The sequence below is a fragment of the Apium graveolens genome, chromosome 3 (assembly GCF_009905375.1).
Source record: "Apium graveolens cultivar Ventura chromosome 3, ASM990537v1, whole genome shotgun sequence".
In the NCBI taxonomy this organism is placed as follows: Eukaryota; Viridiplantae; Streptophyta; class Magnoliopsida; order Apiales; family Apiaceae; genus Apium; species Apium graveolens.
Window position 1 is genome coordinate 152,639,366 of NC_133649.1, and position 72,089 is coordinate 152,711,454.

The 72,089-nt window shown below is 37.2% G+C and overlaps 1 protein-coding gene and 1 pseudogene across 1 annotated transcript; one reads left to right on the forward strand and one right to left on the reverse strand.

Moving 5' to 3' along the window:
* Positions 1 to 25,134: 25,134 nt before the first annotated feature.
* Positions 25,135 to 28,131, reverse strand: LOC141714650 (flavonol sulfotransferase-like; annotated as a pseudogene).
* A 4,019-nt stretch (positions 28,132 to 32,150) lies between these two features.
* LOC141714651 (flavonol 4'-sulfotransferase-like) lies at positions 32,151 to 34,051 on the forward strand. Its single transcript, XM_074518157.1, has 4 exons — positions 32,151 to 32,206; positions 32,597 to 32,772; positions 33,284 to 33,644; positions 33,745 to 34,051. The coding sequence occupies exons 1-4, from the start codon at positions 32,151 to 32,153 to the stop codon at positions 34,049 to 34,051; spliced, it is 900 nt and encodes a 299-aa protein (XP_074374258.1).
* Positions 34,052 to 72,089: the final 38,038 nt, after the last annotated feature.

Sequence of the window (72,089 nt, forward strand, 5' to 3'; positions counted from 1 at the left end):
GCATGTATGATCGAGCTGAAAGAGATAATTATATAGGAGGTAACATTCATAGGGATATTCAGACATATTATCCTGAGATTCCTCAGGGCCGCGACCGAGGACAAGAGGAAGATCCAGAAGGAAATCAAGGGTGAAACCAGGAGATACTAGTAATACCAGGAGGTGGAAAAACTAATGCTCAAAATACTGATCGGCAGCCGGCTCATCCGAGTGGGAATCAAGTAGTGCCACATCCACCTCAACCTCAGGATCAACAACCTAACGTACAGACTATCCCCGAAGTGGGGACCTTTAATGTGGATGATCTGAAGAAGCTGCTTAATCATTTAGAAGGAAAGGTAATGGAAGCAGCTGAGATTCCATCCCCGTATTTTGTGGCAGTAAGGGAGGCTCAACTTTCGGCTGGATATCGTAACACGACCAGTTACTTATAATTTCCCGGGAGTTCTGATCCCGTAGAATTTATGAGATGTATAACATAAAGATGGATGTGTATCAAGTCCCGGACTTGGCCAGATGTAGACTCTTGGCTGCAACTTTTAGGGAAAGCGCCCAATAAAGGTTCCAAAATCTTGGACCGGCGGAATCACTTTCTGGGATCAGATGAAAACCTTATTCTTGACTAAGTTCCAAGCAGCCGTGAAGTATGCTCCATCGATCACTACTCTGGCTAATGTCAAACAGAGGGAGAATGAAAGTCTGACATCTTACTTCAAAAGGTTCAACACCGAGTCTACCAGTGTTAGAGGGGCTTTAGATAAAGCTCTGAAAAGTTTCTTGATAGTAGGATTAAGAGTTGGTTTAGATTTCGGGAAATACTTGCAAGGGAAGGATCCAACTACTCTGGCAGATGTCTTTGTCTTAGCGGAATCGTTTAAAGTTGTGGAATAATCTTTGGCGGAGGTTCGTCCTGCCCCGCAAACAAGCCAGAGAGTAAAAAAAGAAAGAGGGACAAGTCTCAAAGCCCTATATATTGAAGAGATAGTCGAAGCCCAAATTGGGTGAACACCGCAACCATGCGAAGGGAATGGAGCCCCCTTCAAGTTATGACTGTAAAACTAGAGGATATACCCCTTTGGCCGCTTCAACTGAGCATATCTTTGAAGTAAATAAGAAAAAGGGACTTTTCAGGAAGCCGAAAGCTCTGTCGTCTTTGTTGGGTTTCGAGCACATAAGCGCAACAGAAACAGTAATTAAAACGTAAAAAATCATAATTTTCGAAACCCACCGCAGGATCCATCCGAAAAATATATATTTAATTCGTAGATCATATTGTTTACCTTAAGAAGCTTAACCAATTGGTTGACTAATGGAGATCCAAAGCTTGTTCAATCACCACGCATCCCGCTCTCGCGATCTACGCTCTATCGGTATCCACACGAATGCTTGAACTCAAGGAATGAATGTGTACTAGCACAAACTTGTTTCTTCTTGCTCTCTCCATCTTCTCCCTTGGTGGCTAGGGTTTTAGTAAAAGTCTTGCTTGCAAAATCAGCCACACAAGAGATATTATATAGAGAGTAGAAAAATGAACTATAACTTTTAACTAATTAGGAGTTATTATTAATTCGAAATTCATATTTTTATTATAATTAAGTTTCACTTAATTATTTAACAAATAAATTTCATAATTAATATTAGTAAATTCGAATATCAGTATTTATCTAATTAATTAAGTCATACTTAATTAATATTATAAATAATTCGAATTACTTTAATATAATTTAAATCTAATTTAAATTAAATAATCCTTCAAGCATTCTTAGTGTGTGACCCTATAGGTTATTATTACGTAGGCAGTGAATTTTAAATCTAATTTAAAATCGTAAATAATGAGCGGCATCTAGTAATACATCATTGCTACCCAAGTAATAATAATTGAATCGGTGATCGATTAAACCTTTTGTGAATAATGTACAATGTAATATAATCTCTTTAACCACATATTATAAATTCAACTAGAGGTATGTAATGTGTCATCCTCATCAATGTTTAATCCAGGTTTCCTTGATCAATGAGTAGACTATCATATCAAATCAACATTTGAGCGTGGCCACGCATTTCATAGTCTAGCTCACACAAGAGGCCAATAATATCACTCATAAAATAGAAGGGTTAAATCTCATTTTGATCATTCATATTTCTCATACGATTCATAATATACCCAATGTCCACTTTTATCATTACCCGGTCAAGGATAACTTTTAATGAAATCAATGTATATTAATTCTCGTATAGAAATATAATGACTTCAGGTCTAAGGACCATTACATCATTATTACTGTGAGAATTACTTGTGACACAATAGACATGTAGAATCTCATATTGGGTCTGTCCAACACCATGCACATATACACCTTCATGTGTTTTTGACTTTAGTATCATTATACCTATGATCAATGAGATGTGATCATCAGTCAACAAACACACCAGTCTTAATGCATTATTATTGTCCCTTAATAATAATACTCGACTAGGGACCTTTAGGAATATTGATACTATTCTCATAATCTCATTTCTAAGTCACGTACTTAGAGATATAGAATTGCATATCATATTCCAAGGACATTTATTAATCTAACATTTATATCGCAGTAAATTAAGAATTAATAAATTATAAAGAGAATAATCGATAGAACATATATATTAATAATCCTAATATCTTAATCTAAAACAACATAGTGTTGTCTCTAGGGCACAAACACTAACAGTCTTGGCAGAGTAAAGATAAAAAGAAATACTGCGAATTCCATGAATCGTACGGACACAACACTCATGAATGTCGACAGCTAAAAGATGAAATTGAAGCTATGATCAAAGAAGGTTATCTTGGTGAATGGGTGGTTAAGGAAGTAAGGAGGAACAAAAATGGTTCTGATAAAGCGAAAGAGGAAGGGGGTCGTGCTCCTCGTGGATCCAATAATGAGATTTTGGAGGAGAATAAATTTGTCAGGGATGGCAGCATCCGTGCAATATTCGGAGGAGATCCCGGAATGGAATGCAGTAATCGAGCCTTGGCAAGATATGCAAGAGAAGCCCAGTTCTGACCATTTACTGACATACATAGAGTGGAAACTCGGCCACCTGAAGTATTCAAGGGAAAATCAATGGATATTACCTTCAGAGAGGCAGATGCTAGGTGGGTACATCACCCTCACAATGACGTTCTGGTCATTTCTCTCCAAATCAGAACTTAGAATGTCTACAGAGCCTTCATGGATAATGGAAGCTCAACAAACATCCTTTACTACAACACTTATGAAAAAATGGGATTGCCTGATCGGGACATGTCAGGAGAGGATTCTTGGGTATATGGCTTTTCTAGCAAATGAGTTAGGGTCATGGGATCAATTCGATTCCCATGTACTATAGGTGAAAGTCCTCTTCTTGTAACAAAGATGCTCGAGTTTAAGGTGCTAAATCAGGAATCATCCCATAACGTGTTGTTGGGATGACCTTTTCTCAGGGAAATGAGGGTCATCACTTCAATTCATCACCTGACCATCAAGTTCCCCACCCCAAATGGGGTTGAAAGCATAAAAGGTTCCCAATATGACTCCCGGGAATGTTACCAACAGGCTTTGAGGGGTTTTCGAAGAAATGATGTCAAATTTAGAGATGCCCCCGATGACGAACCAGAAGGACAGATCGAGAAACCAATCGAGGAGATTCATGTCCATTATTATATTGAGCAATAGGATGAATATTCTGCCATGCTGCCTTCAGCAATGTTGTTTTTAGAAGATACTCTCAGGGTTGAAATTTTGGAAGAAGAAGATCCCGCAACTAACAATATAATACAAGGAAACTTCAATGAAGAACGGCTCGAAGGGAGGGCAAATATTTTGCAAAACCTTGAGCAAGTTGTATACAAGGTGGATGCCCCTCCACCTGAGGGTGTGCCCTTATCACCAAAGGTTTCAGAAGAAGTTAATGCCCCTGTATCACAGGGTGCGCCTTCTTTCATTAAGAGCTCTAAAGAAGTTGATGCCCCTATTACACAAGGCGCGCCTTCTTTCAGAAAGATCTACGGAGAAGTTGATGCTCCTCCTCTAGAGGACACGCCTTCTAAACAAAGTGATGAAGATCACAATCAGCTCGATTTAGATCCACGAATTCCGAGGCCCATGGAGAAAATGGGGCCAACTGAGGATACGGTTGAAATCCGAATCGACGAGAAGGATCCAAGCAAAGTTCTGAAGATTGGTTATCAGTTCAATCAAAGGCTGAGAGAAGGACTTTCAAGATTTCTCTTGGAAAATCTTGAGGTATTTGCATGGAGCCACTCAAATATGGTTGGGATTGATCCGAAAGTCATGTGCCATCGATTGAATATCGATCCCAAACATAAATAGATTCGATAAAAGTGCAGGGAAGTAAGTGGAGAAAGGATTGTGGCCTTGGCAGAAGAAGTGGATGGACTCTTGGAAATCGGATTGATCAAAGAATCTTTTTACCCGGAATGGTTGGCAAATCCGGTGTTAATGAAAAAACCCAATGGGAAGTGGAGAACTTGTGTGGACTTCACAGATCTAAACAAATCTTGCCCAAAGGATAGCTTCCCTTTTCCAAGAATTAATCAGTTGGTTGATGCTACAGCGGGACATGCTTTGCTGAGTTTTATGGATGCGTACTCTGGTTACAATCAAATCCCCATGTATGAACCTGACCAAGAGCACACATCATTCATCACAGACAGAGGTCTTTATTTCTACATCAGGATGCCATTTGGTCTAATCAACGTCGGAGAAACTTATCAAAGGCTGGTGAACAAGATGGTTAAAAGACATATTAGGAAGACGATGGAGGTATATGTGGATGATATGTTGGTGAAATCCAAGGAAGCTGAAGATCATATAGCAGACTTGGCTGAAATATACACATTAAAACCATTAAAACCATTTCAAGATTATTTAGGTACCCAGATCTTTTTGGTACTAATCATATTGAATGCCTTCTTTTCCTTGAACTCTTCTGCTGCTCTAGAATAGGAAGGGTTAAGGTCTACTTTTACTTTAGGTGATGGTCTTTGAGCAAAAATGATGGTGTTAAAGTCAGATGAGCAATTTGGAAAGTGCACCTTATTAAAATAAAATGCAAACATGTTATTCTTTCCTTGTATACTCTGTGAAGAGTGATAATGACTAGAAATGGTTGACATGTTACTGTTGTTCTTACTAAACACTCTAGGCACGTTTGGAAAGGCATTTGTAGGTATGAAGGGAACAAGCATGACAGGAGTGGTGATGATTTTACATTTGGTATATAAGTGATTAGCACTGCCACACTTGACACAAGGATTTTTAGGTACAAATCTGTCAGGAGTGTGATTGCTCTGCTTATTACTCCCCATTTTTCCATTCCTGACGATCCTTCTTCTAAATCCAAACTGAGATTTATGGTCACCTTTCAATCTCCTGTTAGATAAGTTTCCTATGTTTCTTTGCTCAATTTTCTTGGTTTTGCTGCCATCTCTTCTTAAAGAGATCTTGCTTACTGGTTCATCATCTTCAATTAACATGTCCGGTTTGCAAATACTGATACTTTCTTTCAATAAATAATTTTCATCTCTAGATTTTTCTTTCTTTATTGTATGAAAATTATTTTTTGATGAAGTATTATCAGTAGAAACATCTTGTTCAAATTTCATTTTCTCTCTATTTCAAGTATCTTCATAGAAAGTTTCCATACTTTCAATGTTTGTGAATTTACTTGCTACATCCATAGATTCATTCCATTTGGAAATTACCTTTTTTCAAGATTTAATTACCTCTTAAGAATTTCTTCCTTCATTAATATCCTCAGCAGTTCATCACTAATAGTTTTACCTTTTAAGAGACTTTAGAGTGACATGCACGTTGTATAATTTAGAAGACATGTCATTTACAGTTTCTTGACATTCACTTATACTTAACTTAGAGAGATCAGCTGAATTACCTAGTTGCTGCTGGAGGATTCTTCTGATTTACCATCTTTAGTCATAAGGGATAAACTGAGAAATTATTTGCTCGTGACTGGAATCTAAACTCCTATCTCATTCTTAATCATGGTTGATCTTCTAGCTTCAAGATCTTTAAACTTACTGTATGTTGAAGGCTTGCTCTGATACCAATTGTTATTCATTAACAATCAACTTAGATTAATTTGTAGAAGGGGGTCGAATACAAATTAAAATTTTCAAGTTCATTTGTGCATGGAAAAGGAAATATGAACACAAATGTTTATAATTTCAGGTGGCTTGTTTTTCGACTTGCCACCTAAGGTTTATTTTTGAAGAAATAATTTGTTGCAATTACAAATGTAATCTCACAGCTACGATTTTTAGTGTTTCACTCAGAAGAGGATATCTCTCTAAAGTCCTGTGAAAATAAAGAACCTATTTCTTAAGTGAAACACTACTACTACTATGTTTATACATCATCAATTTACAAAGCTTGCTAGAAAAAACATATTGCAGTCTTCGAGGTCCCGCAAAGTTGCTTCTTCATTCTCTTTCCCTTGATGCTTGCCAAATGAGGATATATATATTTTCTTGATATATAGCCTTGAATATCTCTCCAATTTGTCATGCATAGAAATGAAATGTTTCTTTTTTTTCAGAATCCAGGATCACATGCGAGTTTATCTTGGCTACTCCTCTTCTTTCATTGAGATTCCCATCAGCTCATGTGCTGTGATAGTTCTAGGTTTTGACCACTGTCATGTCACTATTAGTAGCTATAGATCTTCATAGTTGTTGATAGCCATACGATCAAGAACATTATCGTTGAAGGTCTTTTGCCACAACCTTCCTTAGCCACTAACAGTCACTTTCTTAGTAGTTGATGTACTGATGTAGATAGTTGATGATGCTTTGACTTCACTAGCAGTTGATAACTCACTTCACTTAATCTGAATTACATGGCACTGAATATTTACACTTAACCATCCTATTGTATATTATCCATTGAGTCAACATGACTTCTGAATGAATAATGCACTGCTCTCTATTTATTATCTTTCTCACAGAAGATATTACAATAACCAAATCATTTGACGGGCTACTCCTCCAATGGCTATCCCTTAGGACGATTAATAATTGGAGGTTATATTTTGTCTTAATATAATTATGCAAATATGTTTTTGGTTATCATCAGGATTTAGGCTTGATTCCTAATATTATGTTTGATCCTTTAATTCAACATTGGACAGGTTCTTTTCGACCACACAAGCCATTTAGCATAATTACGACACTTTTCCATTATCTTATATGTGACACCATTGGTTGGTTTATGCGGCTAGTTTAGATGCCAAGACTTTTCAAAATAATTTTTCCAACTTCACCATAGAAGATAAGGGCCCTTGGTAAAAAGAAATGATGTCATGACCTAAATTGCAGTTTTTTATTCTGACCTCTTTCTTTTCTTTGACTCTTTATCATTTCTTTATTTAGTTTTTAAAGATATATCTGCTAGATTAAGAAGTATGCCTCTTTATATTATTCTATTTTGGATCCTAAAATAATGAGATTAACGGCTAAATAAGATTAGAATAAGAACATGGAAATTATTAAAGAAAATAACAAGACATCTGTGAGGGGTCTGATATGTTACAAGAGTTCAACGATAAGGCATGTCAAAAGTACTGACAAGAGTACTACTATTGGAAATGAAATAAAATTGAATTATGTTGTTATAGTGTAGTGTAAAAGATCCTATTTCACTATTCCGCAAGACGATGATCGCAAACCATAAAACATTTAGCAGAATTAGAACTTAGCAATTATAGTTCTGGTACTATACACAAAGCATACTATCTTGGTTGCTTTGAGAAATAGATCGATGGTAGTTGGTGATACTACAGTGAAAAAATATTTGAACAAGGCAATATTAATAACATAATAACTACCTCTTGGTACATTTCAAGTGCTACTATTGGTTCAAAGGTAAGGATTTTAAACAATTTCTCGTTTTAACTAATTGCCCTTGGGAAAGACTGGATGCCTACAATTTAACTAATTATGCAAGAAACGAGTGAATGTATAACTTAAGATCTCATGGATATTTTGTATTTAAACACTTATCAACATGTTACAAATTAATATCCATTGATTCCTAAATTAGTCAAGTATCAAGATTTTAATATTCATTTATATTAACTAAACCAAATGAAACAGAATTTTTTTTTGCAGCAAATATGAAACGACCAAAAACTATGATCTTTAGAATTCACAGCATACACAGAAAATATGATAAACACATTGTTTTAATCCTAAAACGAATTCAACAATAAACTTAATAATTGATAATGGTCATAAAATTGAAATTCTCTATATTTATAATTTATAGAATTTTACCTTTATTTGTGGAGAATTGTTCTTGTTGCGGCAGGTTAATTTTGCGAAAAAAAAATCTAACTGAAGTTTGGGTTATGCATGTAATAGGTATTTACATGAATGGGTTTAAGGAGGATTTTAGGTATGGATCCACCAGTGAGTTGAAAACTTTGCTCTGCTATTTTAACGTCGTCCCAAACAGTACGAATACTTATGAATCGCTCAAATAGACACATTCAGCTTTATTTTGTGGTAAAGAAATGGCCCTTTAATTAGCAAGTATCACTTAAAAATATTATGTCATCTAATAGTGTGTGACGATATAGGTGATAGCTGTAGGCGCCCATGGACCAACGTATAACCCAAATAAGCCTAATAAATTATACAGGCTTATAATCGCGCTATGGACGGATTGCTTTTAACACTCGAATAATTTTTAATAATATATTTCATCTTAAAATTATTAATATATTAGTATAGATTTTCAATAGTTGAAAAATAAATTGAACAACATAATAAATTATAATAATATATGTTTTATGATAATTTGAGACTTGAATGAAAATAAATAATATAATATATATTTTTCACGGGACTTGAATCTTGAACTTATAGAAATTGTTAAAAATAAAGAATATAAATGTTTAAATATATTACGATGTTGACGGGATTCGAACCCCGAACCCATGAGAGCAGTTTTGTTGCCCAGTAAAGTAATTGTTTAAGGGGGTTGGATATACTTAGTAAACAAATCGATGTATTATGAAAGTAAAGTAAGAACAAATGAATCAAATAACAGTTTATATTGATCTTTAATAAACTGTTACAAAACTCTTTCAAGAACAATATTCTTAAGAGCTTCTAGGTTATACGAATACTCGAGTTGTGCACCTCAAATTGTGATAACCTATTCTTTGTTTATATACTACACATATACAAATCAGTTCTCTATCAATTACAATATAGGTTACAATATAACTCTAACACTTTACAAATCCAGATCAACTACGATCCTATAAATCAGCACCTTCTGATTTATCTCATAGTCATGACTTATCTTCCAAGTCATTCTCAACGGATAGCTTTGATCAATGGATAAATGCTTTAGCTTCAACGGATAATCATTTATATATATCAATGGATGACTAACAATCATTAAAGGATGATATCGAAGCTTTCAATGGATAAACATATCACAGCAGTTGATCATATCCTGATTGTGACATAGATCCTGATCTTCGACTTAGCCAATTCTCAACAATCTCCCCCAATTTATGCTTTACAGAATAAGCATGAATTCCAATAGAATTTTCAAGCGCCAAAAACCAGATAGACAAAATAAGTAGTATAAAGCTTACTTTGTTTCAGACTTTGATCTTCATATTTCTTGATAAACTCTGCAGTATCTCTGAACAAAAGCTTTAACTTTGTCATCAATCTTTTTTAACATAATATCTTCTGTTAGGTCACACACACTATAGAAGGGGGTTGAATACAGTGTTTACTACAATCAAATCGAATATAAGAACTCAAGTAACATAATACAGATTTTATTCAACATAATAAACTTTATTACGAAAAACTGTTCTCTCTCAGTGATGAACAAATTATCACGAGAGCTGCTAGGGTTACAATGAATAATAATCTCAATTAAGATAACACATATAGTGTAAACCCTATGTCTGTGTTTATATACTACACAGTTACAAGATAATCTTCTAATTGATATAGAATATAATTCTGCTTCCTAATATATATCAACTAGTTATCTTTTCTTCCAAGTATTCTATTCTTCATAGAATTCTTCTTCATGCATATCTCTTCTTATGTTTGTTTTGATCTTCTTTCCTTTCAATCAACCGCCTTCCTTATCTGAACGTCTCCTTAAGTCCTGATATTATCTCCTAATAAATATCTCCTGATAACTTAAGTTCTGACAACTTAAGTTCTAATATCTTAAGTCCTGACTTCAGTATAAGTACTGATTTCTAGTTAAGTCCTGATTTATCCTGTTAAGTAAGATCTGAAAACTAAACACAAATCATATTAGACATGACATCAAAAATATATCTAACAATCTCCCCCAACTTGTAAAATAGCATAATATACAAGTTTAACATATATTTGATGATGTCAAAAACATTAAGTACAAATGCATGAGAATTTGACTTGATAACTACAACTTACAGTCCTTGTAGCTTTACCATCCTTAAAGTTTGATATTAGCTTCAGTCTGTATATCCTTCAGAATCTAAGCAGTTGTAGATCTTTGACATGGCTTCAATTTCTGATCTCTTTGAAATCAGGAGTTGTTCTGAGATAGTTCTTCAACAGACATCTCTCAGCATATTCAAGTTCATTGACCATCCTCCTTTTAGCATTTTTCAGTTCAACTGTATCTTCACCAATTTGAAAGATAGCAGCCCTGAGATAATTTATATTAGCTTTTCTTATATCCTGATCGAGTCTGATGATATAGGCTTTATCAGACTCTAGATTGAATTCAAGTCCCTTAATACCAGAAAATGTAGTGATGATTTTAGCAGTCTTAGGCTTCATTTCAACAATATCTCCACTGTGAGATCTGTACTTAGGACAGTATGGGCTGTCAGACTTTACAAAGTAAAGCCTCTTCTGTCTTTGAATATTTGATTTTAAATAACCTGCAGCACCATCTGTTGATCTGTTTTTCACTTGAAGTAGAAATAAAATATGTTCCAGTTCTTCAAAATACTTCAATGGAATAGCATTCTCCCTGATCTGGAATACCCTCCCATTTGTCATAAAGTATAACATGATATCTTCTTTCAAAACAGAGTGGTAAACCATTTGTACAGATTCAAGTTGATTCAATCTCACAGGAGTTGCTCCTACTCCTGGTTCACTTAAGGAAGTTGGATCATTGGTAGTATTGTTTATTTTCTTCTCTTTAGAACTACGCAATCCTGATTTGTCTCTTGCTTCCTTTCCTTGAATAACTCTTGCTTCAAAACCACTTGATGTAGTCTTCAAAGGTTGAGTCTGTTGAGCTTTGGTGAATCCTGGTAGTAGTATCTTTGAAGGTTTAACATGAGCAATGTCAGAGGTTTCCTTTTCTTTATCTTCTGATATCAAGCTAACTTGAGCTATGTCAGAGGTTTCTTGCTTCACTGTAATATCAGAATTTACTAAGTCCTGATCTTGAACAACATGAGCTCTGTCAGAGGTTGTTTGAATATCATTTTTCTTCAAAATCAGACTAACATCTTCATCAAATTTTGTCTCCAGATCCATGATTAGCATATATACCTTTACAGGTTCATCAATTTTTACTTTGACCTTAGATCTAGGATCTACCTCCACTTGTGATTTGGCTTTGGTTGCCTCAGAATTTGTCTTTTCTTTTATCATAATGCCCTTAGGCTTAGGTGGCTTCTTTTCCATGACTTGAGCTTTAGACTTTGACTTGACATTTTCTGCTTTAAGTCTGGCTTCTTCTTCCTTCAGACTTTCAATATCCATGCCTGGATTGTCTTTTAGGAATAGCCTTTTGGAAATCTCTTCATCAAGTTCCAGATGTTCACTGGAACTTATCCTTTTCGCAGTATCAGAACTTATTCTTCTCCCAGTATCAGAACTTGTTCTTTAACTTGTAGTTCCAGCTTTGCTTGATGAAAAACCTTTGCCTTAACCATGACCTCTACCCCTTCCAGAGTTTCCCTGGTCATCATTTCCATCATCCTTACCCTTCAGTACTTGACTAGATTTGCATTTGGACTTAATCACTTTCTCCCCCTTTTTGGCATCAGCAGGTAGAAGAAGAGAGACAAGCAATTCCATTGAGGATTGGATCTCATTGAGTTGAGTTTGCTGAGAAGCTTAATTCTTTAGAATTTCAGAAATCTGATCTTGTTGCTTCTCCTGAGTCTTTTCAATATACCCAATTCGGTCAAAGGCTGGCTTAAAAAATCTGTTCTTTTCCAATTTGATATTCATATCTTGCTGGATCAGTGATTCTTGAATTTTGTTAACCTTGTCATGAATTATTGAGTGTTGACCTTGAAGGTGCCTAGTACTCATTGCAGTAACTCTCATCTGTGCCTTGAAATCATCATTTATTAGTATTTCATCAGCCTTAACCAGGTGCTCAGCAAGAATTTTTTCAGTAGGAACAAAACTAACTGTGTTCCATTCCTTAGTCCACTCCTTTCCTCTAGGAGTTTCACTCCAAGGTACTGGTGCATCCTCTCTAACAAATTTCTTGATCAAATCAGCTTTATTAACTGTTTGTTGAGGTGCATGTCCTGAAGGACCAGCTGCATCAGCATCTAGATTAGTAGTAGCTTCACCAGTAGATTCAGCATTGTCGGCATCAGAACTTACAGAGCCTGCAGTATCAGCATCCTCTGATAAAATAACAGTATGTGAGGCTATAGAGGCTTCAACTTCATCCTCTAAATTCTGATCTACAACTAAGTTCTGATCAACATCCAAATTTTGATGCCCACCTTCAATCTGATCTTCATCATCTAGATTCAGAATTGGTATTGTTGGAATGTCTGCATTGAAATCAGCATCCAAAATTGGTGTTGTTGGTGGAGTGAGTTGAGTTGGTGGAGCTTCCAAGTACAGAACCTCAGGCACAAATTATGTATGTCTATTTTGGCACTTGTACCTGGGTCTTCAACATGTACTGGATCAATTATAGGAGACACAGAAGGTGTAGGCACTTGCTCTGGAATATCCTCTTGCTCTTGAATAGGAGACTTTTGAGCTTGAGTAAAGTCTGATTCAGATGTGGGAAGTAATTCAATTACTATAGCATCTGTTGGTATCAGAGATTCCTGACCCCCTTCCTTAGATGCTTCTTCCAGAACTTCTTCAGAGTGTGATGATTCACTTACAGCCCTCCCGGCTCTTTTCTATTTAAGTCTCTTTGCTGAAGTTGAGACTTTGGGAGCTTCATCATCAGAATTTAGCTTTCTAAGCCTTTTGAGGGGCCTAGAACTCCCAGTTTCAGTATCTTTCTGAGAAGATATCTTCTCAGCTTCTACAACAGGTTCTGATATTGGAACCTGTTCCTCATTATCTGACTCATCTCTCAGAACAATTATCCTTCTCTTCTATTGAGACTGAGGTACTATCTTAGTCCTCTTGGGTTTTGAAGATAAAGGCTTCACTGGATGTGCTGAAGGTTGAGGTTGAGATGACTGTGTTGGTTTGTAATATGTCCTGATGGAGGGTTGAGTTGGTTGAGGTTGAGAAGTTTGAGGTGTTTGTGTAGTTGTGATAGGTGTGGATGAAGATTGGGTTGGTTTTGATGAGTTGGTGGGTTGGACATCAGGATAGACAGATGTATATGCTTGTGGATCAGCATTTACCAAGATCTGTTTTACTGACTGAGGAATCTGTAAGGGTCTCAGCACTTGTTTCATATTTTCAGCATTTAACAAATCATTAAAAGCCCTTTTTGCAGGCTTAAAGGGTGGAATTAAATCACTGTCTAGTTGGGGTTCATCAACACAACAAAAAGTATATATAAGCTGACAGAATCTAGCAAAGTATACTACATTCCTATCCTCTGTCATCCTATTTCCTATGAAACCTAGCACAACACTTGCAAAATCAAAATGTGTTTGATGAATAAGGGCATACCCGATTTGCTGACTCATGATGGGAACAACATCAAAGTTGGAGCATTTATTGGCGAATGCCTTTGTGATACAATCAAAGAAAAAGCTCTATTCCTTTCTGATATTTGATCTTTTAAGTTGACCCAGCTATCCCAAACTTTTCTCATAGCCCAGACTGGCCATAAGCTGCTGTAAAACAGGATTCTCCACTGTTGAGAATGTACAACCTTCAGGTAAGTGGAGAGCTTTACGAACTGCTCTAGGTAAGTGCAGATCTGATGGAGCTTCAGCCTTGTTCAGGATTGCAGCATAGTTATTTGGTACAAACTTGGCTCCATCAATAATTAAATCCTTGGACGCCATCAAAAATAAGTGAGAAATTAGTTTGTCTGAAAGGTGTTTGATGAAAAGTCTGTATAGAAAGCCGTCAGAAAATGTGAGAAAATAAGAAAAAGAGAAAGAGTGAATAGAATAGATATGTGAATAAAAGATTTGAAAATCTTTTATCTCTTTTATTTAGACAACCCACGTGACAGCAGTTATTGAGAAGTGGAACAGACCTTTACACCTGTCAGCCATGCAACAGTTAAGGCAAAAGTTAATGGGCACGGTAAATAAGTAATGAATACATTGCGCATTCAGTTTTTCTTAAAAAAACTGTTCCCACTAAACAAATGATTATTACTGCTTTATCTCACATAATCCAATATTCTGAAAAATATAACCGTTCAAGTATTGACTTAAAAATAAACCAAGTAAATAAATACTGCCACGAAAGCATCAGAATTTGATTATTATCAGAATTTAAAAGTCATCAGAATATGGCTCCTTTACTCGAAAGGGAATGTTTATTTCTGTAATTCTCATAAATACTGATATGGTTTCATCAGAACTTCCATCAGAACTTGTCCTCAGAATTTATGCAACTGACACTTAAACTGTTCATCTGAAACAACATTTATCACCACAGTAATTTTCATCATTTATATGGAGTGTAAGTGTGTGCAATAAGCAAAATATCAGACAAAGAGTAAAGTCTGATTCACTTCAGTACATCTTAGAAATAAGGCATAACTAAGAACTTTGCTCAAAATCTGTTATTATTCTGAAGTCTACTATAGAATGAGTTCATGCATGAGTCCACCTCATCTGTTTTGTGCTCATTTTATGCATCTTTTGAAATTCCTTTTTACAGTGGCTTCTCAGTGTAAGTGAGTCACGACTGCTTATCAGAATTTATGCTGTTATCAGAGTATTTCTCCAGTAATCAGAGAATGTGAAAAGTCACCAAGAAAATTTTATTTTGCTTTTCTAATGCATATTACTTAATACCAGCAATTCACTTGGGTCTTCCCTTCCACATTTTTACTCTAGATCTCAAAGGAGTACCTAATTTTTATTTCTTTTCTTTCTTTTTCTTTTGATAAGTGAGGCTTATCAGCACTTAGTACATCCATCAGATTTACTAACATCAGAACTTAATAGATAAGAAGCACTATTCTAGTTTTTGACTTATTAATAAGATACACAAAGTAAACTTTAACCAAACTCAATATCAGAATTTGCTTGTGTTAAAAGATTTCCACATAAACAATTACTTCAAACATGAGATTATTAGTATATTAAAGACTACTAGGTCAGCATTTAGCACATTTATCTTTATTGGATTGAATAGTCACATAAACATTCATATCACTATCAAAGTTTAGAAATTCACATCAGACAACAATCAACACTTAGAAAATTTCAAATTAAGCACTTAGATAGTAATATCTGTAAATACTGATCATAAAGTTTGATGTATCAGAACATAAACTAAGCAGATTTAGAGAAAGAACCTGAAACCATTCCAAATTCATTTACCAATCTTGTAAAAGTAGTTTCACATAGTGGTTTTGTGAAGATATCTGCTAGTTGTTGATCGGTTGGAACAAAATGCAATTCCACTGTACCTTCATACACATGTTCCCTTATGAAGTGGTACCTAATGCTGATGTGCTTTGTCATTTAGTGTTGAACTGGATTACCTGTCATAGCAATATCACTTTGATTATCACAGTAAATAGGGATTTTGGAATATGTTAACCCATAATCCAGTAACTGATTCTTCATCCAAAGAATCTGTGCACAACAACTTTCTGCAACAATGTATTTTGCTTCTGCAGTTGATGTGGAAATTGACTTCTGTTTCTTGCTAAACCAAGAAACCAATCTGCCTCCAAGAAATTGGCAGCTTCCACTTGTGCTTTTCCTGTCAATCTTGCATCCTGCAAAATCTGCATCTGAGTAATCTATTAGCTTAAAGTCTGATTCCCTAGGATACCACAATCCTAGATCAGCTGTACCCTTAAGGTACTTGAAAATTCTTTTTACAGCTGTTAAGTGCGGTTCTCTTGGATCTGTTTGAAATCTCGCACAAAGACAGATAGCATACATGATATCAGGTCTGCTTGCAGTTACATAGAGTAGTGAGGCAATCATACCTCTGTAATCAGTAATATCTACGGATGTACCAGTATCCTTATCCAATTTTATTGCAGTGGCCATAGGAGTGGATGTACTTGAACAGTCTTGCATTCCAAATTTCTTCATTAAATTTCTGGTGTACTTAGATTGACAAATAAAAGTTCCATCTTCATTCTGCTTGACTTGAAGGCCCAGAAAATAGCTAAGTTCTCCCATCATACTCATTTGATATCTTGACTGCATTAGTTTGGAAAACCTTTTACAAAGTCTATCATTTGTAGAACCAAAAATAATATCATCAACATATATCTGCACTAAAAGTAAGTCATTTCCATGGTTGAGATAAAACAATATTTTGTCAATAGTCCCTCTATTAAATCCACTTTGCAGAAGAAACTGAGCTAATGTCTCATACCATGCTCTTGGAGCTTGCTTAAGGCCATAAAGTGCTTTATCAAGTCTGTAGACATGATGAGGAAATTTTGAATCTACAAAACCCGGAGGTTGTTCAACATATACTTCTTCTTCTAATTCTCCATTAAGAAAAGCACTTTTTACATCCATTTGAAAGAATGTAAACTTTTTGTGAGCAACATAAGCCAAAAATATCCTTATGGCTTCCAATCTAGCAACTGGTGCAAATGTTTCATCATAATTAATTCCCTCCTGTTGAGAGTATCCTTTTGCAACCAGCCTTGCTTTATTCCTTGTAATTATGCCATCACTATCAGTTTTGTTTCTGAACACCCATTTTGTACCAACAACAGATCTGTTCTTTGGTCTTGGCACTAGGGTCCAGACTTTATTTCTTTCAAATTCATTTACCTCTTCCTGCATTGCTTACACCCAATCAGCATCTTGAAGAGCTTCTTCCACTTTCTTTGGTTCAATCTGAGAAAGAAAAGAATGATAGAGACATTCATTTGATGTTACTGTTCAGGATCTCCAATAATCAAGTCAGTTGTATGTGCTTTAGTCCACCTCCTTGCAGATGGAAGGTTAGTTTATCTCTAGAGCTGGATGCTCCCCCATGATCCATGCTGTCTCCATCAATATTTTCTGATGCTCCCCCTGAAATTATGCTCTCTGAGTTGGATCCTTCAGAATTTGAGTTTCCAGAATTATCATAATTTGGCCCATCAGAACTTGATGAAACAGAATTTGAGTTTCCAGAATTATGAGAACTTGGCCCATCAGAACTTGATGAATCAGAACTTGAAGAGCCTGTTCTAGGTTCTGATGCTTCTTGAGATGTGGTTATATCTTCAATATGCTCCCCCTGCACAGGTGCATTTTCCTTTGGCATAGTCACTACAGTTTCAATAACATCAGAGTTTAACCCATCAGAATTTGCAGTATCAAGATTTAGACTGTCGGGATTTACAGAGTCAGAATTTAAAACTTCATTCTCAAATCTCAGCTGATCATGATCATTGAAATCTTCAAGTCCTGTAATCTTCTTATCATCAAAAGAGACATTTATAGATTCCATGACAACCCTTGTTCTTAAATTGTAGACTCTGAAGGCTTTTGTGGAAAGTGGATATCCAACAAAAATTCCTTCATCAGCTTTTAGATCAAATTTGGATAGCTGTTCAGGATGAGTCTTAAGAACAAAACAATTGCATCTAAATACATGAAAATACTTCATATTTGGCTTCTCTTTCTTCACCATCTCATATGGTGTCTTTCCATGCTTGTTGATAAGTGTTGCATTCTGAGTAAAACAAGCAGTCTGCACAGCTTCAGCCCAAAAGTAGGTTGGTAACTTTGCTTCATCAAGCATAGTTCATGCAGCTTCAATAAGAGTTCTATTCTTTCTTTCAACAATTCCATTTTGCTGTGGAGTTCCAGGAGCAGAGAATTCCTGCTTGATTCCTTGGTCTTTGCAGAAATCTTCCATAATCAAATTCTTGAACTCAGTGCCATTATCACTTCTTATGATTTTCACAGAGTCTTTAACCAATTTATCCAGTTGTTTGACATGATCAATCAAGATAGATGCAGTTTCACTTTTTGTGTGCAAGAAATACACCCATGTATATCTGGTGAACTCATCCACTATGACCATATCATACTTCTTCTTTGCAATAGACATGACATTCACTGGACATTCACTGGACCAAATAGATTAACATGTAGTAGGTGATAAGGCTCAAGAATTGATGATTCGGTCTTGCTCTTGAATGAAGATTTTCTTTGTTTTGCCTTTTGACATTAATCACAAAGACCATCAGGAGAAAATACTGATTTTGGCAGTCCTCTCACAAGATCTTTCTCGACTAGTTCATTTATATTGCTGAAATTTAAATGAGAGAGTTTCTTGTTCCAATCCTAGCTTTCTTCAATTGATGCTCTACTTAACAGACAGATTGCAGAACCGTCAGAACTTGTTGAAAGCTTAGCTTCATAAATGTTACCATGCCTGTATCCTTTCAGAACAACTTTGCCTGTAGATTTGCTTACAACTTCACAGTGTTCTTCAAAGAAATCCACATGATAACCTTGTCACAGATTTGACTAACACTCAGTAGATTGTGTTTAAGTCCTGAGACTAGAGCTACTTTTTCAATAATGACATTCCCACAATTGATATTGCCATATCACAGAGTTTTTCCCATGTTGCCATCTCCATAAGAAACACCTGGGCCAACTTTCTCCACAAAGTCTGATAGCAGGGCTTTATTTCCAATCATATGTCCTGAACATCCACTGTCCAGAACTAGGATGTTTTTCCTATTGCCCTGCAATCACAAAGACCACTAATGATTAGTTTTAAGGACCCAGACTTGCTTGGATCCTTTGGTCTTATTAAGTTTGTTAACATTTGCAGCGGATTTAACATGAGATTTTATGTTAACATTTTTCTTATCAGAATTTACAGTATCAGACTTTGCATCAGAACTTACACTAGAAGGAATAATGCTAACTTTCTTTAAAAAAAGGTTTTATTTGATAATAATCATAGTACAAACTATGATATTCCTTACAAGTATAAATGGAATGCCATAAACTACCATAATGAAAAAAAGGATTTTGTGGCCTATATCTAACAGACTGACTCTTAACTCCTGATTTTGAAGGTAAGGAGTTTATGTTTTTATTCTTCCTGCAAAAAGAAGCCAGATGGTTAGAATTTCCACAGTTATAACATTTCTTTCTAGGAGCATTAGGAACAGGCTTATAATCATTGCTTTTATTCACACCTTCCTTTCCATTCCTATTTTTCCTAGGTAGCTTTACCTTGTTTACATTCTTAACTTCTTTCAGCTTATGCTTAAGCTGCTTATTTGTCATTAAGCTTATGTTAACTTCAGTTGGCTTATCCTGTTTTGGTTTGTCAGAAGTTAATTTCTCTTTAACTTCTAATTTATCAATATCAGAATTTACAACTACAAACTTAACAGGATTTACCATTGGCTTTTGTTTAACAACTATAGGCTCAATTTCAACATTTCCTTTATTATTCTTATCATCTCCATAACCTAAGCCCTCTTTCCAATTTCCACTACTTAACAAATTCTGAGTTGTTCTACCAGAGTTAGTCTAAGTCCTGATAATCTCTCTTTCCTTTTCTAACTCAGTTTTTAGAGATTCATTCATTTTAAGCACTTCATCTCTAACATAGAAAACATCATCTCTATCTTTCTGAGTTTGATGGAACATAACTAACTCTTTTTCTAAATAATCATTCCTTTTTTTACAAGCAAGATTTTCAGAAGTTAATCTTTCACATGATAAATTTTGATCTCTATAACTAATGAACATGGTTTTAAGATATCTTCTCAACTCAGTAATATCGTCAGTATGAAAAGCATAAGTTGTTTGAGGTACCTTTAACTTAGTAGCTTCAGAACTGCTATCAGCATTTACCATCAAGGCATAGTTCACCTCACTTTCAGAATCTGAAGTGTCTGTCCAGCTTTTCTTCTTTGTGACAAGAGCCTTGCCTTTGTCACTTTTTCCTTTCTTGCAATCAGGAGATATGTGGCCTTTCTCACCACAGTTGTAGCATTTAACATTTGAGTAAACTCCCCTGTCAGACTTTCCTCCTTTGCCTTCAGATTTTCTGAAACCTTTCTTATCAGAACTTGCACCTTCCTGGAAAACTTCTTTCCCCTTCTGAATTTCCTGTATGCAAATCTTTGTGATTCCTTTCACCATAAGAGCACACAACTTCATCATCTCTTCATCAGGGTCCATCTCAGATAGACTTTCAGGTTCTGAATCCTCATCACTATCAGAACTTGATGACTCAGTATCAGACTTTGTGATGAGAGCCTTTCCTTCGCCTTTCTTTGAGACAACCACTTTAGGGGATTCATCCTCAGCCTTAAGAGCAACTGTCCTTGACTTTCTCCCATGCCTCTTGCTTCTTTGATCCATCTCAAGTTCATGGGTCTTGAGCATACCATAAATTTCATCAAGAGTAGTTTCATCAAGAGCATAGTTGTCTCTTATAGTTGCGGCCTTCAAATCCCAACTTTCAGGAAGAGCTAAAAGGAATTTGAGATTAGTATCTTCAAGATCATATTCCTTATCCACCAGTGACAAATCATTCAAGAGTTTGACAAATCTATCATATAAACCAGTTAATGACTCATCAGGTTTTGAGTCAAAGTGCTCATACTTTTGAGTGAGTATAGTCCTCATGTTCTTCTTAATTGAATCAGTTCCCTGGCATCTTGTCTCCAAGGAATCCCATATCTCCTTTGCAGTCTTGCAGTTAATTACCCTGTTTGACATGACATTATCAATGGCACTGTGCAACAAATGTCTTACCTTTGCATCCTTTGCAATAGATGAGATATCTTCAGCTGTATATTCACTTTTCTCCTTTGGTATAGTCTGTACTGGCTGATCTGCAACTACAACAGAGAGCTTGGTTGGTTTATGTTGTCCTTCATTAATTCTGTCAAGGTATTCTGGGTCTGTAGCTTCCAGAAACATAGACATCCTTACCTTCGATATGGGATACTCAGAAGGTTTCAGTATGGGAACCCTAATAGTCTCATATCGATTATGGATTTGATTCTTTAGAGTTTCTTTAGTTTTGGTGGGCTTGGTTGGAGTTTGTGCTTCTTCAGACATGATTGTTTTTGGATCTTTACTGTATGTATGTTAGCAGATTGCTCTGATACCACTTGTTAGGTCACACACACTGTAGAAGGGGATTGAATACAGTGTTTACTACAATCAAATCGAATATAAGAACTCAAGTAACAGAACACAAATTTTATTCAACACAATAAACTCTGTTACGAAGAACTGTTCTCTCTCAGTGATGAACAAATTATCATGAGAGCTGCTAGGGTTACAATGAATAATAATCTCGATTAAGATAACACATATAGTGTAAACCCTATGTCTGTGTTTATATACTACACAGTTACAAGATAATCTTCTAATTGATATCGAATATAATTTTACTTCCTAATATATATCAACTAGTTATCTTTTCTTCCAAGTATTCTATTCTTCATAGAATTCTTCTCCATGCATATATCTTCTTATGTTTGTTTTGATCTTCTTTCCTTTCAATCAGCCGCCTTCCTTATCTGAACGTCTCCTTAAGTCCTGATATTAATTCCTGATAAATATCTCCTGATAACTTAAGTTCTGACAACTTAAGTTCTGATATCTTAAGTACTGACTTCAGTATAAGTACTGATTTCCAGTTAAGTCATGATTTGTCCTGTTAAGTAAGATCTGAAAACTAAACACAAATCATATTAGATATGACATCACAAATATATCTAACATCTTCTAACTTGATGTTCAAATTCTTTTCATACTCTGTTTTGTCAGATAATTGATAGATAGAAGCTCTCAGATTTCTGATTTGAGCTCTTTCTGTCATGATGTCTTCCAGTGAAATATAGCAAGTTTTTCTTCCATCAGGATTCATAGTTATATGTCTCTTAGTAAGAACATTTTCAATGACAGCTTCACCTTTCTTCATGTTGACTTCTTGCCCTCTGAAGTTTATGTAATTAGGAACATATGATCCAAAATAATATCGACCATCCAATATCCTTCTTCTGATATTGGCAAGAATCATGTTCGACCATAACCTAGAAGTTTCATCTTCAACTCTTAGCAAATAGTGAATTTACTTCAATTATTTTGTAGACATGATCATCAGTTCATCAAGTGAAAGAACTTGAACTTGATCATTTTGCAATAAGAGTAAGATCTTCTGTTTAGATTAAGAACCATCATGTTTGTCAAGAATAATCTTCACAGCTTCAAGTCTATCCAAATGATCAGCAGTTATTTCCTGATCTGGACTATCAGCAAGTGTGAAGTTCAACAACTTTAAGTTGACAAGTTAGCTTCATGATGTCCTATTCCAACTCTTGTGAATGGTTCAATTAACTTAAGTTTCTTAGCTTGTTCTAACCAAGACTTCTTATCTCCCATGGTATTAGAACCAAGTAAACCATCCATCCTTAATACTCTAGGAGTAAAAATCAATTCATCATTATAATTAAGATCAACAACCTTTCTCCATTTGTATTTGTTCTTGATCTTTGGAAATACTTGAGCTCTCCTTTCTGCTCTTTTCTGCAACATCTTCACATTTGTACTCCTCCATCTATTCCTCTCAGATCTTATAAGCATATTCTTCGTGTGCCCTTTCTTCTCTGTCAAAAATAATTTCTTCTTCCTTGAAGTTTTTAGCATTAATAGCTTCAACATAAGCAGAGAGAATCCGTAATTCCATTCGAAATAGAATTTCTTCTTCTTCAGTCTTCACAGAATCATGAATCACTATCACTCTTTCAGTGTCAGGAAAATCATCAGGACTTGTAACTTTGTAATCATGAATTGAACTAGGAGTAACAAGAGCAGCTTCCATGTTAGATCTATGTGATATATCCTTAGAGACTTGAGTTGACTGTGTCTTCTTTTGACTTTGAATTTCAGTTCTAGATTGAACTTTCACAGTATCAACTTTCACAGCATCAGATGTCTCCTTTTCTTGTTCATCACCATCATCATCAGAATTGGTATTTCTCCTCAAAACTGATTCAGGTTAACATTTTTTCTTTGATATTATCTCTCCCTTTTTGGCATCTAGACTCTGTAGAAGAGAGAAAATAACATCCAACTTGGAATTTGTAGCATTCTGACCCGCCTCCAAAGCTGTCAGTTTTTCACACATTCGATCTTGTTTTTCTTCCAAGCTAAGCATTCTCTTCAGCAAACCACTTTGTTTATTTGTACCTTTAATAGTCATAGAAATATTAGCAAGCTCTTATCTGATTTTAACAGTATCTTCCTTGAATGCAGAGACCGAAGAATACAGTCCTTTGACTAAAACTGTAGTGGATTTGATAGATATTTTCATATCAGTATGTGAAACCAATTGAACGGCATGATCAACTGAAGTTTGAGCAGATTACATAGATATCTTTTCACTAGGTAATCTCCAAGAATGATTCCATTCATAAGCCCTATGAGGTTGTAGAATAGCAACATGACCAGATGATGAACCAAAAGTAGAAAATTTAGATGCTCTGATACCACTTGTTGCCCAGTAAAGTAATTATTTAAGGGGGGTTGGATACAATTACTAAACAAATCGATGTATTATGAAAGTAAAGTAAGAACATATGAATCAAATAACAATTTATATTGATCTTTAATAAACTGTTACAAAACTCTCTCAAAAATAATATTTTTAAGAGCTTCTATGTTATACGAATACTCTAGTTATGCACTTCACTTTGTGATAACCTATTCTGTATTTATATACTACACAGCTACAAATCAGTGCTCTATCAATTACAAGATATGTTACAATATAACTCTAACACTTTACATATCTAAATCAACTACGATCCTATAAATCAGCACCTTCTGATTTATCTCGCAGTCATGACTTATCATCCAAATCATTCTCAACGGATAGCTTTGATCAACGGATAAATGTTTTAGGTTCAACGGATAATCATTTATATATATCAACGGATGACTCACAATCGTTAACGGATGATATCGAAGTTTTCAACAGATAATCATATCACAACAGTTGATCATATCCTGATTGTGACATAGATCCTGATATTCTACTTAGTCAATCCTTATATTAAATATTAATATAATATTATTTTATTATTACATCCAACAGTTTTTATCGGTATCTCTTTAGATCTGACGGTTGTTATTTACCGTACCAAAATAACTGTACCGAACAACCGACCAACAACTATCAAATAAAGGGTGTTCTGCTTGTAATAGTATAATATAGATAGATATGGTAGTATGATTACGTTGTGTATGGACAATGTATATTTATAATATTTGTAAATTAATAATAAAATATAGCCGATTATTATTCTGATTAATCGTTCTGATTAATTCCCAATTTACTGATTATTCGCTAACGATAATTCCACCGATTGGATTTGATGGTCAATTTTTAAAACAATGCTTTCGGGTTTAAAATATGAAAATTAAGTGTGACCATCAATCTATAATTTTCAAACTTAACCAACAATTTGCAATAATTGACAAGTTTCAGTCGCCACAATAAATTTTACTCTAAAAAATATTAGCAACTACTCCCTCCGTCCCTTTCAATTGTTTACATTTTTTAGAGAGTGTTCGACACGTATTTTAAAGTGCATATAAAGTATAGTTCTATAATTTTTTTTTACAATTTTGTTTTTCTAAATAAAAATCAAAACATTCAACTTTTATTCAGAAAAAGAAAATTGTAAAAATAAGTTATATAACTATACTTTTTATGCACCTTAAAATGCGTGCCGAAAACTTTCTCGTAAATGTAAATTTTTTAAAGGGACCGACGGTGTATAACATTAGAAATTACGAGTAAAGGAACAAATTATTAACAAGAAACTTATTATTGCCAAAACACACACAATCCATGAAGGGCTGCCCAAACGTGAGTTTGCAGAACATCCCAGCTTAGCTTCTGAAGCAGTCTCTCCACAAAAGACTGCAACCTAAAGCATTCTATTCAAGCACAGAAAATTAAAAATTCAACATACCAATACACACATCCAATAACAGCTTAATGAAAAATGAAGCTTCCATGAACAAGGGCCTCAAGTATCACAAGTTTTTCCCCAAGTTAAGCCAGAATCTCTGAATTTGAGCTCCATGATTTGATCCATCTGCTCTTTCATGTTAGCAGGTAAATGATTTTTCCAATCCCCAGCCTTGGCCTTTCTGAAATACACACTATTCGGTAAACTACGCCCGAAACCATGATTGCGTGCACCGCTTTTATTCACCTCCAAACCGATCATATTCTTGAAAGAGCAAGACTACAAGTCTTTCTACGACCCCGTCTTGCTCTTCTTCCGCAGAGAATGGATGGCCAATGAACGCAGCCAACTTCTTTACATTAGATACTGAATCATTTTTCAAATCTTGATATTTCAGGACAGAATCTTACCAGGTCTCTGTAAGCTTGCTTTCCAAAAGCCCAGTATATGCTCCCAGTAAGGACCATAAAATGAATACCCCTCACAGAACAGCTGAAACCCCTCCTCAATGGAAACAAATTCAAGATCCTCTGTAGCCATCTTTCTGGCAAAATGTCACCAAGAAACAAACGTGTCAGCGGGATCTCTACATATGTAAACTATTTTACAATCAGAAGCAATGATCGACTCCGGCAATGTTGTGTAAGGTGCATGTGTGGACAAGAGTGGAATCTCAGGATAGTACTTGTGGGACGGGTTTCTAGGAATATAGTATTCTAAAAAAGGCACGCACTCGTGAGGTGATGCTGTTTGTAAGGGGTTGCTAGGAAGATCATATTTGTTTCGGGTGGCGATTGAGAAGGATAAGGATTTTAACCAAGTGGTTCCGCTTTTTGGATAGGAAGCAAGGAGGGTACTTGCAGGTGGAGGTATGAAGTGATCCTGAGCCCCACATGAGACCTCTATGATGTTCTTTACGGAACATGTGGCAACATCACCACCGTCCACGTACCCTGGATCAGAACATTCTTACGGTCCGGATTCGATAGTACTTCGGTGCATCCCACAATTTTCACTGATGTTGATTTGCATACGAGAATTTCTAATGTTTTGCTTTAATTGACCCCGGGGAGGGGTAAATTTCTAAATTATGGGGATTCTTCTAAGCACACATGGGTTATGTTTTTGTATGACCCCGGGTAGGGGTAAAATTTCTAACTGGTAGAAAATTTCTAAGGACACATGGGTTGTGTTTTACAGACCCCGGGTTGGGGAAGAATTTCCAATTCATAGAAATTTTCTAAGTACACATGGGCTGTATTTATACAGACCCGAGATGGGGTAAAATTTTCTAACTTATAGAAATTTCATTTAAATTTGATGGCGAATAAAGAAACAACATAATGAAATTGATTCAAGCTATGGGACGCTTAAGGTAGAGTTTTTCATTTAAATTGAAAGCAAAAATTACATTCTGGGGTGAATGAGAATAGTATTTACATCAAAATATCACATTATAAATGTAGGAATATTCCCAGAATGTGCACCTTTCTCTTACTGGTAGAACTTCCTTAATCGGGTTCCGTGCCAGGTGTTGGGGACCTCGGTCCCGCTGAGGTAGTTCAGCTTGTAAGTTCCCGGCCGGAGCACTTCCTTGATTATGTAGGGGCCTTCCCAGTTCGGCTGCAGTTTCCCTTGGTTAGTTGGGTCTGAGGCTTCGGTGTCCCGGAGTACTAGATCTCCCACCACATATTCTCTTATCTTGGCCTTCTTTGCAAAGTAAAGCTTTGTTTTTCCTTATAGCTTTCCATTTTCTCTACAGCCCAGTCTCTTACTTCATCCAAGAGTACAAGGTTGGTTTTAAGTCCTTCTATATTGGAGACTTCATCAAAGTTGACCACTCTGTGGGAAGGGGACCCGGTTTCTACCGGTAGCCGAGCCTCGGTGCCGTAGGCGAGTTTAAATGGAGTCTCACCGGTTCTAGTCCGGGAGTTGGTTCTGCAGGACCATAAGACCTTCGGGAGTTCGTCTGGCCAGTTCTTCTTAGACTCTTCTAACCTTTTTTCCAAACCTCGGAGTATGGTTCTGTTGGTGACCTCCACTTGTCCGTTTCCCTAGGGATGGGCTAAGGATGCTTTCTTATGCTTTATCCCGAGCTCTTTCAAGTATGATTCGAAGTCCGAACCAACAAACTGCAGACCATTATCCGAGATTAAAACCATCAGAATCCCGAACTTCATCACAATTGAATCCATAAATTTGATACAGTCCTGCTGATTGATGGTTCTCATGGCCTTGGCCTCTGCTCACTTAGTCATATAATCGATTGCTACCAGCACATAACGCAAATCCCCCTTCGCCCGGAGGAAGGACCCATGATGTCAATACCCCAAACTGCGAATGGGACTGGGGACAGGACTGACCCGGGGAGGCTTGGACTTTGCTTTGACACATTGCTGAACTTTTGGCATTTGCTGCATTTCTTCATATAGGCAACCACATCGGCATGGATAGTGGGCCAATAATAGCCTTGTATGATGACTTTGTAGGCTAGTGCTTTAGCGGCTAAGTGATCTCTGTAGATTCCTTCATGCACCTCTCGCAGACAGTAATTCGCCTCCTCGGGATCAACACATTTCAGAGTTGGCGCAGAGAAGGTTCGCCTGTAAAGCTGATCATTCTCTAGAAAGAACCTGGCAGCCTTATATTTGAGGTAGCGTGCCTTGTTCTGGTCCTCTGGTAGGGTCCCATCTTTAAGATGAGCTATGTAAGGAGTCATCTAGTTATCCGGGCTGCTGACGTATAAGACTTCGGGACTGTCGGTGCTGGCTTGTGAATGATTTTCCGAAGTGGTTGACTGGTGATCACCTTGATTTCCCGGCCTTGGAAATATTGCCTTAGCTTCCTGCCTGAGTGCGCAAGAGCTAGGACGAATTTCTCCAAGTTTGAGTATCGGATTTCAGCGTCCTTCAAGACTTGACTCACATAGTATACCGGGCTTTGTGAACCATTTTTGTCCCGTATGAGCGCAGAGGATACCGCTCTTTCTCCGGCTGCAATATAGAGATAAAGAGGCTCCCCAGGCTTTGACTTTGAAAGAATAGGAGGGTTCATCAGGTGTTGTTTGACTTCTTCAAACGCTGTCTGTCATTCCGGAGTCCAATCGACTAGCTTTTCGAAGGGATGCCAAGCATCCCGCGAGCTTCTGAATATCCTTTTGAATCTGGGGAACTGTCATTTCCATTAGAGCTTTGATCTTTTCCGGGTTGGCTTCTATTCCCCGTTCACTGACCAGAAAACCAAGAAATTTCCCAGAGGGGACCCCGAAAGCACATTTTTCCGGGTTCAGTTTCATGTTATACTTCCTCAAACTTTCGAAGCATTCCTTTAGATCTTTGATGTGGTCCGGGATTGTGACTGATTTGGAGATCATATCATCGACATAAGATTCCATGTTCCTGCCTAGTTGACTTTTGAAGATGGTGTTCATCATTTTCTGGTACGTTGCCCCGGCGTTGATTAATCCGAATGGCATCATAACAAAGGCGTAGACGACCCGGTGTGTAATGAATGCCGTTTTCGCAATGTCCACCGAATTCATCTTGACTTGGTTATATCCTGAAAAAATATCCATGAAACTTAGCATAACATGACCCGAGATTGCATCTATCGACTGGTCAATGTTGGGTAGAGGGTAGGAATCTTTAGGGCATGCTGAATTGAGACTTGTGTAATCCACGCACATTCGCCACTTTCCATTGGGTTTCTTGACTTGCACAACATTTGCTAGCCAATCCGGATACTTAATCTCACATATGATGTCTGTCTTCAACAACTTTTCGACCTCTTGATCGATCGCCTGTTGTCTTTCCGGGGCAAAGTTTCTTCATTTTTGTTTGATTGGTCTTTGCCTTGGATCCACGTCCAGACTGTGCATTGCCACCGACTCATCAATCCCCGACATGTCTTCCGGGGTCCAAGCGAACACATCAGCATATTCCTTTAATAGGTCAATGAGTTCTTTCTGGAATGCGGTTTCTAAGCCTTTGCCGAATTTAAGCTTCCGGGTGGGGTTCCCGGGCTCCAGCTTCACCTCAACCGTTTGTTGGGCAGGCTCGACCTTCGTCTTCTCCTTGTTCTCCATAAATTTTTGGATTGGGGTGTCTACCTTGGTTACGCTGTACCCGGAGTCCGCAATCATATTCACATCCAATATGGCCCTCTTACTGAGATGCTCGCGATGCTTCTTTCTGCTCTGTCCCTTGGGTAGGGTCATTAACCTTTTTTCTGTTTTCTGGTTCTGTTTCTGCCATGACCAACGCTTGGCCATAACACTTCCCTGCCATCTCTCTATCTCCTCTTAGCTCTCCAGTACCTCCCGGGGTCGGGAATTTGAGCTTCAAGTGAATTGTCGAGGGGATTGCTCTGATCTTGGTTATTGTAGGTCTTCCAAGGATCATGTTGTATGATGAAATTGCGCTTATCACATAAAACTTCATTACGTGAGAGACCTGCTGGGGTGCAGTCCCAAAGGTAATCGGCAAAAAATGACTCCCCGGATTGGGATCATTGTGTTTCCAAATCCATACAAGGGATCTTCAAGACAGGGGTCCATTCGGAGGTGTCCGAGCTCTATCCTGTTAAGTGTGTGCTCGAATACAATGTTAGCAGAGGAGCCATTGTCAACTAAAATTCTTTTTACCTCATTATTCGCGACATCCAGGGAGACCACCAAAGTCAAGTTGTGATCCGGATTGAGTCCCTCATAATCAGAATAAGAGAAGTAGATTGGTTCATCATCCAAAGGCTGGATCATCATCACATCATTATCCAGGTCCGGGCTCCGGGGCGGAGAAGCAGTGCCTCCAAAGACAACATTTACCACGTTTTTGCTGCTTCCCGGGGCCCTATCTTTGTCATTTGATCTCCTTTGAAGATATTGGTTCATGTTCCCCTTTTTGATCTGATCTTCTATGAACATTTTGAGAGAGAAGCAGTCCTCCGTGGTATGGCCATGATCTTCGTGATAGCCACAATGTTTGTCCCGGACTCTGTTCTCGGGAGGTGCAAGCAAAGATTTTGGCGAATAATAAAACGGTTTACCTTTAACTTCACGCAATATGTCGGACCGGGGCCTATTGAGGGGCGTCCACTCTGGTTCTGGCTTAGGTTCTCTCTTGGCCTTGGGCTTTCTCTCATTCCTCCTTTGTTCGGCGTATCCCTCCCGGGGTGGGGTTCCCCGAGATTGTTGAATGTAGTTGGCCTGTCTGTCCAGTTTGTATCTTTTGTCTTTTCGGGACGACGAGCGACGCTCCGGGGACTCGTCATCATCATGTATTCTCCGATTCATTTTTATTAACTTGAGAAAATCATTTTCCTTTATGAACTTTGATGCCAAGACATAGGAAGACGCCAAGCTCTGGGGTTCTCTGTGAATCAAATCTTTCACGTATCCTTCGCAGGATATTGGATGCAAGTTTCTCCAAAAGATGTTTACTGCCTCCTTTTCTTCTAAGTTGGAGAGTTGATTAACTGCTTCCTGGAACCTCTTGATGAATTCGGGGGGACTCCTTGCTTCTTTGCTGGATTGTCTCCAAATGACACATTTGCAGCTCGTTCATCTGGTTAGCCCTGAACCTTTTTAAGAACATCTCCCGGAAGGCTTTCCAGGAATCAATGCTCCAGGATGGAATCCGGCTGAACCATTTCTGCACTCCCCCTTTGAGTGTTGATGCAAAGAAGTGGCATCTGGTGAGGTCGCTATAATCATAAATGTTAGAGATTTGTTCGAAGTAGTTCAGATGCTCCTCGGGGTCAGGTAATCCGTCAAAGGAGTCAAAATTATAGTGTTTGAGCCCTGATTCTCTAGGGGTAGATTCCAACTTTTTGGTGAACGGGGTGGCCGCCGCACCCACTTCCAAATTACCCTCTACTTTCCTCTTAAGATCCCGAAGAGCCCGGGCTATTTGTTCTTGCTTGGACTCCTTTTCAGGCTCCGAATCCGAAGAAACATGAATTCGGTGTGCCTTCCTTTTTAGCTTTGCCTCTTCTTCCCGGATTCGCTTTTCAATAGTTTTTTTGGCTTTGGCTTCTTCTTCCTTCCGGATTCTCTCCCGAAGGGCAGCTCTTTTTATTTCATCCCGGGCATCCTCTGATGGCTTCTTCAAGTTCTTTGCAATCCGATCAAAGACGAATCCCCGGGATTCTCCGGACCGTTCTTCCTGATCCCCTGGGCGGGTTTCAGGTTCGGCATTATGCTTTTCCTTCCAAAGGTCCATCGCAGCTCGTATCTGATCCGGGGTCATGTCTCCCCAGGGATTGGCTGAAGTTCCAGCATGCTTATGGGCAGCTCTTTCGATGACTAGTCTCTGGTCCCCTGGTTGGAGATTTTGAGAGGGAGTCTGGGTTATGGGGAGCCCTTTATCCACATCTTCCATCTCTCCGTCCCTGGGTTGGGGCGGAGGTGGAAGGAAAGAAGCAGAAACAACCGCTTTGCTCTTTCTTGTCGTCATGGTTGTTCAACAATCCCACAAATTTATAATAATATAACTCGCAATTTCAAGTGCTAAAACAGATAAATTAGATCTAAAATATGCTGTAATCAAACCCCAGGATTATTACAACATTAACAAGATCTATTAACAATACTTGAAAGGAAACGATCTTAGGGAAAAAATAGATCTGGGAGACTGGGAGTGGGGTTCTTACTGAGGAGTGGTATTCTGAGTTGCTGCGTGGAGTAGGAGTAGCTGATATGAGCACCACTGGACGGAGGTTCGGCCCCTCCTTCTAGCGCCAATGATAACTCTGCTGCGTGGAGTAGGAGTAGCTGATATGAGCACCATTGGACGGAGGTTCGGCCCCTCCTTCTAGCGCCAATGATAACTCCAAATTCACCCCGACGTCTTCTCCTTGCCGGGCCCGGTCTCAAGCTCCGTTTCGATAGAAATGACGGCGGCGTGTGGTGTAGCTGTAGGGTGGGAACCTACAAAACAGAACCGGAGATGGGTGGCGTCCCCGCGGCACCTCCGGTGTGAGAATGAGAGAGGGTTTTGAAGGAGAAAGGGGGCAAACGGGAATTATACGAGAATATTGTGGTGTGTGCGCGTATGTATATGTGAGTATATGTGAGAGAGAGTGTAACCTGTAACGTTACTTTTGTCCTGCCTTTTATAGGCCTCCTACTAGGGTTTAGGGGTTTATACCTTTTAATCTGGACAGTAGGTGTGTCTTTTGGACTGTAGGGCGTGTGGACGCTTGGGATGCGACGAAGTACTATCGAATATGGACCGTAGGAATGTTCTGGATACGGGATACCTGGACGGTGGTGATGTTGCCACGTGTCCTGCGCTCTCCAAGGTTAAAGCTGAGTGTTTCCTGGACTTTTCTTATTGGGCCCTGAGCCTCTGTTATTGGGCCTGTACTAGTATAGGCTATCAATCGGGTTGGTGTAGAATTGCGAAATAAAACTTTAACTACTTTAACATTTCTATAAATGAGGGGTCCAATATGTCGGAAGCCTTCAAAAATTGATGTATTGCACAAGGTTGTGTTTTCTTCAAAAATTAATAATGACCACGAGACCAGATTCTCTCCCAAGGAACATGCAGAAACCAGAGTAGAGCCTCTGTATAAAATAATTGTGCAAGGACAGATGAACGAATATATAATGTCTAAATTGAATCAAATATGACTCTGCAGCATAGTCCCCGGTGGTTTTAAACTTTTTTAAGTGGAGAGGTAAAATCGGATCCTGCCCCCAAGCTACTTGATCAGCTGAGACTTCCTTTAATTAAATATGGTTGTTAACAGATTTGCTCAGTGTCACATGTGTTACTAACATATATGTACATTCAGTAGGCAAAACAATCCATTCATTACAAATCTACAAATACTATACCTAGCCATCATCTAATTCATGGATTACTTAGGTTCATCTGATGAAAACACTGATTGCAATTACAATGCCAAAATTTTATTGCTTCCTAGTCGAACCATTGCCATAAAAGTAGCCAACACTAACTTTGCTCAAGCTTATGAATACCAAGGCTTTTGGTTCCGTAAAGAAACTCTTAGAGGCCTCATGTGGGCTCAAGATCACTTCATTCCTCAACCTGCAGCTACACTTGTTGCGTCCTATCCAAAAACCGGAAGCACGTGGTTAAAAGCCTTAACTTTTTCCATTACCACTCGAAACAGATATGATCTTTCTAGCAATCCGTTACAAACATCAATCTCGCATCAATGTATTCCTTTTCTAGAATATGAGATACCTAGAAATCCATTACACAAGTACTATCCTGAAGTTCCACTCTTCTCTACACATGTTCCTTACACATCTTTGCCCGAGTCAAATTACTGCATCTGATTGTAAAATAATTTATAAATGTAGAGATCCAACCGATACGTTTGTTTCTTGGTGGCATTTCATCCGCAAGCTACCACCAAAAGACGCAGAATTTGTTCCCATTGAGGAGGGATTTCAGCAGTTTACCGAGGGGTTATCAGTCTATGGTCCTTACTGGGAACATATACTTGGGTATTGGAGAGTAAGCGTAGACAGACCTGGTCAAGTATTATTTCTAAGATATGAAGATTTGATACTTAACACGTCTTTCAATGTAAAGAAGCTGGCGGAGTTCATTGGCTATCCATTTTCCATAGAAGAAGAGCGAGATGGTGTGGTAGAAAGAATATAGGCTTGTGTTCTTTTAAGCATATGAGTGATTTGGAGGTGAATAAGAGCGGTGAACATAGTAATGGTCTCAATTACACTACTCTTCAGAATAGTACATATTTTAGGAAAGCCAGGGTCGGGGATTGGAAAAATCACTTACCTGCTAAAATGAAAGAGCAGATGGATCATCTCATGGAGCTGAAACTAAGAGATTCCGGGTTGACTTTGGAAACACTTCCAACTCGTAATCATGATCAAAGTTCTGTATCAGGAATAGAATGATTTAAGATGTTATTGCTTTTCTAGATCGGTGCTTGAATAAATTGCTAAGGACTGTAGTCCTTGATATATGGACTGCGCAAGAAGCTGCATATTTTTATTTATTTTGGGATGTCCAGTAAACGTTTTTGTGTGTTTCTTGTGCCTTTGTAATTCTTGTGCAATTCTATTTTGTGTCCCTTGCTAATCCAAGCCTATAGCATGAGCTGATCATGTATTATTATGAGATTGTTGTTTTATTTTTGCGTCGAAGCTTTTAGCTTCAAAGGTTACAGTTGCATTTTTTTGGAACAGATTGACTGCAAATGTTATTGAGCAATGCAGATGATATGCATTGTCAAAAAAAAATGAAGATGATATGCAGAATGACGGGATATATTCATTTGAATTTTGAACATGGGGAGAAGAATTTTAGAAATTATTACATGGCAATTAAAACGTAGTTGATGATTTATTGCAGTTCGATCTAAATCGTGAATTTGATAAGAGACAACACAGCAAAATGGAGGATCAAGGTGGTTGTGTGAGTGTGTTTAACTAGAAAAGAAAAAGGCGGAGTTCTAGTTTTTCTGGTTAGGCTTTTTCAAGTGCTAATCAAGAGCTTCATAACATCAGCTTATATATCAAGGATGGAAGAAGCATACTGGAAAGAGATGGAACTCCACTCTTATTGGCCGCCAAATTTCTCAAATGCTTGGAATTATATATACAAGCTGTAGGGATTTAAAAAGCCAAATACGCAAGATACAATACTTCTAAACAATCAACCAAATAGCTTAACTCAATTCACCACAAATATTCACCAATGACAAACTATATAACGCAGAAGATTAACCAACATAAATTAAACGACACAAAGATTTATACGTGGAAAACCCTTTCGATGTAAAGAGTAAAAACCACGGGACGTGTAAGGAGTCCACCCTTTATACTTCTCTTATTATGATAAAATTGAGGGTTAAAGAAACCCAAATCAGTCAAACAAAGGTTCACAACCCACCAACAAACTCATACATAAGAGACTAGCATTACAGAGACTAAAATGAGAAAGAAATCACCAAATAATTAAGAATCTTCCAGCAGCAATCAATTAGCCAAAACTCTCAATCAGAAGCTTAAATCAACGATCCAACCGTTCAGAATATAGCACTGTGAGTCTCCAACAAGCTGTCCAAATTTCAGCCAAATCAGACCACGTTTGCTCCTCGATCAGATCACTTGAAGCGGCTGAGCTCAGTTTCGTTAAACCCTTGTTTTTTTTTCTCTCTCTCTGCTCTCACCAAAGGTCAGCAGTAATGTGATATCTGTATCACATATATTGGGCCAAAAAAAACTTATTGGACCAAACCTTAATAATTTTGGGCTGGACCCATAACAATCTCCCCCTCCAGCCCATTACGGGGAAGATAAAAAAAAACAATTCGTTCATCACTTGAACCTCATTCCAGCAAGCTTAATACATAACTCAAGCTTGCTTGCTGGGACTGTCTTTGTTAGCATATCAGCACCATTCTTGTCGGTATGGACTTTTCTCAGCTTTAACATCTTTTCTTCAATCACATTTCGCAACCAATGATATCTAACATCTATATGTTTGGTGCGAGCGTGATACATAGAATTCTTGCTTAAATCCATAGCACTTTGACTGTCACAAAGCACCACATATTCAGTTTGCTTCAAGTCCAACTCATGGAGAAACCTTTTCAACCATAACATCTCCTTACTTGCTTCCACAGCTGCTATATATTCTGCCTCAGTGGTCGATAAAGCTACAGATTTTTGCAGCTTGGATTGCCAAGAAATGGCTCCCCCTGAAAATGTAAATAAATAACCCGAGGTAGATTTTCTACCATCAAGATCACCAGCCATGTCTGCATCCGTATATCCCTCGAGTATTAATTTTTCATCTCCGTAACACAAACTTAGTTTGGAAGTACCACGCAGGTATCTGAAAATCCATTTTACAGCGTTCCAATGAACCTTACCCGGATTAGATAAGTATCGGCTAACCAACCCAACAGCTTGTGCTATATCCGGCCTTGTACACACCATAGCATACATCAAGGAACCAACAGCAGAAGAGTAAGGAATGAATGACATACTCACTTTCTCCTTCTCTGTTTTAGGACAATCCCTCTTACTCAAATTCATGTGAGAAGCTAATGGTGTACTAACAGGCTTGGCATGATTCATATTGAACCTTTCAAGCACTCGTTCAATATACTTTTCTTGAGATAACCACATTTTTCTAGATTTCCTGTCACGAGCAATTTCCATGCCTAAAATTTGCTTTGCAGGACCTAAATCTTTCATATCAAACGACTTGGACAACTCTATCTTTAAGTTGTTAATCATCTTAGCATCTTGTCCAACTATTAGCATATCATCTACATATAGAAGAAGGATTATGAAATTACCTCCGGGAAATTTTCTGAAATACACACAAGGATCAGCAAGAGTTCTTCGATAACCATTTAATGTCATAAATGAATCAAATTTTCGGTACCATTGCCTTGGTGCCTGCTTGAGCCCATAAAGACTCTTCTTCAACTTACAAACAAGATTTTCTTTCCCCTTTTCTTCAAAACCTTCAGGTTGCTCCATGTAGATTTCTTCATGCAAATCACCATGTAAGAATGCGGTTTTTACATCAAGCTGCTCCAACTCAAGATTAAGACTTGCAGTCAAACTCAACACAGTTCTAATAGAAGTCATCTTGACAACCGGAGAGAAGATATCATCAAAATCAAGGCCCTTTTTCTGGTTGCATCCCTTCACCACAAGTCTGGCTTTACGCTTCACTATCTTCTCACCATCTGTCTTGTACTTGAAAACCCATCTATTTTTCAAGACTTTCTTGCCTTTGGGAAGCTTCACTAGTTCGTATGTTTCATTCTTTTTCAAAGAATCCATCTCATCCCTCATTGCATCGAGCCAAAGATCTTTCTCTTTATGTGTCAATACTTCTTGATAATTGTTTGGGGCACCCTCCTCGGTAACTAAAATAAATTCTGAACTTGAATATTTTGTAGAAGGTCTTCGCTCTCTTGATGACCTTCGTACTTGAGCTTCCTCTGTTTGAGGAATGTGTTGCTCCCCCTGTTCATGAACTCGTTCATCTTCATTTTGAACATCATGTGTGGTATCATCAAAGTTAGTCGTAACATCATCATCATGAAATTCGTCATCATGATATTCTGGTATATCATCATCAATATCAAATTGTGCCTCCTCGGCACTACCATTCATAGCCTCAGAATCATCATTTGTTGGCTGCTCAACTGAAATAGAGGTAGGGGAAGGAAATGGATCATCAAGTTCAAAAGACAAATCTGAAGTAGAGTTGTACCTTGTACTCAACAAGTCTGCACCCTTTTCATGCTCAAAAAATATCACATCTCTGCTTCTGATTGTCTTCTTTTTCTCTGGATCATAAAGTCTAAAACCGTATTCTTCATCTCCATAGCCAACAAACACACAAGGAGCAGTCTTTGAATCCAATTTTGATCTCTGTTCATTTGGCACATGCATGTATGCCTTACATCCAAAGACTTTCAAGTGTGAATAAGTAGGATCACCACCTCTCCAGGCTCTTTCCGGAATATCAAAATCAAGAGGGACCGAAGGAGCCCGGTTGATCAAGTACACAGCACAATTTACAGCTTCACCCCAAAATGTCTTTGGTAAAGTAGACATTTTAAGCATACATCTCACTTTCTCCACAATGGTTCGATTCATCCTTTCTGCGACGCCATTATGTTGTGGAGTGCGGGGCACTATTTTCTCATGTCTAATTCCATGTTGTGAGCAATAATTTTTGAATTCAGCGGAAGTATACTCCCCACCATTATCGGTTCGAAGACATTTAAGCTTTCTTTCTGTTTCCCTTTCTACCAAGGCGTGAAACTTTTGAAAAATCTCAAACACTTCACTTTTCCTCTTTAGCATATATACCCAAGTCTTCCGAGTAGCATCATCAATAAAAGTAACGAAATATTTGCTTGCACCCAAAGACTCCACCTCAATAGGACCGCAAACATCAGAATGTACTAACTCCAACTTTTGTCGTCTTCTCGTAGACTTTTTAGCAAAAGAAGCTCTATGTTGTTTTCCTGCCAAACAATGATCACAAGGGTCACGAGAAACAGATTTATTAACAGGAATATATGATTTATCTGCTAAAATTTTTAATCCCTTGTCACTCATGTGTCCCAATCTCCGATGCCACAAGTTAGGAGAGTTATTTTCTTCAACTGCATTCAAGTCACCCGAACATACTTCCAAGTATGTTTTATACAAGGAACAACACAGCTGACCACGAGCAACAGTCATCGAACCCTTGGACAATTTCCATTTACCATCATTAAAAGTATGCTTGTATCCTTCTCTATCAAGAACATTTGCAGATAATAAATTTAGACGCAGATCAGGGATATGGCGTACATTCTTCAAAGTAAGCATGCACCCAACACTTGTCTTCACACGAATATCACCTAGTCCAACTATATTTGCTGAACTTTGATTTCCCATCTTGACACTGCCCAAATCACCAACTTGATAGTTTAGGAAATACTCTTTTTTAGGAACACAGTGAAATGAAGCACCTGTATCCACAAGCCATTCTGAATCTGAACTATCAACATGAAGACACTCACTAGCTGCACAAATTAAAGTGACATCATTATAACTTTCGGTAACAGCTGAAACAGTATTTTTGTCGTCTTCACCCTTTTGTGCTTCTTGATTCTTTCCATGATCTTTCTTCCAGCGGAAACAATACTTTTTGATATGACCAGGCTTGTTGCAATAGTAACACGTCCTAGTTTCTTTCCCATCCTTAGACTTGGACCTCGCCTTTGATTTGCCATGTGGTTTAGGACCTCTACTCTTGCTTCTACCTCTGTTCTCAACAACAAGAGCATGTGAATTGTCGACTCCCATCTCCTTTCTTCTAGTCTCTTCGTTAAACATGCGATCTTTTATCATATCTAAAGAAAGCACACCATCAGGAGCAGAATTACTAACAGTCACAACCAATGTTTCCCAACTGTCTGGCAACGAACTCAACAAGAACAAAGCCTGCAGCTCATCATCAAGGACAATCTTCATAGTTGTCAGCTTGTTAATAATATCTTGAAAATCACTAAGATGTTCAGAAACTGATTTCCCACTTTTCAACTTTAAATTTACAAGTTTCTTAATCAACGAAGCCTTGTTATGAGCGCTCTTCCTTTCATAAAGACTTTCCAGTTTCTTCCACAATTCATATGGATCTGACTCTTGAGAAACGTGGTTGAATATGCTAATATCAACCCACTGTCGAATAGTTCCCAAAGTCTTCTTCTTCAATTTTTCCCATTCTCTGTCTTCCATCTTTTCTGGTTTGGATGGAATCGATTTTGAACCATCTGCCTTTTTAGTTACTTCAAGTGGATCAAACAAGTCTCTGCAATATAACAAGTCTTCCATCATCGGCCTCCAAATTGAATAATTGGTTGATGTCAATTTTATCATCGAAGTACCACTACCGGAATCCATAATACAATCAAATAAAGAAGCCTTGCTCTGATACCAAGTTGTAGGGATTTAAAAAGCCAAATACGCAAGATACAATACTTCTAAACAATCAACCAAATAGCTTAACTCAATTCACCACAAGTATTCACCAATGACAAACTATATAACGCAGAAGATTAACCAACATAAATTAAACGACACAAAGATTTATACGTGGAAAACCCTTTCGATGTAAAGAGTAAAAACCACGGGACGTGTAAGGAGTCCACCCTTTATACTTCTCTTATTATGATAAAATTGAGGGTTAAAGAAACCCAAATCAGTCAAACAAAGGTTCACAACCCACCAACAAACTCATACATAAGAGACTAGCATTACAGAGACTAAAATGAGAAAGAAATCACCAAATAATTAAGAATCTTCCAGCAGCAATCAATTAGCCAAAACTCTCAATCAGAAGCTTAAATCAACGATCCAACCGTTCAGAATATAGCACTGTGAGTCTCCAACAAGCTGTCCAAATTTCAGCCAAATCAGACCACGTTTGCTCCTCGATCAGATCACTTGAAGCGGCTGAGCTCAGTTTCGTTAAACCCTTGTTTTTTTTTCTCTCTCTCTGCTCTCACCAAAGGTCAGCAGTAATGTGATATCTGTATCACATATATTGGGCCAAAAAAAACTTATTGGACCAAACCTTAATAATTTTGGGCTGGACCCATAACACAAGCGCATTATGTATAGGTACATTTCTCTTACCACTGCAAAATTTAATAACATGTAGATGATTGAAGGCTGTTTTTCTGCATTGACAGCAGACTTTCAAATTTTAGCCAAGAGAGATGACTGTTGTTCAACAGGAGGATATGCTTACCACACAAGGCTAGAAGGAAAGAAGGGCATCAGTGGGATCGTAATCCTATGTTGATGCTCTTGCATTGTATATCTATATCTAAATACTCTTCCATTCTAAAGCTAAAATATGTAGACCAAGGCAATGAAGATAAGGTAGTTAAGTTCTATATATTGTTTCCAGATTCTCCTAACACTAAAAACACTAATCCTACCAGGAATGAACCCGGAAATAATCCATTTGACAGGAGACCAGTAATACGGTGTCAACGGATAGGCATTCACACTAACAAGTCCCACCAGCAAAATCACATTAACCAAAAGGGCTGCTTTTTCTTTCTACCCCATTGAGTCATTGTGGAGGGGGAAATCCGAAGCTAATAAAAATCGCAAGTGCAGGGCCGTATGCGAGTACGCGGGTCGAATTACAGAGACCGCGAATCAAGTTTTCAATTTAACAAATTAACGAAATAATTATACTAGCACTTAAGATATCATTTTTTAAAGATTTAAGGAACGGATTTATTGGCTTAACAGGAACATGATGGAATAAATATGTATTTTTAATAGTAAATAAACTCACAAGTATTCAGAGTAAAGACAACCAATGACTCAAAATCAAGTTACATTCACAATCATAAAAATATTTCACATTCATTTTACCAATTAAATCAACTCTCAAAATCATATGGATACTAACTATATGGATACTAACTATACGAACTCTCAACTTTACTTTTGTGGAATGTATGAAAATACTCACATAGACATGATATTGGAGATAATCAATAAAACAAACATGTAACAACAAAAGCGCATATACCATGATATCGGGTCTTTTTAGCCAACTACATCTGCCCCTTAAAAAGGCTTATTTGGATATCATCGAGACCATCATGATATATTAAAAAAAATTCAAACCAAGAATCGAGACGAATTTTAAGCTTTTATTGAATAATAAACTCATATTTATAAGGGAGAAAGATGAAGAGAGATACAAGAGAGAGGTAAGAGATATGTGAAATGTAAGATGTTCTATACAATGAGGCTAAGGAGTCTCTATTTATACTAAAAACCTACACATTAGCATTAATTACAAAGATCTCCTAATTTGATTTACAACAATCTTCGTGACCAAATGCTTGCACAACTTTCCCTTATAAAAAGATTTACGCTCGATTCACCACGATCTCGTTGACTCGTGATTACATATCGCAATATTTTGTCTTGTGGACTAATTCATTCCATTTAACGGCAAATCCCGAAAAATCTTCTTAATAACCTGCACAATCAGAAACATCGCAAAACCAAGCGTAAAAAGGGAAACTAACATACTAATTAATTTATATATTACAATAATATTATATAATAAAAATATGTTATCAAATTCCCCCATAACAAAACCAAGCTCGTCCTCGAGATTAAATAAAAACCTAACTCACTGTCGTAGGAATCACGGGTACTTGTAGGTGTACCAACCCGTTAAACTCGTAGACGATCTCCGCAAGAGGAGTGTTGTCTCCTAAGGGTTTACAGAAGATATATCAATAAAATCTTTACTGCATTAACTGGGTTGTAACTCTATCTCTTAGCATTCATTGGTGTTAAATCAACATTTTCTTTTTAGCAAAAAAATATGTTCCAAAGACTCTTATCATAATACAAGCCCACTTGCCTCACTTAAACGTTGCCAAGACTTTCAGGGTGTGTTTGAAATCGGTCAATGCTGTTTAAAAATGGATAAATCATTTTCTCCTTTTCAACCAGTATTCAACTGACTTGATCTCTATCAAAATATGTGTCGATCCAAATTCGCCTTTTGTTTTTTTCCTCATTTTTTTAATTAATTGTGCAATGTCCGTTTTATTAGGCTTTCTAAGTTACCCATGTAACGAGTTTTGGGTCAATGACTCTTAAACCAGATGGTCATAGGGTGTTGAGACACCCCTAATGACTTAAGTACTCGAGTAACAAAGGCCACAAAACAAGACTAGTCAAATTACTACTTACAGCCATTTCTTCTTTCTTTCTTCTTCTATTTTTTTTCTTTTTTAGGAAACGCATGATTCGATATTGTTCTAACATATGATTTCTCTCCCAGGTGTCGAAAATTATCTCATCCATCTTCCCAACAAAGACCTTATGAATAGTGTGTGGCATCTCGGAATTCGAAGCAAAACCTAGTTATGACGCAAGTTTGTGAAGATTACTATGCTTAATAAAATTCAAATCGTCTATAGGCACTATACATATAAGATTTTTGAAAAACGGTCAACACTAACTAGTAACTAAGGTCAAGAGAAGACAACCTAGCTAACTTCCTAATTTTTTGTATTTTTTCTTTTCAACAATTTTTTTCATTTTTATTTTTTTTGTGTTTTATTTGTTTTAAAATAAACAAAATAACAGGATCAAAACTATTCACAACTAACTCCCCCCATATCAAAAATCTGCATTGTCCTCAATGTAAAAGAAAATGATACGCAATAGAGATAGATGTGTACCATTCTTTCACCATGGTGAAGAAGGAGAAAACTTGGATTTTACTATCAATCCTGTTTAAAAATACGGGAAACACTGTACAAAATAAATATACAAAATATACATGTCTCCCTCATATCAAGTTTTGACTACTATCCAACACCTTGTCTAACTAGGCCATGAAATCTCTCCCAAAATTTATGTTACACCCAACCAAAAAGTGTTCTAGATTAGGTAAGCAGTCATCAAAAGTTTGGCCTTGAATGTCTAATTCACGGTTGTAAACCTCAGAAAGACATTCTCCCAGATTAGATATCCTAAACTAAGTAGGTGCTTCTTTATGTTGTTGAAACTGATATCTATAGTGTGTTTCTTGGTCCTGAACAATAAAGGGTGAGTCAGTTTCATTGGCCATTAAGAAAATAAAATTGATAAGTGGGAGGAAAAAGTGAAAATCCATGAAGTTTTACAATGAAAGCTTTTTAATGATCTTAGGCTCGTGATAACTCTCTGTTGTACAAGACATGTCTGTGCTATAACAAGATTAAATCAAATTGACAACCCTAAGTAAGTTTATGATAATCTAAGTTTGCATTTTATATTGTAACACTTAAGTCTGTAAAAGTGTAATTAGATTAGACTGGAGTATTTTTCTGTAAACAACCTCAAGCCTAAGAATAAAACTTTGGAAGAAGATCATGAAGATCATGCCTCAGAGAAAGTGTGAAGAAGCTTGGAGTTGAAAAAATCTGTTTTGGGAAAAACATTCTAAGTCAAGAAATCTACAAGTCACAGATTAAGTGTTATAGAGAAGTCATTCGAGAACTCCAGAATGACTTATCGAGAATTCAAGGAAAGCTTATAGAGCAGTCTCAGAGATATCGACAGGTCAAATTGAAGATATGAAGATTGGAGATATCGACAAGTTATTTCTTTACTAGAGAACTCTGAGATATCGACAAGTCAAAACATCACTAGAGAACTCATAGATATCGATAAGTTAATCCTACATGCAAAGAAATGGAGATCTCGATAAGTCAAGTTCATTCGAGGACTCGGAGATCTCGATAAGTCAATATTATACTCGAGAACTCAGAGATCTCAAAAAGTCAATTTCATATTCGAGAACTCAGTGACTTCGATAAGTCATAACAATTATAGAGTAATGAGAGATCTCGATAAGTCATTACACTTATCGAGATGTCGAGTTCTCTATATATCGAACTGGAGATCTCGAGATAAAACTCAAAGCACAAAGTGCAGACCAGTTAAATATCCAAAATTATCAATCAACAAACAAATCAATCACTGATTTGAAAAGTCTACAAAAGCAGCTTGAAGAGTACAAGATCAAAGGCCAAGATTAACTAGCAAAGTAAAGTCACAGACATGCACCATTTGCAAAGATACACTAAGCCAGAAATAGAAAGATTTAGTTATCCAAAAGTAGGCTTTAGTACATGTTATTACATGCTGTGTAAAAACCAGTATTTACCGTTCTATAAAGTAAACACTGGATGCTTTGTTTTAGTTGTAACAAATTGATCTAAAAATCTTGTAAGCTGAGTTCTTAATATAACAAGAACCCAGAAATTTGTAGCAAAACACATACTTGATTTTAATATAAAATTAAGTGAGTTTTGAAAGATAGTGTGTCCCTGTGCATGTTTTATTATTTCTGTTGAAACATAGTATCTCTACAAATTAGAATTACTCTGTTCACCATCTAAAAATAGTCCATAAAGATTAAAATTGTCCAAAACACAGTCACCCCATTGTGTTGTATTTATTACCTAACAAGTGGTATCAGAGCAAAATCTGAAAGCAGACAGATTAAAGATCTTGGAAGAATGAATACACAGAAGCTCAGCAGTATCAAAATTCCCACCTTTGACAAATCTAACTATACATTATGGAAAAAGAAAATGTTGTTGTTCATTAGGATGGCCAATCCATTATAAATTCAGATCCTCAAGAATGGGCCTTTCACTCCCATGATAAGAGTTGAGGAATCTACAGATGGGGACATGGTCATTCTAGCACATTATGCTCCTAAAGATCCTTCAGAATACACTGAACCTGAAAAAGAAAAGGTCTCTATGGACAGTGGCTTGCAGTTGATCTTCATTGAGTCACTTGACAATGTAATGTACAATAACATTGTCAACTGTGACACAGCCAACCAAATCTGGGAGAAAATAGAGATTTTATGTGAAGGAACAGAGGAGGTTAGGTCAAACCAAAGGAGGATTCTTGTTTCTCAGTATGAGGGGTTTATGGCTAAACCAAAAGAAGGAATCACTGAAGTTTTTGAAAGGTTCAATAAATTAATAAATGACTTGCAGCTACATGATAAATATTTTGAGGCTGAGGAGGTTAACCTAAAGTTTTTGCTAGCTCTTCCTGATCATCTTGAACAGAAAATATCAGCTATTAGAGAAGGAAGGGATTTAAGCAGGATAACTTTGGAAGTTCTATATGGAATCTTGAAAACTTATGAACTTGAAATGATGCAAAGAAAGTCATTGAAAGCACACCATGGTCATGTTATTGATAGTTCAAATGCTTTAATTGTGAATGACAGAGAAGAAAGTGAAGATGAGCAAGATGATCAAGTTTCAGTTGTTCAAGCTATGGAACAAAAGAACAAAGGACCTCAGAAGCAAGTTGTGTTGGAGCAGGAGGAAGATGAATATTATACCTTGGATGAGCTAGATGAAATGGACCAATCCATGTCTTACTTGGCTAGAAAGTTCTCCAACATAAGAGTAAAAAAGCCAAGGTTTTTCAAAGGCAAGGGACAATCTTCCAACATCAATAATTGGAAACCAAAAACTCAGTACAATTCAGTTAGCAAAGGTGGCTACAAAACAAGATATGTGGATAGATCAAAGATAAGGTGCTTCAACTGTGATGAGTTGGGTCACTTTGCTACTGAATGCAGAAAGCCTAAAAAGGTAAAGAAGGACAAAGCTTACTTGGAACTGGAAGCAAAGTATGAAGTTCTCTTGAAGAAGCAGTCTGGAAAAGCTAATATTGCAGAGTTGGGATGATATTGATGTTGATGATGAGGATGAAGAAGTTGGAAACTATGCACTCGTGGCTTTTGAGCAAGGAGAAGCATCTATTTCAAAATCAAAGGTACCAACTCTAACTGTTCGCACTAAAACATATGTGAAATTACTGTTATTCCCTAACAATAGAACAAGAATTACAGAAGGGGGGTTGAATGTAATTCTGGATACTTTTTTAAGATTTTAAAAACTGTTCTAACTGAATATATATAAGTGTTTGATTTGCAGAGTGCGGAATGGAAGGATTATATAAATCAAAACACAAGGTAATAAAAACATAAGCTTTTAAAACATTCTGTTGGATTTGAATGTATCGACCATATATATATATATCAGTTTGAGAACTCTGTGTAGCTTAGAATGGCTCACAGCTGCTTTACAAGTAGAACAAACAAACTACAGAGAAATTCTTGACAAGTACAGCTTTGTCTATCTCTCATTAAAATGTGTTTGCTTAGTTGAATGTTCTACTAACTACACTTGGTTTATATATCACCAAGTTTACATGACAATAAGACAAGATTATAAAACAAACATATCTAGTCTAACTCCATGCTGCTTCATTACTCTATTCCAGTATCTTTGAATATCTTCATAATTGCATGGAAATGGTAATGCTTCTTTATTCTCAAATTCCTGCTTAACAGGCTGCCACATTCCTTTTTCAAACACCAAACGCATGTGACTGTGTTATCACTGTCAACAGATATTTGAATTTGATCATCCGTCGGGTACATGTTTGTCATCCGTCAGGAAGCTTTGTTGATCATTCGTCAGGTAGCTTTGTTAATCATCCGTCGGGTAGCTTTGTTAATCATCCGTCGGGTAGCTATTTGTCACTTGACTCCATTTCACTTATACAAAATTACAAGACATCTCATATTTATAATTAATCAACCTATTCTGCATATCCACTAGTAGTCAACATGACTCATATACTTTTACAGAATCTACATAAAGTTTTTTACAGAAATGTGCTACAATACTTATTTATTACATAAGCTCCTCACCCGGTGGATGTCAAATTGTCATCCGTCAGGACTATATTAAATCATCCATCGCGACTATATTTGATTATCCATCGAGTGCTACAAAATTCACTAAGTTAAATCTGCCAAGGTGTTTTTTTTAATTTATCATCAAGTTCACAACATATTCCTAACAATCTCCCCTAATTTATGTCTACTGGAATTGTAGCCATAAGTTAAGAGAAACTTGATGATAACAAAATACCCTAAAAATATAAATTGAAAAGTAGTAGATAAAACTGATAAGTGTTACAATATTTACTGAAAATTGAACAAAGCAAAGTATACAAAGAAGTTCCTCACAATTATTATCAAGGTGCTCCTCTAGTCTGAGTAGATAAATCTATTTCCTTGATTGTCTGGATTTCTTCCCAAGCATCCTGTTGTTCTCTTCTATCTGATTTTGGAGTTGTCTGTGGAATTCAAGTTCATCAGCTTCAGATAAATCCAACATTTCTTGCATTTCCAAAAAAGTCTCATTGCTAGAGATACTCAGTTGGTCATCCAGTCTGAAGAATCTTCAAACTCCCTTATCATCCATGAACTCCATCAGCCAATAAGGCCTCAAATGCACCCTCTTTCCTGTGAAGGGAATAGACAGAGTTTTTGGAAGTGCATCTTTGGCTATATTGCTCCTTAGCTCCTCGTTTTCTTTAGGACTATTCTCCTTGCAGTCACATTATATCCAAAGTTCTTATTGAAGGATGAATAGACCTTTATCAGTACAGATTGGCTTTCTTGAAGAATCCTGTGAAGTGGCCATGTGATCTCTTTCCCTCCCTTGTACTTAAATACTAGCCTTTTAGGAAGATGTCTATAAGCATCAATCCCTCTTACTTCTTCCAATTCTTCCAAGTAGAGGTTTATTTCAGAGAACTCCCTGATGTCACAGATGTATAAGAGATCTTCCTTGTTGACTGTGGGTTGAGATTTGGTTAGGGTCTTGGATCTGAGAGTCACAAGCTTCACTTTCTTGATTGCTCTAGTATTTGTCTTCTTTGGCTTATTGAAGATAGGAAAATTCAGCTCAGGAATTGGCAAATTATCCCAGTCTACTGGCTCATCCTTTGGAATTATGGGCTCACCATGAATATTCCTAGTTTGATCCACCACCTTGAATTCTTCAAATAACACTGAGGGTTTGGTTGTCTGAGTTAAAGTTGTAGACTTTTTGGGAATGTAGTCTTCCATTTCCTCATCACTGAAGTCCAATTTTCTTTTGGAGGGAAGCTTGTATCTGAATCTTCTTTTCTGTTGTGGTGCATCTTGCACTTTCTGATCTTGAGGTTCAGCAATTACAGATGGTTGTGCAGAAATATCTGTTGTAGTCTTCACAGCTTGAAGATTGGCCAAGATGGCAGCTTGCTCCTTCTTTTGTTTGAGCTTCTTAGCATCTAAGGAAGCCTGCTTCTTTTTTTGCATGATTCTTTCCTTCTCTTCCTTCTTAGCTTCTACAAATAAAGGGTGTCCAGCCACCACACAAATTTCTTTACCATTTCTGTAGATCTTGGCAATTCTTCTTTTAAGTGCTGAATCAGTAGGAACTTTAAAAAATGCAATTGACCTATCCAACAGCTTCTTCTCATCTGGCCTAGGTGTCTCAAACACAGTATCCATAGGATTTTTGTCTGAAAACTTTGAGTAGTTTCTTTTAGGCTTCAGGACCAAATTTGTCTTTGGAGACTTTATGAAGGATGTTTGACCCTTTTCCAGATAATTCAAACTCATTTCATTCACATAAATCTGCTTGACTTGAGAGTGATGATTAAAGATTTTGTCTGGTTTCTGAATTGGTCCAAATTTCTGTTAAATTTCTGCATCTATTTTCCTTCATTTTTCTTTTAGTTCCTTCTCAGCTGCTGCTATATCAATCTTTAGCAGGTTGTCATTTGATTCCAGTTTTGATGCTGCCAGATTGAAGATGTCAATGTTGTCCATGGCTGGTGGCTTAGAGAAAGCAATTGTAGGCACAATTACTTTCCTAACTTGGATGTTGAGTTGCTTCTCCCCCTCACTTGATGAGCCCTTCTCCCCCTTTTTGTTAGCATCAAGTTGTTGAGTGGAAGGGAGTTGAGCAACCACTTACTGTTGGAGCAGAGCAATCTGAGTTTCTTAATTAGCAAGTATCTTGGCCATTAACTTCTCCACATCAGATAATCTAGAGTCCATGGCCTCAACCTTTCTATTGAGATCAACTTCCTTCCTCAGTTTCTGAGCTATCTCAGTCATGGTGGTTCCAGGAAGTCTAGCATCGAACCTTGATATGAAATCCTGTTTTACATCAGAAACTTCTTGCTTAATTTCATCCACACTTTGACTGTGTTGGAGAGCTTGAATCTTGTGCAGTTGAAGAGCTTCAAGATGTGTTATAAGTAGTCTCTTTGTGCTGGCATTTGTAGATTCTTGAATGGTTGTTTGGTGTCATGAATGAGCTTGAATAGTGTGGATTGGAGATGTGAGTAGGAACATTCTTTAGTTAGCATCCAGGAAGGAATATCTGCATCTCCCCCTATGCTCATGTTGTCTTCCTCATCATCCCCACCAGCATTCCCAAATAAGTCTTCATCCAGTTCAAAATCACTGCCAGTAGTTGAAGGCATAACAATGATTGCATCCTTTGCTCTTTGTAGAGATTGAGTAGTGTGTACTAAGTTGAGCATCTTTCCAGCCTCCTCATTGCCCTGTACATCTAGAGTTTGATAAGTTGTAACAGGATGAGTAAATGTCTCAGCATCCAGGGAAATAGAATCTATGACAGCTTGATATTCTTACTGAAATAGTCTTTTCCTTTCTGCATCACTAACATTCATTGACTCACTAGAAATAGTGTCCATCCTTATCTCTCCAGTACCTGCATTTCTCTCATGTTCTCTCTATTTTTGCATCAAGGGTTCCCCTTGGCTTCCCACCCTCACACCCTCACCTTCACCATCTAAGGTGGGACTCCCCTCACTCACTTTTTCCAGTCCTGAAGAAATGGACTGCATAGGTTCACTCATTTTCTCTCCTTTTTCCTGGGAGAAACCTAGCCTCTCACTCAGTTCACTCCCTTTCCTCAGTCCTAAGAGTGATTGTACTACTACTAAGTCCTCTGCACTTGTGATAATTGAAGAAATTTGAAGTTGTGCAGAGACTCCTGACGGATGAGGAATATCCATCGGTGTAGTAGTTTGGCTAGCCGACGGATGACTGCTGTTAGGCACATCCGTCGCGATACAATCACTACTCGATGGATGAATGATATCCACCGAGATAGAAGAAATGAATGAGTTTGGAGTGGAGACTATTGTAGACTCTGTGCAGATTGATGAAAATTTGGGTACAGATGTCTCAATAGACTCAGAAAGAATTGGCAAGTGAGCCAACAAATTATCTAAAAGATGATGCTCACTTTCTTGGATTTTTGGCTTTTCCAACAGAGTTAAAGATGGAGAATTTGGAAGTGAACAATTTCAGTAAACATAAATTGGGGAAGATTGTTGTGTATATGTTGTGTACTTGATGATTTCATGAACAAAACACCTTGGTAGATTTTACTTAGTGAAATTATGTAGCACTCGACGAATAAGATTTTTAGTCCCGATGGATGACTCATTATAGTCCCGACGGATGATGACTTATTATCCATCGAGTGAGTAGATTATGTATCAATAAGTTTGTAGCACATTTATGCATACACCATTGTATAGATTTTGTAAGTATTATTCAAGTCATGTTGACTTTAACTAGATATGCAGAATATGTTGATTAATTGTACATAGATGATGTCTTGTAATTCTGCATAAATGAAATGAAGTCAAGTGCCAGATTGCTACCCGACAGATGAATAATGACTCGAAGGATGATCATGAACCCGACGGATAAAGAATTCAAACATCTGTTGACCGTGACAACACAGTCACATGCGTCGAGTGGATGCAAAAGGAATGTGGTAGCCTATTCAACTGGGTTTTTGAGAACAAAGAAGCATTGCCATTTCCATGCTATTATAAAGATATTCAAAGATGCTAGAATAGAGTAATGAAGTAGCATTGTAATAGACTAGATAGTTTTTGTTTTATTATCCAGTCTCATTACTTTGTAATCTTGGTGATATATAAACCAAGAAGTAGCAACTAAGAAACTATCGATCTAAGCAGAAAAGCAGAGAAACATTTGTAAGCAGAATTCTTAGCATTTCTCTGTAGTCTTAGTTGTTCAATTGTTGTAAGCAGCTGTGAGCATTTTGCACACAGGGTTCTCTCGATATATAATATATATCTCTGGTGGAATCATTCAAATCCACCAGAAAGTTTTTAAAGACTCTTGTTTTTAATTACTTGTGTTTTGATTCACTTAAGTCTTTATTCCGCATTCAGCTAATCAATTCACACTATATATATATATTTGAGTTAGAACATTTTCATTCAAGAAAAAGTTTCAAGAATTCCATTCAACCCCCCTTCTGTAATTCTTGTTATATTGTTAAGGGACTAACAATTGGTATCAGAGCAAGCTCTTAACTTACAAAGAGTTTAAAGATCAAAAAAATACAACAAGATGAACAAGAAGGATGTTGGAGTCAAGATCCCTTTTCTGGATAAAGATAATTACCATCATTGGAAGGTAAAGATGCATCTTCATTTGCTTTCTCAAGATGAGGCATATGTTGACTGCATAGAAAGAGGCCCTCATGTTCCAATGAGAGCTGCAACAGGAAACGAGCCATCAGTCCCCAAGCCAAGGCATGAATGGTCTGATCCTGACATTGAACAAGTCAGGAAGGATAAAAAGGCCATGAACATCCTGTTTAATGGAGCTGATGGAGACATGTTTGACAATATTATCACTTGCAAAACTGCCAAGGATGTTTGGGATACAATACAGATCATCTGTGATGGCACTGAGCAAGTTAGAGAAAACAAGATGTAGCTCTTGATTCAGCAGTATGCGCATTTTCATAATGAAGAAAGTGAGTCTCTCACTGACATTTTTAGTAGGTTTCAAAAACTACTAAATGCTCTAAAGTTGCATGGAAGGATCTATCAGACAAAAGACTCCAATCTGAAATTCCTTAGATCTCTTCCAAAGGAATGGAAACCAATGACAGTCTCATTAAGAAACTCACAAGATTTTAAGGAGTTTACTTTGGAGAGACTGTATGGCATCCTGAAAACTTAGGAGCTTGAAATAGAGCAAGATGAGAGGATGAAGAGAGGAAAGAAGAAAGGAGGATCCATTGCACTAGTTGCTGAGTTGGAGACAGAGAATGAGATGAAGATGGAAGCTGTTGAATCAACTTCAAGGGTCTGTGAGAACAAGGGCAAGGGGCTTGCAGTAGAAAGTGAAGATTCTTTGAGCCAAGATGACATGGAGGACATTGATGAACACCTAGCATTTCTTTCCAGGAGATTTGCCAAGCACAAGTTCAAGAAGAATTTTGGAGCAGCCAAGCCAAATAGAAACATGGTGGATAAATCAAAATTCAAATATTTCAAATGTGGCTTGGCAGGGCATTTTGCCAGTGAATGTAGGAAGTCAGATTCCAATAAGAAAAAGTTTGAGCCTGTGGATTATAAGCAAAAATACTTTGAACTGCTCAAACAAAAGGAAAGGGCTTTCATAACACAAGAAAATGACTGGGCAGCAGATGGTCTGGATGAAGATGAAGATGTCAACTATGTCAATCTAGCCCTAATGGCCAAGTCTGATGAAACAGAAACAAGTTCTTCAAGTAATCAGGTAATTACTACAAACCTTGCACATTTATCTAAAGCTGAGTGTAATGATGCCATAAATGACATGTCTACAGAGTTATATCATTTGCGTGTTACACTTAAGTCTCTTACTAAAAAAAATGCTAAAATCAAAGAAAATAATTTGTTTTTGAGTGAGAGAAATAATGTGCTTGAGTCTCAGTTCATTGATTTTGAAAAGTTAAGAATTGAGTGTAAGATTGCCAAGGAGGAATTAACTGAGTGCTTGAAGAAAGAATAAATTTTGAAGAAGCAGCTCGAGCGTGAACAGGAGGTGATTAAGGCATGGAAAACATCCAGAGATATCCATGCTCAAATCACCAAAGTTCAAGGAATTGATTCTTTCTGTGATGCAGCCTGGAAAAAGAACAAAGAGAAACTAGAACCAAATTTGGTAGATGGAGTGCTGACAGATGTAGACTCGACGGATGATGAGGATCATCAGTCGGATAATAAAAAGGGTTATCCGTCGAATGATGAAAATCCTCATCTGTCGGCTGTGAGCAAGCCCATTAGTAAAGCCAAACTTGTTAAGCTGAATGAGAAGTATGAGCCTGTTTCCAAGAACTTTGTTTCAGGAGAATCGAGTTAGGTTAAGAAAGGTAAAAAGGCTAATGTTCGTCACATGACTGTTAAACAGTTAAGTGACAGACTTGAAAAGATTGAGGTACAAACAGAGACTAAAAAAATAATAGAAATGGTAAAGTAGGGATTAACAAACATAATAACTACACACCTGATATATATGCTCCTAGAAAAATCTATGTCAAGTGTGGTAGTGTAAATCATTTGTCTGTTAATTGCAAATCTGCCATGCCTTCTTCCATGTTTGTGCCACCTCAATTTCCTAACATGAATGCCATGCCTCCCATGCTTACGAATGATATGTCTACACAGAATATGAATGCACAGTTTGCTAACATGCCATTTGCACCTAATCCTTATTATGCTGCATTTAGTATGTCATAAATGCCATTTAACATGCCATAATGGAATAACATGTTTACTAATAGCATGCCATTCCCTGTTAATAATAATATGCATGATAATTCTGTTGCAATGAATGGTTTCAAAGGCCAAACTCAAATGACCAAGGATGAATCTGATATCCCTAAGTCAAATGAGATAAAACCTAAGAAACAGAAAAAGAAAGCTAATAAGGCAGGACCCAAGGAAACTTGGGTACCAAAATCAACTTGATTTGATTTTGATGTGTGCAGGGAAACAGAAAGAATCTTTGGTACTTGGATAGTGGTTGTTCAAGACACATGACTGGTGATTCTACCCTGCTCACAGAGTTCAAGGAGAGAGCTGGCCCAAGTATTACTTTTGGAGATGACAGCAAGGGTTATACTGTGGGATATGGCTTGATTTCAAGGGACAATGTCATCATTGAGGAGGTTGCCTTAGTGGATGGTCTCAAACACAATTTGTTGAGCATCAGCCAGCTTTGTGATAAAGGCAACTCAGTAACCTTCAACTCAGAAGCCTGTGTTGTGACTAATAAAAGAAGCAACAAAGTGGTTCTCACTGGTGTGAGAAAAGGAAATGTGTACCTAGCTGATTTCAACTCATCTAAGCAGAATCCGTTACTTGTCTTCTCAGTAAAGCAAGTCAGGATGAAAGTTGGCTATGGCACAAGAAGCTATCCCATTTAAACTTCAAAACCATGAATGAGCTAGTAAAGAAGGAACTGGTTAGAGGCATTCGTCTAGTGGAGTTTTCTAAGGATGGATTGTATGATGCCTGCCAAAAAGGGAAGCAGATTAAAGCATCATTCAGGAAGAAACTTGATTCAACAATTGAAGAGCCTTTGCAACTGCTTCACATGGATTTGTTTGGACCAGTCAATGTGTTGTCCATCTCAAGGAAAAGATTTTGCCAATTAATTGTAGATGAATTTTCAAAGTTCTCTTGGACATATTTCCTAAAGTCTAAAGATGAGGCTAGTGAAATCATCATCAATCACATAAGGCAAGTCAATAATCATCCTGATTTCAAGGTTAGGAGAATCAGGAGTGACAATGGAACTGAGTTCAAGAATTCTGTCATGAGGGCATTTTGTGAGGAAAATGAGATTCTGCATGAATTTTCAGCAGCAAGAACTCCACAACATAATGGAGTAGTAGAAAGGAAGAACATATCACTTATTGAAGCTGCAAGGACAATGCTTGAAGAATCTAAACTGCCAACCTATTTATGGGTTGAAGCTGTAAATACTGCATGCTACACTCAGAATATTTCTCTGGTTAATCAAGCTAGATGCATGACTCCCTATCAATTGTTCAAAAACAAGAAGCCAACTCTAAATTTTCTTCATGTCTTTGGCTGTAAATGCTATATTCTGAGAAATCAAACTGATCAAAATGGGAAGTTTGATGTTAAAGTAGATGAAGGAATTTTTGTTGGATATGATGTTGGTAAAGCATATAGAGTCTACAATCTAAGGACCAACATTGTTGTGTAATCAATACATGTTATGTTTGATGATAAAAATATTGAAGGACTGAAAGATGGAGATTACCATGAGAGCCTCAAATTCGATAACGTGGATATGGTTAGTGATGACAATGATGATGAAAGTGATCAAGAAACAGTGTCTAAGGATAATGCAGATAAGTCTACTACCAATGAAGCATAAAACTCAACATCTGTCGAGTTGCATAATGCTTCATCCGTCGGGAGGCATTCTGTGTTATCCGTCGGGAGACAAATGAGCTTCATCCGTCAGTACTCAAAATTCACCATCCGTCGGGTTATCAAATGGAGTAGGAAGTCAAGATAGATCACCTATAGAAAGTTTCCCTTTCTCAAATCAAAGTTCCACAAACTCAGGGGGAGTTTCTAACAATCAAAACTCAATCACACATCAAGACAACATTGAGGCCTCTTCATCTAGAGCTAATCTACCTCAATAAAGAAAATGGACAAAAGATCACCCCTTTGAGCTTATTATTGGTGATGTTTCTTCTAGAGTTCAAACAAGGAGAGCAACTCAAGAAGAATGTCTATACAGTAGCTTTCTTTCCAAGGAAGAGCCAAAAAAGATAGAAGAAGCTTTGTTGGATCCTGATTGGATTTTAACTATGCAGGATGAGCTAAACCAATTTGAAAGGAATAATGTATGGAAGCTGATGCCCAAGCCTAAAGGAAAGAATCCAATAGACACCAAATGGGTATTCAGAAACAAGATGGATGAAAATGGCATAATAGTCAGGAACAAAGCTAGATTGGTTGCTAAGGGCTATTGTCAACAAGAAGGAATAGATTTTGATGAAACATTTGCTCCTGTTGCAAGACTTGAAGCCATCAGAATCTTCTTAGCCTATGCAGCCCATGTCAATTTCAGGGTCTATCAAATGGATGTCAAAAGTGCCTTTCTGAATGGAGATTTGGAGGAGGAAGTTTATGTCATTCAACCTCCTGGTTTTGAAGATCCAAATTTTCCAGATCATGTCTATTATCTTTTGAAAGCACTTTATAGACTGAAGCAAGCACCAAGAGCCTGGTATGACACTTTATCAAAGTTCCTTTTGGAAAATCACTTCACAAGAGGTACTGTAGATAAAACTTTATTTTTCAGAAATGTTAATGGCTCTAGTATACTTGTTCAAATTTATGTAGATGATATTATTTTTGGCTCTACAGATGAGAAACTTTGCAAAAAGTTTGCCAAACTGATGCAAAGTAAGTATGAAATGAGTATGAAGGGAAAACTAACTTACTTTCTTGGTTTACAAGTTAAGCAAGTTAGTGATGGAATATTCATTAGTCAAACTAAATACATTTTTGATCTTTTAAAAAAGTTTGATCTAGTGGATTGCACATCTGCAAAAACTCCCATGGCCACTGCAACTAAGCTTGAATTAAATACTACTGAAAAGTCTGTGGATATTTCAAGTTAAAGAGGCATGGTTGGCTCACTTCTGTACTTAACAGCTAGTAGGCCAGATATAATGTTTGCTACATGTTTATGTGCTAGATTTCAGGCTGATCCTAGAGAATCTCACTTAATAGCTATTAAGAGAATTTTCAGATATCTCAAGGGAACACCAAAACTTGGCATTTGGTACCCTAGAGATTCTGGTTTTGATCTAACTGGTTATTCAGATGCAGATTATGCAGGTTGTAGAATTGATAGAAAAAGTACAGCAGGAACCTGTCAATTTCTAGGAAACAAGCTTGTGTCCTGGTTCAGTAAAAAGCAAAATTCAGTTTCTACTTTTACAGGTGAAGCTGAATATATTGCTGCTGGTAGTTGCTGTGCACATATATTATGGATGAAAAATCAATTGCTAGACTATGATTTGCAAGTTGAGAGGATTCCTATTTTATGTGATAACACAAGTGCAAATTCCATCACTGAAAATCCAGTACAACATTCAAGGACAAAGCACATAGATATCAAGTACCACTTCATAAGGGAACATGTAATGAATGGTATTGTAGAATTACATTTTGTTCTAAGTGAGAAGTAGCTTGCAGATATCTTTACCAAGCCATTGGATAAATCCATCTTTTCAAGGTTGGTAAGTGAGTTAGGTATGCTTAATTACTCTTAAATCTATATGAGTTAATTTGCAAGTTGAAATACAGCCAGAAATTTAATTGATTTTTCAGTCATAGATGAAATTTTGGCTAAGTCAAAATTTACATCTCGACGGATGATCTTTATCCATCGAGTTTGATCATCCGTCGGTATATTATTTGCAAATAAATCAATTATTTTTCTAGAATATTTTATATCTCGACGGATAACAGTTTATCCTCATCCGTCGAATTGTCTTAATCTCAGCCGTTAATTCCCAGTACATTATCCATCGAGTATACTTACAGTTTGTAAGCATAACACGACGGATAATGGGTGGAATTTTTACAGTTTATTTTTAAACGGCTATTTTAGGCAATTTCTATTGGTTACTTTATTTTACTTTATTATTTTTATCAGTTATTTTTGAGATAGTATAAAAGCTTATTTCATTTCATTCGCTTTTCTTTTATCATTCTCAATTCAACTGCTCTAATTTTATTCTCTCTCAAAGCACTTACTCTCTTTCTCTTCAAGCTCTTATTCTCTAACAATGGCACCTGTTGTAAAGATTATATCTCAAAATGGGTTCATTTATGAGAAGAACAATTTCACTGCACTAGTGAACAAGAGTATTCAGCATTCTGGTGATTATCACAAGATCATGGACTTTGTGAAGAATTGCAAGCTCAATTACGCCATGCTGGAATCACCCACAATCTTCTTTGAAGTTGTTGAAGAGATGTGGACCACTGCTACCTACAACTCTACAGATAAGACCATCACACTCGCCATTAAAGGTAAAGAATTCTATATCAATAGTGATGTGATAAAAGCATGTTTCAAAATTCCCGATGATAATGTGACCTCACCACACACTGACACTGATATAATCAATATGCTTAATTCCATGAACTATGCACTTCCTACTTCTAAACTGAGTGACATTAGGAGAATGGATCTTAGGAAAGAATGGAGTTTCATGTGTGATGTAGTTACAAAGGTTTTCTCAGGAAAGATCAGTAATTTTGATTCAGTGAATATTTCCATGCTTAACATGCTCTACATGCTAGTTACAGATAAGAATTTTAATTTTAGTGACCTTGTCTTGTTTGAGTTAGGTTTTAAATTAGGAGAGTTAAATAAAAGAGGTAAGAATGTGTATTATGCTAGATTGTTTTTTATGTTAGCTAACCACCTTTGTGAAGAGATTGTGCTTGAGAACCCTAACAACAAATTAGATTGTTTGGTTCTAGAGAGAAGGCTCATTGCAGATTTGAACAGGGCCAATCATCACAAGGATGTGCCAATGTTCTACTTTCCTGTAATGCAAGCACCTCAGGTAAGTGAGGTAAGTTCACCTATCCCTACAACTATTCCAACCTCAACAATTTCTTTGAGTTCAAGTGTGGCTTTGGCAACTGTGTCAATGACCAAACAGTTGCCTACCCAAGCTACCAAACCTACAATTATTTCAAAATCCAAATCAAAGAAAGCACCTTCTGATATCTCCCAAAAGATGCCAGTTGAAAATTCCACTAAAGCCAAAGAGGGGAGTGTGAAGGAGGGTAAGTTAGGTGAGGGAAGGGGTGAACATAAAAGAAACCCCAAGAATAAGGTTGGAGAGTTGAGTGAATCCCAGCCTAGCCATACTGCAGTTTCCCAACAGACAGCAGTGCTTAATAAGGAAATTAGCTCATTGGTAGTTGCATCCTCACAAAAGGATGTGACTATTGAACAAAGCTCTCAGCCAAGAGCACATGCTAAAAGGGTAAGGGACACAAGCTCACCCCAAACCTATACAAGAAAGAAGAAACCAAAAACCCTTGGGGATGCACAGGGTTCACACACTGTGCAAACTGGTGCTAAAGACACAGTCACTGCACCTTCACAAATTCAGTTTGATGTGGCTCCAATAAATATGGAGTCACAACCAAAATCTCTAGTTATAGAAGCACCTCAAACACCAAAATCACCAACAAATTCTCTGGATGTGGATATGATAAACACATCAATTCCTGATTCCCCTTCTTTAACTCTATTGGGGAAGCCAAAATCTAGTGCAAGTGAGCATCATCTTTTAGATGATTTGTTGGCTCACTTGCCAATTCTTTCAGGAACTGTTGTATCATCTGTGCCCAAAATATCTTCAATCAGCACAGAGTCAACAATAGTTTATATTCCCAGCTCATTCATTTCTACTCTCTCGACGGATATTGCTCATCCGTCGAGTAATGATTGTATCTCAACGGATAAGCTTGACAGCAGTTATCCTTCGGATAGCAAATCCACTCACTTGATGGATATCACTCATCCGTTAAGTATCTCTGCACAGCTTCAAACTTCACTTATTTCAAGTGCAAAAGATTTAGTGGTTGTACAATCACTATTAGGATTGAGAGAGAAGAGTGTTTTGAGTGAGAGTCTGGGTTGCTCCCAGGAAAAAGGAGAGGAAATGAGTGACAATATGCAATCCATTTCTTCAGGATTGGCAAAAGAGAGTGAGAGGAGTCCCAGCATAGTAGGTGAAGGTGAGGGTGTGAGGGCGGGGAGCCAGGGTGAGACCCTGATGCAACAAAAGAGAGAAAATGAGAGAAATGCGGGTACTGGAGCAATAAGGATGGGTGGCATTGCTAGTGAGTCAATGAATGTCCAGGATGCAGACAGGGAATGACTACCTCAGCATCCTAAAGCTGTTATAGATTCCACTTCCCTTGATGCTGAGGTATTTACTCACCCTGTTCCAGCTTATCAACTTCTAGCTGAACAGGGCAATGACAATGCAGAAAGGATGCTGAATTTGGTGCATACCACACAGTCTATGATGAGAGCTAAAGATGCCATCACAGCTTTGCCTTCTACAGCTGGTGATGTGGATTATGAGACTGGTGGTTCACCTGATTTATTTGGAGATGGGAGTGGGGATAGTGAAGATGAAGCAATGGACATAGGTGGAGAAGTAGGCTCAAGTTCAAGTTCAGGTATGCCATCATGGGCCTTCTCAAAGCACTGTGATGAGCATTACTTCAAGACAACCCTGATCCAGTTAATCAATCAGATAAATACTGCTCTTCAAACCACTACCAATGCCAGCACCAAGAAGCTCCTTCCGGCACATCTAGCATCCCTGTAACTTCAACAAATCCAGGGCTTCCAGCATGCTAGGGATGTAAACACCATGAAGGGTGATATTGAGGAGATGAAGAAGGCCCTTTCAGACAGGATAGATTCTAAACTTCCAGAAGCTACAATGCTTGACATCAAGAGGCAATTAAGGAAAAATTCTGATCTGTCAACCAAGATAGATGCCTTGGACACAAGAATGTCAGCTATGGAAGCATCTTTAACTGCCATTCATCTTCATCAAGCCCAACAGACAGATCTACTTCAAAAACTAGTGGCTGCTCAAACCCCCTCCTCTACTCAACTTGATGATAACAAAAAGGGGGAGAAAGGACCAAGTGAGGGGGAGAGGCTTCAAATTCAAATCAGCAAAGTAATTGTGCCTTCAATTACTATCTCAAAGCCATCAGTTACAGATAGTATAGATCTGATCAATGCAGCAGCAACCAACATAAGAGCAGCTGATAAGGAGAAGTTGAGTTTAGTCAACTGGGAGAAGATTGATGAGGAAATGCAGAAGAAGTTTGAACTTATCAAGGAGCCAGTTAAGTCAGCCATCCATCACTCTCAAGTCAAGCAAATTAGTGTAAATGAGATGAGCATGAATTATCTGGAAAGAGGATAGCCTTCCTACTCAAAATCATTATTGAAGAACCCCTTGGATACTGTGTATGAGACACCCAAACCTGATGAAAAGAAGCTTCTGTCAAGATCAATTACTTTTTACAAAGATCCAGCTAATTCAGCTTCTAAAAGGAGAATTTCCAAGATTTTCAGGAATGAGAAAGAAATTTGTGTGGTGGCTGGACATCCTCAATTTGCTCAAGCAAAGAGAGAAGAAAAGACTAGATTGAAGCAGGAAAAGAAGCAAGCTGCTCTAGATGCTAAAAAGGCTAAACAGAAGAAAGAGCAAATTGCTATCTTAGCCAAGCTACATGCTGTAAATTCATCACAACAAATTCCTGTTCAGCCATCTGAAATTACTGAATCAAAGAAGCAAGTTGAACAACAGAAGAAATCTCCAAGAATCAAGGAATTGGCTAAAAGAACTAAAAGGAAACTGGATATTGTTGACAAGGAATTGGAAGATCAATTTCTTAAGGAATCCACACCATCTACAACTCAAGCATCAAAGCCCTCTGTGGTTTTTGAAGATATCAGGGTGGTGGATCCCTACAGGAATATTCATGGTGAACCTATTGTGCCCAAGGATGAGCCATAGAATGGGAGAACATACCAATTCCTGACTTCAATCTACCTATCCTTACCAAGCCAAGAAGAACAAAGTCAAGAGCAGTCAAGAAAGTGAAGCTGTCACCTCTCAAATCCAAATCTGTAGTCAAAGCTCAGCCCAAAGTCAATAGGGAAGATTACATGTACTTGTGTGACATCAAAGAATTTTCTGATCTGAACCTCTATCTAGCTGAACTAGATGAAGTGAGAGGAATTGATGCATACAGAAACCTACCTGAAAGGTTAGTGTTCAAGTACAAAGGAGGAAAGGAGATTCAGTGGCCACTTCATAGGATCCTTCAAGAAAGCCAAGTTGTACTAATTAAAGTTTATTCATCCTTCAAGAAGAATTTTGGGTTCAATATTACTGCAAGAAGATTGGTTCTGAAGAAGATTGAAGAGCTAAGGAGTCTTAGAGCTAAAGATGCACTTCCAAAGACACTAATTATCCCTTACACATGGAGAAGAGTGCATCTAAGGCCCTACTGGCTGATGGAGTTCATGGATGACAAAGGTGTGAGAAGATTTTTCAGATTAGAAGACCAATTGAGCATCTCTAGCAATGAGACTCTTTTGGAAATGCAAGGAAAGCTAAGTCTCTCAGAATTTGATGAACTGGAATTCCACAGGCAGCTCCAAAATCAGATTGAGGAAAACAACAGAAAGCTTGGAAAGAGATCCAGACCTTCAAGGAACTAGATAAATCTGCTCAGGCTAGAGGAGCACCTTGAAAATGACTGTGAGCAAAAACTTTGTACATTTTGTTAATTGAAGCACTTTTCAGTAATATCTACTTTCTTTTAAAGTTATATTGTTAGGGTGTTTTGTTATCATCAAGTATCTCTTAATTTATGCCTACAATTTCAGTAGACATAAATTGGGGAAGATTGTTGTGTATATGTTGTGTACTTGATGATTTCATGAACAAAACACCTTGGTAGATTTTACTTAGTGAAATTATGTAGCACTCGACGGATAAGATTTTTAGTCCCGAAGGATGACTCATTATAGTCCCGACGGATGATGACTTATTATCCATTAAGTGAGTAGCTTATGTATCAATAAGTTTGTAGCACATTTTTGCATACACCATTGTATAGATTTTGTAAGTAGTATTCAAGTCATGTTGACTTTAACTAGATATGCAGAATAGGTTGATTAATTGTACATAGATGATGTCTTTTAATTCTGCATAAATGAAATAAAGTCAAGTGCCAGATTGCTACCCGACGGATAAACTACAACGAGTCGACGAATGATCAACTAGACAACCCGACGGATGATCAATGACTCGACGGATGATCATGAACTCAACGGATAAAGAATTCAAACATCTGTTGACAGTGACAACACAGTCACATGCGTCGAGTGGATGCAAATAGAATGTGGTAGCCTATTCAACTTTGTTTTCGAGAACAAAGAAATATTGCCATTTCCATGCTATTATGAAGATATTCAAAGATGCTGGAATAGAGTAATGAAGTAGCATTGTAATAGACTAGATAGTTTTTGTTTTATTATCCTGTCTCATTACTTTGTAATTTTGGTGATATATAAACCAATAAGTAGCAACTAAGAAACTATCGATCTAAGCAGAAAAGCAGAGAAACATTTGTAAGCAGAATTCTTAGCATTTCTCTGTAGTCTTAGTTGTTTAATTGTTGTAAGCAGCTGTGAGCATTTTGCACACAGGGTTCTCTCGATATATAATATATATCTCTGGTGGAATCATTCAAATCCACCAGAAAGTTTTTAAAGACTCTTGTTTTTAATTACTTGAGTTTTGATTCACTTAAGTCTTTATTCCATATTCTGCTAATCAATTCACACTATATATATATTTGAGTTAGAACATTTTCATTCAAGAAAAAGTTTCAAGAATTCCATTCAACCCCCATTCTATAATTCTTGTTGTATTGTTAAGGGACTAACACATCCAATGAGTGTGTGGGTGAATTTGGTGTTTCAGGTGCTTCTATCACTAAAGATTATGGTTGTGACTCCACATTTACTGGAGCCATATCAACCTGAATATGAGATGGTGCAGTGACTGAGTCTATTGCTTCAGTTTGCACTGTGTGTTCCCTGTGCATCCCCAAGGGTTTTAGATCTTTTCTTTCTAGCATAGGTATGTGGTGAACTTGTGTCCCTAACCCTCTTGATCTGTGCTCCTGGTTGGGAGCTTGTTTCAATGGTAACATCATTTTGGGAGGATGAAACTAGAAGTGAGCTTATTTCCTTCTTAACAACCACAGTTTGTTGGGAAACTGTGGTGTGGCTAGGCTTAGGTACACTCATCTCACTATCCTTATCCTTAGGTTTTCTTTGATTTTCACCCTGTCCCTTACCTTGCTCACTCTCCTTCACACTCCCCTCTTTGTGTTTAGTAGATTTTGCAACTGATTTCTTTTGAAAGAAACCAGAGGGGGCTTTCTTAGTTTTGGATTTTGAAATTGTTGGTTTGGTAGCTTGGGTAGGCATCTGTTGGGTCATTGACACAGATGCCATAGCTACACTTGAAGGCAAAGAAATGTGTGAGGTTGGAAGAGTGGAGATAATGGTGCTTACCTCACTTACCTAAGGTCCCTCCATGATTGGAAAGTAATGGAGGGACACCTCTTTGTGGTGATTTGCCCTGTTGAGATCAACAATGACTCTCCTTTCTTGAACCCAATAATTTAGCTTGTTGATTGGGTTCTCAACAACAATATTCTCAATTAAATATGGTTAGCAAGCATCATAAAAAATCTAGCATAATAGACACTTTTACCTCTCTTATTAAGTTCTCCTAACTTATAATCTAACTCAAACATGATCAAGTCACTGAAATTAAAGTACTTATCAGTAACTAGCATATAAAGCATGTTAAGCATGGAGATGTTGACAGGATCAAAATTGCTAATTTTACCAGAAAATACTTTAGTTACCACATCACACAGATAGCTCCATTCCTTTCTAAGACCTAGCCTCCTAATTTCACTTAACTTAGAAGTAGAAAGTGCATAGCCCATAGAATTTAGCATGTTAACTATATCAGTATCTATGTGTGGAATAGTAGCACTGTTATCTAGAATTCTAAAGCATGCTTTGAGAATGTCACTATTGATGCAAAACTATTTACCTTTAAGTGTAAAAGTTATGGTTTTGTCAGATGAATTGTACACGGAAGTTGTCCATATCTCCTCCACAACTTCACAGTAGATTGTGGGTGATTCCAGCATAGCATAACTGAGTTTACAGCTCTTCACAAAATCCATCATCTTGTGAAAGTCTCCAGACTGAGGAATCTCCTTATTCACAAGAGCTACAAAGTTGTTCTTTTCATAGATATATCCAGATTGAGACATGATTTTGACTACTGTTGCCATTGTGAGATTGTGAGAGAATGAGAAATTTGCAGAGAGAATATTTGCTTTGGAGAAGAAAGGAAGTTAGAGCTATTGATTTGAGAATGATAAACGAGTAGAATAAAAATGAATTCTGCTTTTATACTATCTTAGAAATAAACTGTCAAAAATAATAAAGTGACGTGAAGTAACCAATCAAAATAGCCCAAAATAGACGTTTAAAAATAAATAAACTGTAAAAATTCTATCACTTATCCGTCGTGTTATACTTACGAACTGTAAGTATACCCGATGGATAACGTTCAGAGTTTTAACGACTAAGATTGAGACAATTCGACGGATGAGGATAAATCAATTATTCGTTGGGTTATAAAATAATCCATCAAAGTAATTGTTTTTTATTAACAAATAACATTCCGACGGATGATCAAACTCGATGGATAATGAGCATCCGTCGGGGCAAAATTTCATCCAAAACAGAAAAATCAATTAAGTTTTTGGCTGCATTATAACTTGCAAAAATATCTGAAATAATTCAAGAATAATTAAGCATACCTAACCTATTTACCAACCTTGAAAAGGTGGATTCATCAAGTGGCTTGGTAAAGATATCTACAAGCTACTTTTCACTTGGAATAAAATGAAGTTCCACAGTACCATTCATCACATGTTTTCTAATGAAGTGGTACTTGATGTCTATGTGCTTTGTTCTTGAATTATGTACTGGATTTTCAGTGATGGCAATTGCACTTGTGTTATCACTGAAAATGGGAATTCTATCCACTTGTAGACCATAGTCCAACAATTGGTTTTTAATGCACAAAATATGTGCACATCAACTACCAATAGCAATATATTCAGCTTCAGCTATAGAGGTGGAAACTGAATTTTACTTTTTACCGAACCAGGACACAAGCTTGTTCCCTAGAAATTGACAGGTTCTTGTTGTACTTTTTTTGTCTATTTTACAACCTGCATAATCTGCATCTGAATAACTAGTTAGATCAAAACCAGAATCTCTAGGTACCAAATGCCAAGTTTTGGTGTTCCCTTGAGATATCTGAAAATTCTCTTAATAGCTACTAAGTGAGATCCTCTAGGATCAGCTTGAAATCTAGCACAAAGACAGGTAGCAAACATTATATCTGGCCTACTAGCTGTTAAGTACAGAAGTGAGCCAACCATGCCCCTATACCTTGAAATATCCACAGAATTTTCAGTAGTGTTTAATTCAAGCTTAGTTGCAGTGGCCATGGGAGTTTTTGCAGATGTGCAATCCATTAGATCAAACTTCATTCAAATATCATGAATATATTTAGTTTGACTAAATAATATTCCATCACTAACTTTCTTAACTTGTAAACCAAGAAAGTAAGTTAGTTCTCCCATCATACTTATTTCATACTTGCTTTGAATCAATTTGGCAAACTTTTTGTAAAGTTTTTCATCTGTAGAGCCAAATATAATATCATCTACATAAATTTTAACAAGTATACTAGAGCCATTAACATTTCTAAAGAATAAAGTTTTATCAACAGTACCTCTTGCGAAGTGATTTTCCAAAAGAAACTTTGATAAAGTGTCATACCAAGCTCTAGTGCTTGCTTCAGTCCATAAAGTTCCTTTATAAGATAGTAGACATTCTGGAAATTTTGGATCTTCAAAACCAGGTGGCTGACTAACATAGACTTCCTCCTCCAAATCACCATTCAGAAAGGCACTTTTGACATCCATTTGATAGACCTTGAAATTGGCATGAGCTGCGTAGGCTAAGAAGATTCTGATGGCTTCAAGTCTTATAACAGGAGCAAAGGTTTCATCAAAATCTATTCCTTCTTGTTGACAGTAGCCCTTGGCAACCAATCTAGCTTTATTCCTGACCACTATACCATTTTCATCCATCTTGTTTCTGAATACCCACTTGGTTCAATTGGATTCTTTCCTTTAGGTTTGGGTACCAGCTTCCATACCTTGTTCCTTTCAAATTGGTTTAGCTCCTCCTGCATAGCTAAAATTCAATCAGGATCCAACAAAGCTTATTCTACCTTCTTTGGTTCTTCCTTAGATAGGAAGCTACTATATAGACATTCTTCTTGAGTTGCTCACCTTGTTTGAACTCTAGAAGAAGCATCACCAATGATAAGCTCAAAAGGGTGATCTTTAGTCCATTTTCTTTGTTGAGATAGATTAGCTCTAGATGAAGAGGCCTCATTGTTGTCTTGGTGTGTGACTGAGTTTTAATTAAGAGAAACTCCCCCTGAGTTTGTGAATCTTTGATTTGAGAAAGGGGAACTTCATGTAGGTGATCTATTCTGACTTTTAACTTCTCTTAATGTTCCGACGGATGATGCACTTTGTGTCCTGACGGATGAAGCTGATTGTCTCCCGACGGATAAGGCAGATTGTCTCCCGACTGATGAAGCCTTTTGTAACTCGACAGATGTTGAATTATGTGCTTCATTGGTTGTAGATTTTTCTGCATTATCCTTATTCACTTTTTCTTGATCACTTTCATCATCACTGTCATCACTAACCATCTCCACATTATCAAACTTGAGGCTCTCATGGAAATCTCCATCTTGCAGTCCTTCAATCTTTTTATCATCAAACATAACATGTACTGATTACATAACAGTTTTGGTTCTTAGATTGTAGACTCTATATGCCTTTCCCACAACATATCCAACAAAAATTCCTTCATCTGCTTTAGCATCAAACTTCCCATGTTGATCAGTTTGATTCCTTGAGATATAACATTGGCAGCCAAAGACATGAAATAAATTTAGAGTTGGCTTCCTATTCTTGAACAATTGGTAGGGTGTCATGCACTTTGCTTGATTAACCAAAGAGATATTATTAGTGTAGCAGGCAATATTCACAGCTTCAACCCAAAAATATGTTGGTAACTTTGATTCTTCTAGCATTGTCCTTGCAGTTTCAATAAGAGATCTATTTTTCCTTTCCATTACTCCATTTTATTGAGGAGTTCTTGCTATAGAAAACTCATGCATAATCCTATTCTCTTCACAAAATGATCTCATCACAGAATTCTTGAACTCGGTTCCATTGTCACTCCTAATTCTTCTTACTTTAAAATCAGGATGATTATTGACTTGCCTTATATAATTGATGATGATTTCACTTGCTTCATCTTTAGACTTTAGGAAATATGTCCAAGAGAACTTTGAGAAATTATCCACAATTACCAGGCAAAATATTTTCCTTGAGATGGACAACACATTGACTGGTCCAAATAAATCCATGTGTAGCAATTGCAAAGGTTCTTTAATTATTGAATCAAGCTTCTTTCTAAATGATGCTTTGATCTGCTTTCCTTTCTAGCAGGCATCACACAATCCATCCTTAGTAAACTCCAGTTGAGGAATACCTCTAACCAATTCTTTCTTGACAAGCTCAGTCATAGTCTTGAAGTTTAGATGGGACAGCTTCTTGTGTCATAGCCAACTTTCATCTTGACTTGCTTTACTGAGAAGACAAGTTACTGATTCTGCATTTGATGAGTTGAAGTCAGCTAAGTACACATTTCCTTTTCTCACTCCGGTGAGAACCACTTTGTTGCTCTTTTTGTTTGTCACAACACAGGCTTCTGAATTGAAGGTTACTGAATTTCCCTTATCACAAAGCTGGCTGATACTCAACAAATTATGCTTGAGACCATCCACTAGGGCAACCTCTTCAATGATGACATTGTCTTTTGAAATCAAGCCATATCCCACGGTATAACCCTTGCTGTCATCTCCAAAAGTAATACTTGGGCCAGTTCTTTCCTTGAACTCAGTGAGCAGGGTAGAATCTCCAGTCATGTGCCTTGAGCAACCACTATCCACATACCAAAGATTCTTTTTATTTCCCTGCACACATCAAAATCAAATCAAGTTGATTTTGGTACCAAGTTTCCCGGGGTCCTGCCTTGTTAGCTTTTTTCTTTGGTTTCTTAGATTTGATCTCATTTGACTTGGGAATTTCTGATTCATCCTTAGTCATCTGAGTTGGACCCTTGAAACCAGTCATTAAAACAGAATTGTCATGCATATTTTGATTAACAGGAAAAGGCATGTTATTTGCAAACATGTTATTCCAGTAAGGCATGCTAAATGGCATTTGAGGCATACTAAATGCAGCATAATAAGGATTAAGTACAAATGGCATATTAGCAAATTGTGCATTCATATTCTAAGCAGACACGGCATTCATAGGCATGGTAGGCATGGCAGTCACATTGGGAAAAGAAGAGGGTGCAGACATGGAAATAGGCATATCAAGTTTGCAATTAACAGACAAATGATTAACACTACCACACTTAACACAGATTTTTCTGGGTGCATATTTGTCAGGTGTGTAGTTGTTATGTTTGTTAATTCCTATTTTCCCATTTCTATTGTTTTTCTTTTTAGCTTCTGTTTTAACCTCAATCTTTTCTAATCTTTCATTCAATTGCTTGATAGACAGATGACCAACATTAACTTTCTTTTCCTTCCTGACTTGACTTGATTCTCTTGGAATAAAGTTCTTAGAGACTGAGCCATATTTCTCATTTAACTTGGCTAGCTTAGCTTTGCTCACAGGTTTACTCACAACCGACGGATGTGGCTCTTTTTCACTCGACGGATAATCCTTTTGATTATCCGACGGATGATTTTCATCATCCATCGAGTCCACATCTGTCAACAATCCTTCAACCAAATTGGATTCCAGCTTCTCCTTACTCTTCTTCCAGGCTGCATCACAAAAGGACTCAATACCTTGAACTTTAGTGATTTGATCATGGACATCTCTGGATGATTTCCATGCCTTAATCACTTCCTGTTCTCGTTCAAGCTGCTTCTTTAAAATCTCTTATTTCTTCAAGGACTCAGTTAATTCATCCTTAGCAATCTTACACTCAATTCTCAATTTTTTCAAATTCAATAAGCTGAGACTCTAGCACATTATTCCTCTCACTTAAAAACAAATTGTTTTCTTTTAATTTTAGCATTTTCCTTAGTGAGGGACTTAAGTGTAACACGCAAGTGATATAATTCTGTGGACATGTCATTGATTGCATCATTACACTCAGCTTTTGATAACTGTGCTAGGTTAATGGTGATTACCTGATTACTTGAAGAACTTGTTTCTATTTCATCAGACTTGGCCATCAGGGCTAGGTTGACATAGCTTGTTTCTTCATCTTCATCTAATCCATCAGCTGCCCAGTCATTTTCTTGTGTAATGAAAGCCCTTTCCTTTTGCTTGAGCAACTCAAAATATTTCGGTTTATAATCAACAGGCTCAAACTTCTTCTTGCTAGAATCTGACTTTCTACACTCATTGGCAAAATGTTCTGCGAAGCCACATTTGAAACATTTGAATTTGGATTTATCCACCATGTTTCTACTTGGCTTGGCTGCTCCAAAATTCTTTTTGAACTTGAGCTTGGAAAATCTTCTGGATAGGAATGCTAAATGCACATCAATATCATCCATGTCATCTTGACTCAACTGATCTTCACTTTCAGCTATCAGCCCTTTACCCTTGCTTTCACAAACCTTTGATGTAGACTCAACAACTTCTACCTTCATCTCTTTCTCTTTCTCTAACTCAGCAACCAGTGCTATGGACCCTCTTTTATTCCATCCTTTCTCCATCCTCTCATCTTGCTCAATTTCAAGCTTATAAGTTTTTAGGATGCCATATAGTCTCTCCAAGGTGAACTCCTTGTAATCCTGAGAATTTCTCAATGAAACTGTCATTGGCTTCCACTCTTTTGGAAGAGATCTAAGGAACTTGAGGTTAGAGTCTTTTGTTTGATATACTCTTCCATGAAACTTTAGAGCATTTAGTAGCTTTTGAAATCTACTAAAAATATCAGTGAGGGACTCACTTTCTTCACAGTAAAAATGCTCATATTTCTGAATCAGTAGGTGCATCATGTTCCCCCTTACTTGCTCAATACCTTCACAAATAATCTGGATTGTGTCCCAAACCTCTTTGGCTATTTTACAGTTAATGGTGTTATCAAACATATCACCATCAACTCCATTGAACAAAATGTTCATGGCCTTCTTATCTTTCCTGACTTGCTCAATATCAGGATCCGACCATTCATGCCTAGGTTTGGGAACAGATGGTTCATTGCCAATTGCAGCTCTCATTGGTACATGAGGACCTCTCTCTATGCAATCCACATAGGCCTCATCTTGGGAAAGAAGATGTAGGTGCATTTTCACCTTCCAGTGGTGATAATTATCTTTATCCAGAAATGGAATTTTGACTCCAACATCCTTCTTGTTCATTTTGCTATTTGTTGTGATCTTTACACTCTTTGTACTTCAAGAGCTTGTTCTGATACCAATTGTTATTCCCTAACAATAAAAGAAGAATTATAGAATGGGGGTTGAATGTAATTCTGGCTACTTTTTCAAGATTTTAAAAACTGTTCTAACTGAATATATATAAGTGTTTGATTTGAAGAGTGTGGAGTGGAAGAATTATATAAATCAAAACACAAGATAATAAAAACATAAGCTTTTAAAACATTCTGGTGGATTTGAATGTATCCACCAGATATATATATATCAGTTTGAGAACTCTGTGTAGCTTAGAATGGCTCACAGCTGCTTTACAAGTAGAACATACAAAATACAGAGAAATTCTTGATAAATACAGCTTTTTCTATCTCTCTTTAAAATGTGTTTGCTTAGTTGAATGTTTTACTAGCTACACTTGGTTTATATATCACCAAGTTTACATGATAATAAGACAAGATAATAAAACAAACATATCTAGTCTAACTCCATACTGCTTCATTACTTTATTCCAGCATCTTTGAATATCTTCACAATTCCATGGAAATGGTAATGCTTCTT

Bases quoted from the DNA above. Each gene is read 5' to 3' on its own strand.
- LOC141714651 (XM_074518157.1), top strand. From the start codon at position 32,151: ATGATAACTCTGCTGCGTGGAGTAGGAGTAGCTGATATGAGCACCATT. The intron at 32,207-32,596 runs GTTCGGCCCCTC...TTTGGACTGTAG, and splicing joins ATGAGCACCATTGGACGGAG to GGCGTGTGGACGCTTGGGAT. The intron at 32,773-33,283 runs GTACTAGTATAG...TGGATTACTTAG, and splicing joins GAGCCTCTGTTATTGGGCCT to GTTCATCTGATGAAAACACT.